General features: G+C 38.6%; 2 protein-coding genes across 3 annotated transcripts in view; one reads left to right on the top strand and one right to left on the bottom strand.

Annotated features, from left to right (window-relative positions):
* The window catches only part of TDRP (testis development related protein), a 22,625-nt gene extending 1,041 nt beyond the window's left edge, over positions 1 to 21,584 (top strand). Inside the window, exons 2-4 of the mRNA XM_054383816.1 lie at positions 11,277 to 11,336; positions 18,375 to 18,478; positions 21,239 to 21,584. Coding sequence (XP_054239791.1) covers positions 11,277 to 11,336; positions 18,375 to 18,478; positions 21,239 to 21,584 — 510 coding nt within the window. The remainder of the gene's footprint in view (positions 1 to 11,276; positions 11,337 to 18,374; positions 18,479 to 21,238) is intronic.
* Positions 21,585 to 29,644: 8,060 nt separating this feature from the next.
* On the bottom strand, positions 29,645 to 62,648 carry FBXO25 (F-box protein 25). Of its 2 annotated transcripts, XM_054383410.1 has the most exons (11): positions 62,611 to 62,648; positions 59,240 to 59,460; positions 51,631 to 51,740; positions 50,194 to 50,243; positions 47,122 to 47,214; positions 42,860 to 42,953; positions 41,976 to 42,160; positions 39,951 to 40,133; positions 37,776 to 37,919; positions 33,663 to 33,689; positions 29,645 to 30,804 (listed from the first exon to the last, which is right to left on the bottom strand). In XM_054383410.1, exons 2-11 carry the CDS (start codon positions 59,368 to 59,370, stop codon positions 30,715 to 30,717), a joined length of 1,107 nt encoding a protein of 368 aa, XP_054239385.1. In that variant the 5' UTR covers positions 59,371 to 59,460; positions 62,611 to 62,648; the 3' UTR covers positions 29,645 to 30,714. The 2 variants fall into 2 exon arrangements, with proteins under 2 accessions (XP_054239385.1, XP_054239384.1); XM_054383409.1 differs by lacking the exon at positions 33,663 to 33,689.
* Positions 62,649 to 72,089: the final 9,441 nt, after the last annotated feature.

Genomic DNA, 72,089 nt, shown 5'->3' with positions numbered 1-72,089 from the left:
GGATAATCTAACTTCTGCTTGAGTTTCCAGTTGTCAGCTGCTGTGGATTGTCAACATGCATGGCTACTGCTGAAGAGCAGCCTCTCTCAATTTTATTCCCTCTATCTTCCAGTAGCCCAAATACGTCAGTCTCCTCACCAATTCAGCCTTGTCTTGCTCTTTCCTTTGCAGAGTGAACAGAAAAGGTTTAGCCCTTGCTGTTTGTTTGATAGCAGCTACAAAGATGCATTTGAATCTCTCATGCATCATCTTAGCTCTCCCTCCTCCAATCCTCAGGTGCTTGGAAACTTACACTGTTCATTCTAAGGTGTTGGCTTTTGATATCCACAGCCATCCTAGACTTGCTTACCTCCTGAAACCAAAGGTCACTGATAGCTTCCAGTAAATTCCATTGACTGTTCACTGCTTTTCTACCACAAATTCTTCAAGCACTTTCTGAGGCTTCTGACTGTAGTGTCCCAGTAAGAAGATGGTTCCTCAGACCTAAGTTCTGACAATTCTACCTATCCTCTGCTTTAGCAACAGAAGTTGTTTGTTTGTTTATTTGGTGTAGTTTTTTGTCCTTTCCAATTGTCTTCACTATTCTCGGCTTCTGTCCATTGATGACAATCTCAAGTTGTGATGTCAGTGACTTCTGCAAATGGCTTGCCATTTTTATCAATTTTAGAGAAAAATAAATTATTCTTAAGCACTAAATGAAATATTCTTGAAGATAAAGGATTCATAAAAGTTATCAAGGCTATAGTGTAGTTTGGTATAGAAACTGGAGTGAAGACCATAAACTATTAGTTTAGCTGGGAAAAAACCCCCAAACCAAAACAACCCACAAACAAAAAATCACAACAACAAAGCACAAACAATTCCCCAAAACCCACTTAAATGCACTTTAAGGAGTAATAGACTACATGGAAAACTGTGACCACCTGATTAACATTGTAATTCTGATATATCAAAGGCAGCTGCCAGGTCAGCCATAGGTACGGTATGTCTAAAATGTGGCTTAGACAGGCATTGAACATAAAGTATGAGGTAACCCACTGCACTTGTTCAGCTTGTGTTAGCTAATATGGTTTAAGGGCCTTGCTTATAGTCTTTGATGTTTTACTTTTAATGTTTCATCAGAGCCTGGGTTTGCTCCCAATAATCTTATTGCAAGGGAGTGAAAATCCAGTAACCTGTAGAGGGATTTTGTAATGATCTACGTTTTCCTACTGAGAAGTCATCACCTGCATCACGCAAACCCATGATTTCGGAGGACTGTAGTGCCACCAGAGCTTGAAGGAGTTGTGGAGGTAGTTCTTGGTACCTAGGCTACACATGAGAAAATCTGTTTTCCTCAGCTTCAGCTTTATTTGTCATGGTCCAGCCTACTTAAGATATGAATGAAGGATTACCTCATCTAGAGGAAGAGAATCCAGGACTTCCCTAATTTTCTGTTTTGAGAGCCAAAATCCAGATAATTTGTATGCATTAGTAAATTTAGTGTTTAAGTGCTTTTAGTAAACTAAGAAAACCCATGTAGAAGTTTACCGTTAGATTTAATTTCCTATAGGTTCCTTTCTGATGTCATTTGGTGAAAGAAGAGATGAACCGTAACTGCCACTTTTTGACTTTGATTTATGATACGTCGTTTTCCCCAACAACTCCCTGTTGTCTTTATTTTCATTTCTGGTGGGCAAGCGGGAGGAAAATCCTTAAGCTTCTACTATTCATGCTATAAATAATGCTGAAACTTTTTACTTCAAAGAAAAATCAGTAGTCACATCTGTGTCATTAAAATAAACCAAGTTGAACGTGTTCCAGTGTAATGAAATATTGGTGTTATATGTTGTTTCTTCAAAGCTGAGGAGTGGAGGAGTTCTCGCTGTGCAACCTAATAATTAGGACATTGCAGTAGCAGACAGCAAAAAGGAATTAGACTACTATAAGTTTAAAAAAAAAACAAACCACTTTTATTACTCTATGGAAGTTTTAATCATTCTGTTTAGATATGGAAGCCTGATCTGGGCTTATTCAAGCAGATATTTGAATTTTAAGAAGTTTGTACTTCTTAAGTAGAAAAGCTTAGTTTGATCTAAAAAGAGAAGTTCTGACAGTTCTGGTTTTGTGGGAAACCAAATGGTTTGATTTTGTTCCAGAGGCGAACAAAAACAAATTTTAGAAAATGAAAATTACAGTGGGAGGGAATTGTCAGCCTCTGGCCACTTTTTAGCAAAAGTTTCTGCATACATTCAAGTACTTTGAATTGTTAACACTTATTTAAAATAGTAAGGTGTTTCCTGAGATAAGAAAGACAAACAGATTTTGAAACAGTACTTGTGTAAATAAATGTGTTGATTATTGTGTGTGTGTGTATATATATACATATATTTTAGACTGGATGGTTTTAGTCTGAATCTTAGAAGCTAATTTTAATTTATGCTTTGAAGCATAAATTAAAAATACTTATCCAATGAAATTGCTTTGATGGCTAAAATCACAATTAATACATGAAGGCACTTTAGCACATGCAAGTAGAACACATGTACAAAATGAAATTAATGTGCTTTTTGTGTGTATCTCTCAAAATATGCTAGAAATGTCCAGTGGTGCATGCCAAACCTGCATTCAGTTTATAATACAGTCGTACTTCAAACTGTAGTTACATTTTTGGAAAAGGAAAAAATGTTGGGTTTTGACTTCTGGAAAGCAGTGTTTTGGCAGTCATGGTCAAGTTCTCCTTGATTTAATCCTGCCATCATCTCATCAGTCCTTAGAGATGTCAGTGCTGTGTCAATATCACATGTAACTGACTTAAAATGCTGCTCGACCTTAAGATATGTCTATATTATTAGCATGGTGGATGGGTGGCAGGCTGACCTATATTGCCTTCTGCAGTTTTACCTTTCATGTAAAAATATTTCAGATCCTTAGCCTTGATCTGTTCTCCCAGATTGTATTTTTTGATATGTTCAAAGAGAGTATGTGCAAAAACACGTTTTGTGCTGAATTTTGTTTAGACTTGCTTGCTGGATGTTTTAAAGTTGGCTATACAGAATTTTAGTTATCTATTTTAATGTAGATGCTTAAAGGTCTGGTAAGATTTTAATACCAGCTTTCATCTTGGAATGAGTCGAACTCAGACAGGCCCTGCAGGAATGGGGTGGGAGCTGAGTAGCATTTCTTGTATTCTTCTACTATGTTGAATAAGGGGTGTTTTTTAATTAAAAAATAAAGCAGTCAATGTTAATCCAGCTAAAACTAGCCTTTCTTTCACTTTCTAACCATTTTGGTGTGTCTCAGGCTTTGCCTGCAGTATTCTTGGAATTAATTCATACCTTCTCCTCTCTGCTAGCATCATTTTTCATTTTATCAGTTGTTACTGTGACATTTCAGTGACATTTTCCTGGCTAAAATCCATCACCTGTGTTCTATCATCATTCTTGAACATTAGATTGTGAGACTGACGGCGAAGACTTTTCTGAGCCCTTCCTTGGCCTGCCTTTCTTCCTCCTTGTCACATTCATATTTCAGCATGTTCTTGAGCAGCTCCTGTTTCTCACAGTCTTCCTGGAGCTCTGTGGAGCTGAAGGTGCCTTCTGGGGTTGTAAGCTTTGGGTTTTTTTAATACCTTTCCTTTCTGAGATGCTTCACTTCCTGATTTATACTGTCATCTTTACATAGCTGACCTGGATCAGATATACTTCTCACCTCTTACCCCCCTCTATTTTGGTTTATTCAGACTCTTGGAAGTCCTACAAAGCACATATTGTCTGGTTGGTCTCCTCCTATAGACATCAGTATCTTATCTTTCGGTCAAGCCTGTAAAGTGAGGATTGTTTGCGCTTTTTATCTGTTATGCAAAAGAGGGTTTGTGTCCAGTACTGCTGTTTCCTCTACAAAGTCCAGATTGGCTTGGCTTTTTTTAAGTTACTATTTTTCTTTCTGTCTAGACAGTAGAAATTCTTGTGCAGACCCTCACTTCCCATCCTGACACTGATTGCTTCCTCCGCAGCTTCTCGTAACTATACTGCGTTTCCCCATCCCATAGTCCCTGAAAATCCTGTTGCTGATATTAATGTTGATTATTAAGTAACGTTTAAGTCTTCCTCATCCTTCAGTTTCCATTTCTTCAGTTAGCTTCACTTTGTTTCAGGACATTTATATCTAAATCTCCGTCCTTGCTTTCAAGGCTTTTCTTAGTACATCCCCTTCCTCTCCCCTGTTTGTCATTTTTATCACTTGTTGCGTTTTTCCTTGAGCCAGTTCTGCTTTATCAGCTCTGATCTCCTTGGTCTGCAGGAAGCCTTCTCTGTCTGCTTCCCTTCCAGCCTAATACAGAGTTATCCCTTTTCACTCATCCACAGACCCACTATCTTCTTATTGCTTGAGATCCACTTTCCTTAAGGTATTTGTTTTATCTTCATAGGGTTTTGCATGGTTTCTGGAGACAGTGCTAGGCTTGCTACCGTTCATATACAAACTCTTATGTTGCTTTCTGAGACAGAATTAATCTTTTAATATATTCTTTACTGCTAAAAGAGGTTTATATGTTTTGTCCTCATTTTTATAGAAACTATTTGCTAGATTATGTGAGGACATCTGTAAGTAGAGTTACTGGAACTTACTGAACACTTTACCACAGGTAGATGATCTTCCAGTTCTGTCATTGTGGTGACACAGTCATCGTCACAGGTATGCTTCCAACAAATTTCTCTGCTGCTTCTTTGCAAGGAGCTCCAGGAGGGCCTTTGTGAACACTGCAAGTGGCTGATAGAACCCCTGTGTCAAAAGGAAACACATGACGGTGAAAACTAGTCAAAAATAGTGTGTTCAACCTATTTTGCAGAAACTGTGCTATGAAAATATTGCCATTGCTCATGCAAGAGCTTTTTTAAGGATACATAATTTAATCGCAAGTGCCATAACTGAATAAAAATTGTATGGCAGCTGCTGTCTTTCAGATTGCTTTCTGGATTGGAAAAAGGGCAAGTATCTACTTCTGGTATGGATAAGCTGTTAAAAATAATGGAGAGATTTTCAGTCAGGAAGTTCATAAAAAATGGAAAGCTTCACAGGAATATTTGAATTGTTGCAACAATTGAAGTAAAATTGATTATTTGAACTTCTTTGTTTCAGCTTTGACACTGATGGTATTTTGATCTTCATACAGCTGTTTCTGTTTCTTGAAGCATATTTGAAATATAAATTGGGCAAATCTGAATTCTGTAGGAAATGAGCTTTAAAAATATTTTAAAGGTGTTTAATCTTTAATAATACTCTTCCAAAAGTATTTCAGAGAAGCAAAGTCTAAATAGGACATATTATCACCACTTACTATGGAGGTGCACAATCATGTGAAAAACTAATAGAAGAACCCTCTGTATTGGTGTGAAGACAGAGCATAGGAATCTGGTGTTCTGATGTTTTTCTTTGTACTGCCAATAAAATGCAGAACTACAAAAGTATTCTTATGTAAATATGTATATTCTGAAATTAATCTTCTCCAGTATGTTTGGCCATTTATACAAGTTGACAGTAAAAATATGGAAATAATTTAGATACTCGCTTTTAAAATGTACCAGACTGTGAAGCAATGACCGAAGTGGCTGAACAAAACCGAGTTTGTGAAAGTGCTAAACAAGTTCTTGACAGCTGTGGATGCTAAAGGAAAAAATAATCTGAATTTATTCAGTATTAATAATAATTTCTAACATGAAAACACAGGAAAACTGCTTTTCATCTGCCAGTTGGTCTGGTGAATAATAGGTGGTTACAAGAGATTGGGGGAGAGAAGATGGAAGCATTTTTAAATTTCTTGAGTGGGTTGTCTGCTGAATTGAAAACAGTCACCTGGACTTTTTGAAGTCAGTGGAGTGAAATAAGTTCTTTTTGAAATTATCAGATGAATGGTATCTTAGAAACATGTTTCAGCATTAATGTTTGCTAAATACATCCCAGGAGGAAAGTATAATTCTTTAACATACTTCTATTTCTACATTTTTGTTTTCTTTATGAAGTATTTTCAGTTTTGCCAAAGGTTGGCAGAGGAAACTTGCAGGATAGGAGTCACTGACCCTATTTATTTGCAGTGGCATTTAAAATGCCTTACTGTCATAATACAAATGTTTCTTCTAAGTGTAGTGAGCAATCAGGAGTGGAAAACTTTTTTCTTTTTTTTTTTTTTGAGAAGAGAAGCATGAATTTAAAATACCAAGTTACTGTGGAGCATGAATAGGTTTCAGAAGTGTCTAGGTTAATATTTTTCGTTGGCAATATTAATAGAAAATTTTCAATTTACTCCACTTTCCCAGATGCCCAGTTTGGTTCGCTCAACTTGCTTTAGGGGACATACTTATGGAAGCCCCAAGATCTAGCAGTAGATGAAATATGGACAAGACTAATGAGATTGTCTTGATCTCAGTCTGTGTTAACTCTGCCAGAAAGGATCAGAGGCAGTTTGTGGTTCAGCATGGGAGTTAGGTCTGCTGAACACATAGCTTTCCTCTGGTGCATGAAGCTGTGTATGACTGAGTAATGCACCCTTTTTTTGTTAAAATTGCAAGCCTTGTTTTTCCTTAAAGGACAGGTTTAGATTTGTGTGAGTGTTCAGGCAGAGTTCAGCTTTATTTTTCAGCTGTGTTAAAAGGGTAAGTTGAAAATTGTATAGTTGTTTCAGTGCCCGTCTACATTTGATCACTGTTGCCTCTGTTTCCTGACACAGAAAGCATATACCCACACATTACGTTTCTTCAGGTGCATACCGTGTCTGCAGCAAGCAAAATGATGCACTAATGCCACTGATCTTCTGCTGATAACTTTCTTCTTATCCATGTTTGAGTGCATTTTGCATTGGTTTTGGTTCAGTTATAAAATTAGCTAAGCAGAGTTACTTTCGCATTAATATTCTACTTTCAAATGAAACAAACAAGACGACATTATAGCAAGATTCTACTGAGAGCCAAAGAAATATGTTAGCTGTATTTTAAGGTGATGATTTGTCAGTGTGATCTCCTTTTCCAAATCTTGTGCTGTTTCTGGTCAGACTATGTATGTATAGTTACTCAACTGTTTGTTTTGTAATCAGTGTTTTGGGAGTCTTCCCAGCTTCAGAGGTTAACTTTCATGTTTGTGATTTCCTGATGTTTGTTTAGGTTTGGGGTTTTTTTTCTGCTTAAATCATCCATTTGTGGTTCATAATCTAATTTGCACTTACAGGCATGATAACCAAGACTCTAAATTATGCTCAGTCCTCCTGATGAGATATGGTGATAGGCAGAGGGGATGTAATAGGTCAGTAGAAGGGAGAGAATTTGCACCAAAAGGACTTACTGTCTTAATAATAGCTTGTTTACTATTACGTGTGCTGCTCTTTGATGTCTAGTTTGTGTACGATAGGAAGGTTCCACAGCCGGGTAGGGAAAATCGATACCATTTTATGTACTAGAGGAAAAGAAGGGCATGCAGGGTGAGATGATGCTATTATTTGCCTTAACTCTTTGATGTCCAGTGTTCCCCCCATCTTGGACTGAATTATGGAAGTGAATGATCTAAGAGACTAATTAATTACTTTACCACAAAGGAAGCTGAAGGAAGTAGATTACAATTTTGATCTCTGTACAAAAAAGGTTTGTGTGCTAGTTGAATTAATCCCTTGAGTACCTTATGGTTTGCAGTATGTCCAACAAAAGGGCACTTGTTTCCTTATGAAAACACGCTGCACATACCAACTTTCCCCTGCCAGAACTGGGTGGCTATTCAAGTTGCTGATCAGCATTTCCCACTAGTGTTAGCATTTAGTCGTCTATTAGTTCCTAAATACTATAACATGGTCCATGTTTTTTCCTTTAAAATCAAGTTAAAATGAATGGTCATAACTGTAAGATGCCTGGATTACAATACGCTGAAATAATTTGCAATTGTTTAGTATTGGCATGTGTTATGTAGCATGATAAAGAAAACTCATCTCTGCTCTTTACATGTAGCTATACAGTAGATTGTCTTCTAAGGAAAAATTGAAAACTCAACTTGAAGGCTCTCTGATCTCTGTATGGTAACAAAGGTGCAGAATATATAGCAGAATGGAATGTAACAATGTGTACCACTGAAAACCGAATTGTCCTGTGGGTAGCATGTGAAGATGGGCTGTATATGACTTCTTGTCTTTTCTCCTCTGCTTTTACCAAGGATGGCATTTTGCTTTTTCCCCTAATACATAGCTCATCCCTACTGCACAGGGCACAGGTCCTTCTCTGTGCTATCAGCCATCTCAGGCTCTGAACCCCTAGAGACGTTCCTCTGCGCTCCCTTCCTGCCATGAGGTGTTGGTCTGCTTCTCTCTGCATTCCCTAATGACAGATTCTCCGATAGAGTGTTTGGAAATATGGTCTTTTTGAGAATGCTAAATTCAAACCTACTGACCACTTTCAATCAAGAGTTTTTGTGATCCTGTGGAATGTATGGGTGGAGATCACAAGCACTCAGTCTAAGTCTCCTTTTCTTAGGCAGTGTATGTAAGAGGATGCTGTCGTTCCTCCACTCTAAAAAAAATGTATTTTCGGTATTAGAATCTCACTGACTGCTTTCTTGAGGGTTTAATATCTTCCAGTCTTTGTATTTTGTGCATTTTAATTTTGCGTTGTCCTATAAGCCTCTGCTGCATGAGCATAGTTGCTGCAAACTCCTGCCTCGTTCCTTGTATGTCCAGGAGCAGTTACACAAAAACACAGGGCGAGTTGTCTTTCTTTCAAAGAAGTAGTTAAATACCCTTTTTTGGCAACTCTTTATAGTGAATCACACACCTTATCAACAATGGGATTTACATTTTATTGTGGTGACTCCCTAGCCATGTGAGGTCCTCATAGCATCTCTTGGTTTTCCTCTCAAAGCTTACACTGTGAAAGTTGCTTCATGCTGTTTTCTTATGCTCTGGCTTGCTAGAGGCTGTATGCCTTCAGACTTCCATCTTTGTAGTAGAGCATGAAGTCTCTTTATGTACTTCCATATTATTATTATCCTTCAGTTATTTGGAGAGCTGGAAGAATTAAAATGAGAGGTGTTATTTCTTTGGAAGGTACTAACAGTGTCATGTTTGTACTGGAGCCAGTATCGTTGATTGCTGAAACGTAGCTCTGCCAGTTCTGGATGTCACATAATTTCTCCTTTTACCATACTTCTTGAGGCTTTTTGTAGTTATTTCCCGCCCCCCCCCCCCCCCCCCCCAAAAAAAAAAAATTAAATTAAATTAAATTTTCTCTAGCTCTTACCCTGTGTCCAGGCAGAGATATCATCATGTTAAGTCTAAAGGTTTGCAACCTCATCTAAAAGTGTGAGAGCTGAGAGAGCTGAGGAGAAACCAGGAAACTTTTGAAATAGTATGTGTGTGGCATTTCCATTTAAAGCATTGCTAATGATTCTCTTAAAAGGAGGAAGAAAAAAAAGAGAAAAAGGAAAAAGTATTTGAATTTCACTTTAGAATACCACACAAATCTTGACTTGCCCATTTTTGGTATCCAGTCCACAATAACCTCCTGTATTAAAGACAGCTAACTGAAATTGGGAAGTTACATAGAATCAGTCAGGGTTGGAAGGGACCACAAGGATCATCTAGTTCCAACCCCCCTGCCTTGGGCAGGGACACCTCACACTAGATCAGGCTGGCCAGAGCCTCATCCAGCCTGGCCTTAAACACCTCCAGGGATGGGGCCTCAACCACCTCCCTGGACAACCTATTCCAGGCTCTCACCACTCTCATGGTGAAGAACTTCTTCCTCACTTCCAGCCTGAATCTCCCCACTTCCAGCTTTATTCCATTCCCCCTAGTCCTATCACTACCTTATATCCTAAAAAGTCCCTCCCCAGCTTTCTTGTAGGCCCCCTTCAGATATTGAAAGGCCACAATAAGTTACAATTCATATCGCTTCAACATTCTCATTTTGCATGCTAATAGGAGTTCCTGACTTTGTGTTCTGCCCCAACAAGTTTGTCTGCCTACAGATCACTCTACTTCAATGTAGTTATTATTGAACTATAGTGTGATGGTCTTCGTACTCATTCTAGAAATACCCCTAACTCCAGCCTTGCCCCTTCTATAATATAAAGTATTGTATATAATGTAAATGGAAGCTTTAGTAGGCAAAGAGTTTTGTGGGGTTTTGTTGTTGTTGTTGTTTTTTAATTACAAAAAAATAGCAAAAAAAGATCTGGTCTCTCAAAATGAAGCTGGTACATCTGAGTCTCCACATGACTGAAAATACCTAGTACTTCTCATGGTGGCTTTCTCACTTGTTGATGATTCTGTTAGCAAATTGAAAGAGGTCTTTGGCAATGTGTAGGAGCTGGGACACTGTGTTTTGGGATGTGCACACACAGATTTACCCTGAAAAAAAAAATGAGGCTTACAGACCAAAGAGCATACCAACTCTGTAGTGTTTTCTTCAGTTGAAAAGGAAGGAGTTGATAAAGCTGATTTTGAAACAAGTGGCTGACATAAGCAAAAAATAGACCAAAGTGAATACAAAGGATTCTGTGAAGCTGCTACTTCAGAGACACTTTCCATGAACCGTTCTTTTGGAATTTTGTTTTTATTTAAAACTGGAGTTAAATAATTTCAGTTATAAGTAGCTGTTTTGTTTTGTACTTTAGGACTGTTAGTATTTGAAGTTATATGTAGAGGAAAAAAAAAGAAATGCCACCCTACTGAAAGACCTTCACTAGCACCTTCAGTATGCTGCTTTTCTTCAGAAATCTGCTTGGAAATAGAGGGAAAATGAGAATGGGCAAAAGTCTGTCCTTGAGTTACGGAAATGTAATGCTTTTTAATGTGAAGGAGGAAATAATCTTGAGATATTCCTCTTCCTTCCACCTACAGACACTGCATAGACCATAATCTAATATGCTATTTGGAAAGTCAGTGTAGATCCAAAAAATACAGACACAATAAGTAAGACTCAAAGTATGTTTTTAAACGTTAATTGTACTAAAATGGTTAGGATGCAAAATTTTTCTTGACTTCCCTTTGGTGTGTGGGTTTTTTGTTTTGTAAGGGTTTGATTTTTCTTTTTTTCTTTCACATGTAGTGCAGCGTTTCTCTCCATTCTAAGTGCATTTTTGTTTCCATTTCTTTTTTAAGTAGTGGTGTTTGCTTAGTTGTGCATTATGATTGTATTTTGTCAATTTTATTTCATGATGGGCTTCAGTAGAGTAAAAGAATTTATGAATGCTCTAAAATGTGTAACTGCTGATTGTCAAACCAAAACTGACCATGGGCCTTTTTATCTTTATCCCTTTTTTTGGAGAATAAAGACCAGTTTCTTCATGATGAATCTTCATCTTCAGTATCACAACTTGCAACAAAGGTAAATACCGATTCTTTAGAAGCGTAATGTTCTCTATCTATATTTCAGTCAATGTATGTTAGGAAGTTACCTCTTTTTCATGTACACACTTATTAAGGAGGATATTTATGTACTTCACTGATTATTTTTTTTATTGCTTATGATCCTTGGTCGTGAGGTTCTCGCTGAAGTAATTTTAGCAGTGCAGTATTAGAATGCCACCTTATTTCCTTTAAGGGGAAGGCATCTTAATTTTTTTTTTCTTCCACATATAGATATTAAAACATAAATGAAAATAAAAAGACACAGAAATAACTGAAGTCTAAAGAAGCACTAAATTCTAGCTGCAACTGGGGAAGGAACCATAAAAAGTAGAGGGAATTGGGTTATTTATTTGATTATATGGGATATAGCTCAACTGGCTCTCTGACCACAAGAGGTTAAGTACTTTGTCTCATATCTCTTTCAGGAAAGAAAGGAGGCATACAAGTTAAATTTTTTTTACCTTGATATGTGTCCAAGAATCTCTTTTAATGTTCTTAAAATACATTAGTAGAAGATGAAAGAACTGGAAGTTGTTATGCTAGAACTTGTTTTGAAATTCGTATGTATAGAGAAATGCATTTAAAAATAGATGCATTAGTGTAATAGGATCTTTGACATTAATATGTATAAACTGAACATCTTTCCCTGTTACTTCTTTTTGTTCTGCTTCAGATGCAGCATGATTTTCCCTGAAAATAGAAGTCATGTTGTACTATATCTTCTTTTACTTTTTAGAAAAATTGTCTTCTATTTTGTCAAAACATAAATTGTTGTTTATTCTATGCCAGATGATGAATGTTTAGGAAAATAATCTTGAAAGGAATCTTTATATAGAAACTTTTTTTGCGCCTCACGTAGTCAAGCAGGAAGGCTTGATCAGTGTGTTTTGACTTAAAAAAAAGGGGGGGGGGGGGGGAAAGGTTACCAGACAAAGCACTGAGCTGCAGCATTTTTGTGTTTTAAAGCAAAACCTTCTTCTTAAAAATGTATTTACAAAAAAAGCACCTTATCCTTCTCATCTTCTTTCTTTATTGTTGCTTCCGAAAGCACTTCTTTATTTTATTTGGTTGTTCTGTTTTCTTAGAAGCTGTCAGTAGAGTGGTATTATTCCAGAAGTTCCAAAATCTTTACCATATTAATAAAAGGTGAATGTGAGATTCATTTATGTGTGGCCTTTTCTGTATATATATATGTCATGAATGTTGAAGCAGTGTGGTGAAGAACAATGAAGTACTTGAAGAAAAGAGCAGTGAATGAAGAGTATGTCTGCCAACACAGCCTTCCTGGTCTCCTAAAGCCTGAGTTTTAAGGCAGTCCTGATTCCTAGTTGCAGAAGAAAGCCTCTAGCCTAGGCTTTGGAATGCAATAGTGGGAGCTGGTCTTAATGGCTGAAGACAGAGGTTGGAAATTGGTCTTAGTTTCTGTTCATGCGGGAAGCTGCCCACTTAGCTTTGAGGACAGGCTAACTGCAGTGCTGAATTATTCTAGTTCCCTCCTCACAGCTCTTCTGAAAGACTGATATAGCTGGTCTGAAAGCCTCATGACATCTCAAACTGAGGAAATGTGGACCCTCTAGTGGTGCCCAGTGAAATGCAGAAATCTGGAACCTGTACAGGTTCATGCTGCAACTGACCCTTTGGCCCCTACAAAGCTAATCTTGGAGGTGTTACCTATGTGCTGAGCTCCTGAGGCATAAGTACAGACAAGACTTCATCTACAATTATTATTAGGTCAGGTTTTGAAAAGAGAATTTTGGGAAACAGTTTTAATAACAAAATTTGAGATGTTAGGATGTTCTGGTAGGGTCAAATCCTGGAGTTTCAGCTCACTCGTGCCACAGAATGCAGTAATTGTTGGTCTGTACAGCAGCAGTTGGTTGAGTTGAGAAATTCCTGCCTGAATACCTGGAAGACAAATTTGGAGGGTTGGGTGTTTTGGTTTTTTTCCACTTTCTGTTGAGTTCTTGCCTGTTATTAATAGGCTTCCTATAATATGGGAACAACGCTTCTTTAATTAAACCAGATTGGGATTTTTTTAATCATAAAACAGTTGTAAGCATTAACTGTAAGGTACTTACATGGAAAATTCCATCTCTAGCATTTTTTTTTCCTCCAGGGAGAGGAGGGAGGGAAGTTGTAGGACAAACAATTGTTCTTTCTCAGTCATGGTTGTGAGGAAAATCTGTTCTTTATGTTTATAAAGAATTTCTTCAAGCATTTTGTGGAGTGCCTCTACTTTGCTGGAGTTTTTTGATTCACCAGTTATAAATCATCTGTGAAAATATTGGTGAAGGTCTGCTAAAACGTGGCCAAAATACAAATTTCTGGAAATCTCATTTCATACATGCTGAGCAGGAACTTTTTAGCGATTAGCTGCTTAACTACAGAGTGGCATTGAACATGTTGATTCTCACGGCAGGTATGCAGCAAGAATGCCCTGTAATTGCTCTTTTTGGTTGCTAAGACTGTCATGTGGCTTGTTCTAGCCCACAGAGAGTGATTTTTGTGCTCCAGAGCCCTGCTGGCCAGGTTAGAAAAGTCTTAACAGAAATATTCAAAGTTCTGGTACCCACTCATAAAACACTACCATTTTAGGGTCAGAATAATATTCAAACATACTTGAATCTCTTGCTTTGAATTGTAAACTGTTTGTCTTGTAACTTGACTAACAGTGTTTCAAGTCCTTGCTATTGTTTGATTTTGTTGAATTGTGCTTTCTTTTTCCTTCTGTAATAAAATTTTCATATATATTAACCATATCCATCTAATGCATGATTTAACTGTTTTCAGTTAAATTTACAGTCTTCCTTTCTAGTATATGTTCATCTATATCTACATACTTTATTTGTGCAATGGACTTTTAAAATTTGGCTTTAGGTCTGATCTACTTCTTTGGTTTATACCCAATTATTAGTATTCCTGGTTTGTTGCCTTTTGGCCTATTTTTTTTTTTTTCTTGAGCCTTCTTGCCCTCTAGTAGAGCTGTAATGATGAACTGTGTACTTTTGATAGTAAAATTAACTGAAAAATCATCTCAGTGATTCACTACTGTTTCCCAGTAGATTCTGATTATTTATTTATTATTCATTGCCTGTTTACCTAGTGTGGGGAGCTGAGAGTCACGTAAATCGCCAGAATTTGTTGATGTGGTGAAAAATGGTATATCTAAAGTAATCTTTGGTAATGGTACCTCTCAATTTTGTAGGAGATTTCCAGTTTAAGATGAGCTGCCCCTTGTCTGGGGTGTTTTATAAAGTTAACTGTCAGTAGACATTTGTTCCCTGTTTCATCCTAACAAAACAAAACTTGTAGGCAACATATACAGTTTATGTACAGTTGAGTCTCTTCAATCAATACAGGTAACAAAGTGGAAAACTCTAGCTATAAAGGTTGAGTTTACAGAGTGGAGCTTAAGGTGTGAGTTGGAGGAACCACGCTGTATGTACAAAGCTGTGTATATGGAAGAAAGTGGATAGATGACAGCAACTTCCATGGGGTGCTTGAGCTGATGTAGTAGTTGCTGCTACAAAAAAGGTGTTAATTTCCACATTCTTTGGTCACTGCCTGACTCTAACATCTTTTAATGAGCTGATTCTTATCGCTAAGAAAGAATGCAAAAAGAGAATGGCTTAGAGTTCTGCTGGTTTAGTGGGTTGAACTGGTTTTCCACAGCACCCCACAGGTACGAAAGCATAGTGTAAAGAAGGCAGTGTAAATGCAAGCAGGCAGTGAACTGAGCTAACCCTTTTCAGCAGCAGTGTCTGATAAACCAGATCTGCCACTTCCTGAGGCTTCTCTCTGGGAATCCATCTGACAGATGAGCACTGATACTGAAGCATTGGCAAAGCAAAGGAGAGGGGATCGAGGCAGAGAAACAGCAGATAGTTTAACTAGGGATACAGACTGCATCCTTCACATGGTGTTCTAGAAGTGCCTACTTGTACTCACAGTTTGAGAAGATATGCCAAATACATAGCAGCTTTCTCATGGTGAAGAATACCTCGTAGACTAGAATTTCCTTGGCTGAAGGGGAAGAATCTGTGATCTGGCCTTGAAGCTTTTAGGTGCTTGTTGGAATAGATGATGATGTTTTTTCAGAGTCTCCCAGTTGGTGGGTTCATATACATGTGTAATTCCACTTCTGCTGATCCTTTAGGTGATTACACAGGTTTTTGACAACATGAAGATATGGGAGAAACTTAATGGCTATTCTGGTAGCCATACTCTGTTCTCTCATAGTCAAACTGATGTGAGACCAGTCTATAATCCTGCTTCCCAGAATACTGAAATGGGTGTCTTGAAAATTTTCTGCGTTGTTTCACATTGGTATTTTTGAGAAAATAGTAGACTGCAGCATCCAGCCTGCTCCTCTAAGGGTTTTTGACTTTCTAACATTTGATGGTGCAATTACAGTCCTTCTTAACAGTGCTTTCTTTTCTTAGCAGTCCCTCATGGGCATTTCACGTGATTTATTTATCTGTTTAACCTGGGGTTTTGTCTGTGCACCTGGTTCTAGTGGTATCAGTTGGCTTTGATTTTCAAAGATCATATCCTCCAAGTTCAAGAATAGCCCATCCCATCAAGCAGAGCAAGAAGCAAAGGTGGCAGGAGGCCTGTTCCTGAAAAAACTCAAAAAAAAAAAAAAAAAGGCAGTATACAGGAGGTGGAGGCAGGGTCAAGTGACCTGAGGAGAATGTAGAGATACTACTCTTTGAGCGTGCATGGTTGGGGTCTGAAAAGGTGAAGCCAACCTAGAGCTAAATCTGGTGAGGAAAACAAATAGCAATAAATAAGGTTTCTGCATGTACACCAGCAGCAGGGAGGGTATCAAGAAGATGGGAGTCTGACTCTTCTATGTGGTACTTGGTGAATGGGCATGAGGTAATGGGCACAAATTGAAACAGAAGAAATACTGCTTAAACATAAGAAAAAAATGTTTTTACCGTGAGGGCAGTCAAGGCCTGGAACAGGTTGCCCAGAAGGGTTATGGATTCTCCAGCTGCAGAGGTATTCAAAACCTAGCTAGATCTGATCCTTGGCTCAAGCTGACCCTGCTATGAGCAGTGTGGTTGGACTAGATGGTCTCCAGAGGTTCTTTCCAGCTGTAAAAGCTGTGTGATTCTGCAAATTTTGATTGTTGAAATATTTCTTTTTCCACTGACACATGGAAAAATATTTTAACGGTTTGAGTATGCAAGCTAGTCAGTTATATATATATATAAACATCTTTTACACTTTCAGGAGTAGTACTTTTGAGTTTTATGTAGACAGTTACATCATAAAAATGAAATACAGAACTTCTGCTTGATACTTTAAGACCATATCTGTACTGTATTTTCATATTTTGCACAACTTTCATCTTTTTACATAAAGCAGCCCTCCTGCGAGGTGAGGAGTGAGCTTACCAAGGTGTCTCCTATGCTTTACTTATTGACCTTCCTTCGACATCCATTGCAATGAAGCTAGCTGTCTATGTGTTTATAACATAATTAAATAGAACATAAGGGGTTGCTTATTATGATCTCTACTCACTTTATGCTTATAGTGGAGAAAAAAAGAACAGTTGTGGAAGCCTGGGTTGTGGTGAACCTGGCTCTCGTGTAACTAGTGGGTTCATATCCCATGAATGTGAGCTGGAAATTGCTCTGGCTTTCCTCAGGCTTCCCACTTCACAGTTCACCAGAGTTTTGCTTGAAGCTGGATCCATGTTTTGTATCTATCCAAAGTGAAACTGAGTTTAGGTTACACCTTCCTCCTGATCCTAAAATGGACCTGCTCTGTCTCCTGACTGGGAGTAACTGAGGGGAGGGATGTGAGTAGGGAAGGTAGGTGTGAGTAGGGAAGGTGGGTGAGAAGGGAAGGTGTAGGACATAGTGAAAGAGGAGGAGAAGAGATGGAAATAATCCATGACTAACATAGGATAACTGGGATGGGGGGTGGGGGGGGGAGGGGGGAGCAGGGGGGTAGTGTTTTACTCCTGTAAATGGCAGAGGAGTACCAGTATTGTCCTATATGGTGTTTGTGCTCCATTTGTAAGTGATGTTTCACACCTTTTAAAGGCTTGCATGGGCATACCAGTTGCAAAATATGAATTAAAACCTTTTAAATTGGTGCTAATTTGCATCAATAAGTTCTGCAAAAAGCATAATAGCTGATGAATTAGCCTTTGCTCATGTCAATGACAATTTTGTTTTGATTGTTTATTATACTTCATAAGGTATTGTGCTTTTTAATGTAATCGACACTGATAGACTGACACTCTGCCATTCTCACTAGAACCTGCAAGAAGGAGCAGCAGCCTTCATACTTCCTTGCTCAGCACACGTATGTGTGTTTCTGTTAGAGTCCCTAAGCATGCCATCAAAATAAAAATAACCAAGACCTAGTTCTTTTGCTTTGGGGGAGAGAGAGTCAAACATTCAATAATGTTGAAAAAAATAATCTATGCTATATGTTTGTTTAATGGTGAGCCAATGCTCTTACCTTTTTTGCTTGCAGAGCCAGGAGTAGTGGTTTTAGTGAGTTAAAGATAGGAACAAAATGTGCAAAGCAGGATACATCTTAAGAGTTTCATAATTCAGCTGGCTGGCCTGTCTGTTGTGGTTCCTTCTAGCAGTGATTGTTTCATTTCTGTCCACTGCAGCCCCGTAGAGCATTTTCTAAGCTGCCTAGATTCCCCTCCTTATTGTGATAATAAAATAAAACCAGCATCTCCTGCAGAAGAGCCCAACTGTACTTACTAGACAATCTGCCAGTCTCTGCAAACTGCAGCAAGGTTTTGTACCCTTTGCTCAGCAGGGAGGAGTTCTCACTGAAGGAACCTAACCTTCCCTTTTTCAAAATGACCATCCTCTGCAGGCTGTAGAGAGCAAGCTGCTGGGCTTCCAGCTGCACGGGATCCAACAAGTAGGGCTGTTGCTGGCTGTCAGCCACCCAGAGTCAGCACTGGTAGCCATACTCTGTGCTCCTAAGTCTGTCATTCACATTTATGAGAATGCTTTTCTTTTCTGTGTAGGTTCAAGGTGCAAGTTTCCGGGGATGGAAGGAAGTGACGTCCATGTTCAACAAAGACGATGAACAGCAACTGCTAGCAGGATGCAAGTCTCCAAAATCCAAAGGGTGAGTGAAGCCAGTTGGTCTATCTGCTATTAAAATACGCAAACTTGAACAGATAATAGCTGTGCAAGGTAGTGAAGGTAGAAAAAGCAGTTGTGTTCAACTCCTGGAAATTACATTTCAGAGAAAGGTTTAGGTGTGTTTCAAAATCACTCGTGTGCTTAACATACGCATAAGGCATTAGTATATTAGGAGAGGATGGATATTGTCAGTAACCTTTTTATGTCTGTTAGGAAGAAAAGGGAATTTAGCTGCAAAATAACTTTTTACTGTAGAAAAGGAGTAAAGGTTTCTGAGTAAAAAGGTTGTTCCCATCTCCACGTCTTCCTCTTAAGGATTAAGTTGGAATTTACAAAGTCTTTTTTTTTTTTTCCACATGCTCTACTTTTGCAGCAGGAGCTGCAAAACTTCCCTCTCAGAGCTGTTTTTTTAACTTGTAACAGTTCTGCTGCTGGTACAGTAAGAGACCCCAATCAGTATAGCTGTTCCAGCCAAATACTAGCTTGGATTAGACTTGCTTCAGTATGTTTTGTTTCCAGTTTACTTTGCAATGTACATACTTCAATATCCAAGTGTATATACCTCTGTGTGTGTGTGTGTGTGTGTGTGTGTTACAGAGTTGGGGATGTGTGGTTGAAAAGCTGCAACTTGGAGAGGGATCTGGAGTTACTGGTTAATAGGTCACTGAACAAGAGTCAGCAGTATGCCCCCATGGCCAAGTAAGCAAATGGCATCCTGGCTTGTGTTAGAAACACTGTGGCCAGCAGGAACCAGGGAGGTGATCATCCCCCTGTACTCGGCACTGATGAGGCCACACCTCGAGTATTGTGTTCAGTTCTGGACCCCTCACTGCAGGAAGGACATTGAGGTGCTGGAGTGTGTCCAGAGAAGGACAATGAGGCTCATGAAGGGCCTGGAGGACATTGCGTACGAGGGGCGTTGAGGGAGCTGGGGTTGTTCAGTCTAGAGAAGAGGAGGCTGAGGAGAGACCTCATTGCTCTCTACAACTACCTGAAGGGAGGGGGCCAGCCTTTTCTCCTTGATGGCAAGCAACAGGACTAGAGGAAATGGTTACAAGCTGCACTAGGGGAGGTTTAAGCTGGGGGTATTCAAGTGGCATGTGGACCTGGCACTTAGGGACATAGTTTAGTGTTAAACCTTCAGTGATGGGTTGGAAGTTTGACTAAGTGATCTTTGAGATCTCTTCCAACCAGATATATTCTGTGATTCTGTGTAAATGTATGTATAAAACAATTTAGAATATAAAGACACGCATTTCCATTTGAGACTGTTCAATAACATTTCCCAGAAGTTCCCAGCTACTGTCCCTGTAGAATTTGATGGTGTTATTAAGATGCTGAGTTGCCTCAAGGATCCTTTGTAATTGATGCTGACTATAAGAATCAAGTAAGAGAGCAGAAGTTAGAACAAATGTGGGAAACTATTTTAGCATTACTATGAGAACTGCCTGAATTTTAAGTTTGGGAGTATTTTCCTATAACTATACCAAGAGCTTTACTTTTAAAGAAGAATGCAGCTTTTCAAGTGTGCAACTCAGGAAATAGGAGAAAAGTGTTCAGAGTCTGTGACTGGCTTTACCAAGATGAAAATTCTGAAAAATCAAATGTAAACTGGAAATTAAGTAAAGTAATCGTATTGACTCAGTTGCTTCCATTTAAGTATATAAGTATAGTGTTAAGCTTTCATTAGTGGAGAAAAGCTCTTAATAGAAATACTAAAAACAAAAGCCATAAATGGTGGCTTTATTTGTGGTTGAAGAATTTCTGTGCTACGAGTAGCTAATGTTTTCAATTTGCTGTTTGGCTCACTGAACCCTGGAAGTTATATATATTTCGTCAGTGATACTCAGCCTTTCCTGTCAGTCCATTATTTGATTAGCTACATAACCCTGCTTGTCAACTTATGCATAAACATTTCACAGTCTCTGTTTTAAATGCTCCACACTGCAAACAGGAAATCATCCAGATTGAAGGTTCCCAATGAGATCAGAAATGTAATAATAGGAGTAGCCTCTTGAATGTCATTTTGAGAGAAAAATTGCAACAAAGGGTGCTTTATCTTGGTTTTGGGAGGGGAATTTTGGGAGTTCCTATCAGAAATACACAACAACTCTGCTCAAAATATTGTGCAGATCTTTATGAAAACAAAGTGCTGGTGTCTTTAAAGTCCTGCTACTGTGGACAACAATTATTGTGGGTTAGAAGGTTAACTGGCGAAGAGATAACAGGTGTATGAAACTGAGAAATGTAGCCCAGTGTTTGTTGAAGCTGGTGATAGACAAAAACATTTTCATATTTCTTCTACTACCCTACCTCTGAATTTGTTGGTTTTTTTGTGTGGTGGTGTTTTTGTGGGTTTGATTTTGTTTTCTTTTTTTTTTTTTTAGGCTTTGTTTGCTTGGTTTTAGTTAAAGGCTTCAATTGTATGAAGTACTTTACCAGCATTAGAACATTTCCAAAGGCAGTTCTATATATATAACCAGGGTGGGGACAAGGGAGAGGGAGTGTAAGTACTTCTCTAATAGCAAGGGGCCACACTCAGCCCACTGCAAGACTCTGCTGTGTTTAGGTTACCTGTATATAAGCACATTTTCCTGAAGCTGACAGTAGTGGATGTGCTGTCACCAGCTGACAACTAACTGATTATTGTTCCTGACTATAAAACAGAATAAATTAATTGAATGTATATTAATACTAATTTTTCAATGCAGAAATCTATCACATCATCATTGTTATTTTCTAGAACAAACCTGAAGTTAAAGGAAGAGATGAAGTTGGAAAAGAAGCCAGGTTTTTGGGACAGTTTGGTGATAAAGCAGAATGTCCCATCTAGGAAACCAGATGAGATTGAGGGCTGGGAACCACCGCAGATGACCACTGCTGAATCTGCCAGCGATGCAGCAACTACTTTAAGTGACTATACAGCCTGGTCAGGCTGGGAAGATGAAACCAAAGGTTCCACAAAATACACAAACCTGGCCAGCTCAGGAAACAGTTCCAGGTGGAGTATCAAATCAGCTGGAAAGCTGGTTAGTATCAGACGTCAAAGCAAAGGTAACCTTACTGACAACTGGGAAGAACTAGAATAACGCTGGTAATGTGAAATACTTTGTAGGTAAGAAGAGAAAGGTTCCATGATTTACTCGTATGTTTAAACCAAAATCAAATCTGCTCAATATTGCACCTTTATACAGTACTTTGTTTTATTCAGATTGTTACAAATTTTTGCTCACATGATAGTAGATTTTCTTACTACATTGTTAAATAGCTATGTTTTCCACACTGAAAAAAAAAAAAAAGGTAGAGAATCTATTTTGTGCCTATATTTCACATTCAGACTCTGCAGTATGTTGGATTGTTGGTTTTACCAAAAAAATGTAATTCCTTAGTGAATGTATACACTGGTTGTAAATTTGACTGCCTTATGTAGGAACTTCCACTAGCTTGAGGTCCTGTTTTTTTTCCTGGTGTATGAGGGCCATTCAAAAGTTTAGTTTTGATGCTGTCCCTTTTTAATCAAGAATACTGAGCTGTTGCTTGCAGGGAGAATGCTTACACTTAGTAGACTGTTTTCCAAATCTTCAGCCTCAGCATATGCTTCAGCTTGTGCACACAAGATGCTCAACCATCAGAATGTGCTTATACGGTGTACGAAATGAGAAAATACTGTTCTAGTGTCATTCCTTCCATCCCGGGATCTTCACCAATAGTCAGGTCAAACAGGTCTTCCAGAGGTTTGAGGGGTTTTCTATGCTGAACGTTGTTTGACAAAGCTCAGCATCTCTGTTTTTAGGATGCATGCTATGCCAAAAAAATTGGAAAGCAGCAGTGAGCAGAGTATAAGAAAATCTCTGTATTCAGCATCCAGTCTTGAATCTAGGGATAAGTTGCTTCTTGTGGAAGAGCATTTGTTTTTAGACTAGCTGATCCTTGTTCTACAAACAACTTTTCTGCTCTGTACTGTGTTCTTTCCCCACCTGCCCCATAAGCAGTCACTGAATTATACTCTGGTGTTTTCAGGGTAGCTGAGTAACTGAGCCATTGCAGTTATGTGCATGTACACAGCTTCTGAAGCATTTTTGTTACAAAACTCCATCTTCTTAGCTACTGATACGTCAATGTCTTTGGTAGAAGAAGGTGAAATGTTAAACTTGAGATTTGAAATGTACGTAAGAATACTCAAAGTGCCTCTTTCTAGCATCTTGTCTCTCATTAGTAGTGTGGCTGATGTTAGATCCAAAGTTGGTTCCCATGCTGTTTATATGACACTTAAAAACATGGCTTTAACATTTAGGGAAAGAAATCAAACCAGAAGGTGCATAAGAAATAAATAGTAGGTCTTTTCTCTCTGGCGTGTTAAACTGGTATAACAGAACTGAAAACTGGTTGACTGCTTAACAATATGGCCAGTACAGGTAGGAGATCAAGTTAGCACTTCAGAGAAAATCAGTGTTTCTACAAGAGAGCATCTACCTTTATGTAATGGATGTCTGAAAACTATTGTTGGAAGAAGCTTATGCTGATGAAAAGAGATGCTTGCAATTTTCTTCTAAGCTTTTACCTTCCTCCTATTACTGCCACATTACTCCTTTCTTACCTCTCTCCTCTTTCTCTCTCTCTCTCCCCCTCATTTCATGGGTAGTTTTCTGGCTTGCAGTTCCTGCAGAGCGATTTTTTTGGAGATTCCTGTTGAGATGTGCCTGGAGGGGAACTTTAGCAAAATGGGTTTACTGTGGTTTGTTGGGGTTTGTTGTTTTTTTTTTTTTTTTAATGGTATTAAAAGGGTGTTAAAAGATACTGTTCTGAAGTTTATGTAAAACAAAGTGTTTTATGCTACAAAACAGGATCTTGTAACTGGCAAGTGTATTTCCAAAATTGGCATTATATATGAAAAAATAATAATAGAGGGGAGAGGGTTAGCATTTGTATCGCTTCATTTAGTCTGTGAATAGTCAGTATTTGCCTTTGGCAAGTACGTGTGTTGAGGTTAATTATAGGAAAGAACTAGTATTCTTGGGTAAAGTATGCTGCATTTTATAGTTTGTGAAATACCCTCTAAGGCATCAGCTAGTGCTTAGATTGGTTGTTGCTGCTGACCTAAAAGAAAAGATAAAGATCTGCCAGTAGCCCTCAATATTTTGCTGTCAAAGATGGGCTGATTTCCCTCTTGGAAAAACTATTTATACTGTGACCAGTAAAGGTTTTGCCTTGCACATTATACTGTCAAGTGCCTGTTTCTCACCTCAATGATGTGTTTGGTGCACAGCTTAACTGCAACATTTTTCAGTTTGTTTTCAAATGTATGGTAAAGAATATGCTCACAAAGCTGATGCCTATTAGAAAACAAAGCTGCATCCAAGTGGGAAATTGAGATGAGGAAACTTAACAATTTAAATCCTAGTGATGAAAGTTTTGGTGTGCTTTTTAAGTGATACTTCCTCAGAAATAGCCATTCTAAGGATGAAAATTATTAAATTTAATATAATTTATTGTTATGCTTTAATAATGTATTTGTCTTTTGAGAACTCACTGGTTGTGAGCTTTTCTTGTCTTATGTTTATAAATTTGTCTGAATTTTAAGAATGGAGTCCTCCTTTCTTTTATCTTTAGATGCTTAACTACATTTATGGGCTTAATACACAGCTCAGTGTGTGGAATAAGTGTAGAATATGTCCCATAATATTGTTTTGAAATTGCATTTCAGTCCATGTGAGATGGCTTAGAAGAAGGTAGCATTAAGATTGTACGATAAGATTGCACAAAATAAAATACAGTTTATATTGCTTTCTTGTAGCCCATCTGCATGATTCTTGGCGTGGGTTTAATGGGGAATTAAAAGCTTCATGTGGCTGTAACTAGTCACTTAACTCTCAGCAGAGTTCTATCTCAGTATTTTTATTTATTGGCATAATTTGCAAAAAAGAAGAGTAGTATTTTCCATATGAATAAAGATTTAGTTTGAACTGAAATGCCTTATTCTTTTTCTTTCTTTTTTTCTTTTGGTCCCACTTTATTTGTTACATGTGAGTATGTTTCCATTTGCATGGAGGTTACTGGCAGCACAGTAGAATACAGGCAAGAAAGTAATGGCTGTGTTTGTCCAAACTCAGTGAATCATGCTGTCTCAGAAGCTGCAGCATCCTAGATTTACAGCATCACCCATGGCTTTCACAGTGGGAAGATGTCATTGGTTTTGACAAGCTGCAAATATTTGACTTTGCTGGTATATATTGGCTTAAACACTTAAATTTATTCATTTATTTGTGGTTGGCTGTTATGAAAGATTGGGCAGACCAGCATTCTCTCCCTAAAGATTTCACCAGCTCCATGTAAACTGGAGGACCTGGAATTCTTTGCACACACTGGCCCCATAACAAGGTGAGTCCTGCGTGTCCTGCATGAAACAAAAGTGCAATGCAGCCACCATTACCAGTAGATGAGCTGCAGAAAGAGGAGTGTTGTCAGCTTCTTGTTCCTCCTCACTGGTCTGCTGGCTTTGCTATTTTTTACAGAGACAAGGCAAGGAGCATTTAGGCAAAGTGTTTTTTATCAGAGAGTGTGCACCAGCTGAAACAGGAGATTTTGTTCATACAAGTTACTTTCTTATGGGGCACAATATTGCCATGCCTCCAACTATACACAGGTGGGTCAGGCACAGATGAAGGGGGAGAGGAGGGCTCTGCATTTCTAGACACTGGGGAGTCAAGGACCTGCCAAATTTTAAGGATGGCTGTTCCTACAGCCCAGGTGAATCCAGCCTGGCATCTGTCTTGATTTCCAAAACTTCTTGAAATGCTGGTTAATGCATATGAATGTTAGGTGACAAAATGTAGGTAGGTCCTACCATGATGACAAATGTAGGTCCTATCCATGTACAGTCTGAAAAGAACACAAATGAATATGCTGAGTTGTTCCTTGCGTATCTAAACTGGTCTTGCAGATTTTTTTTTCTAAGTGCCTGCTAGTTGATTTCTTGATGTATCTGGGAAATGAAACTAGTGCTTTGAAGAATAATTTCCTAAAAGGCTCAGTAGTAGCTAGTTATAGTTTGTGAAGGTGTGTATCATTAGATGTCTGTCTCAACAAGTTGTTGTAGCATGACTGGTTTGAACCATACAAGAGAGGAAATCAGGATCCAGTTTAGAAGATCCAGTTTAGAAATCGAAAGGAGAGTTGTATTTATTGGAAATGCAACCAGAATAATCACAGGAAAAAAATGCTTCTTTAGTTACAAAGTATGGAAACAATCAGAAATTAGGATGTAAAGATGTAAACAATAGAAAGTTATATGAAATATATAACAGTAACCAAAGTATAAGTAGATGGGTTTTCATATGATACTTACCATCTTTTACCATTGGCACAGAACCAAGAAATACCTGCTCTATTTGGGAAGAAATTTTTCCTACTCTGTGTCTAGTTTTTAGTAAAGAGGCAAGAAAGCAGCTGTATTCTTATCAACTCCATAATCATCTGGTAAAAGCTTGGCTTGTGCTTTACTTCTCATGCTCTTGAGACCCAGATAACAGCAGTGAAAGTTTAATAACACGTTTTGAACTGTGACTTTGCTGTTGGAACAGAAAAAGCGTTACTCTCTGTAGAGTAAAACACACAGCTGTGTTTTCTAAGACTGGTTTGTCCACAATTGAAAATCATCTTGTGAAAGAGAAGTGGCAGGACAAGGGGAAACAGTCTCAACTTGTACCAGGGGAGGTTTTGATTGGCTATTAGGAAAAATGTCTTTCCTGAAAGAGTGATCAGGCATTGGAACAGGCTGCCCAGGGAGGTGGTAGAGTCACTGTCCCTGAAAATGTTTAAAAAAACATGTAGACATGGCACTTGGGGACATGGTTTGTTGGGCACGGTGGTGCTGGGTTGATGGTTGGACTCGATGACCTTAGAGGTCTTTTCCAATGTTAATGATTCTGTATTTTGCTTTCTAGTTGCTCAAACCCCTTGCACTGAGAAGACACGCTGAACAGTTTAATTTTTCAGATCACTGGCTAGTTTAATTATTTGAACTTCTACAGTAAACCTGCTCAGAACTGATACAGAACCATTCCTAGCAATGTCTTTGGGCCTTTTTTATCTTGTACCTCTTTCCTTTAAACCCCCAGGAGTCTTGTGATTCTCCACAAGTTTACACTAAGTGCTTTTGCTATTTGGAGAGAGAGAGAAAATGCTGTGGTGCATGGATTTATGCTGGAGAAAAGAAGCAAAACTCATCTATCCAGAGCCCAAGTACTGTACTTGGTATATTATTACTTCTTTGCTGCTTAAGCTTAAGCAATGTTTTTGCACTTACCCCCTATTAGTATTTTTTGGTCCCACATGCAAAGACATCCTCTCTGATTACATGAAGATATCATCTTTGTGCTTTCTCTCATGACAGACCCCCACCTAAAGGTAAACCTGCCTTCAGTTTAATGCCTTTGAACAGTTTATCTTTTGAACAGTTAAGACAGAAACCTGGCAGCCAACATTTGACAGGACAAACAAAGGAAAACAAGTCAAGCATCATTTCCCATTAGGAAATAAACTATTGTTTGATAGGATGGAGCACAAGCTTCCCAGCAGCCTTACTGCAGATATTGTAGTGTTGCACATAGGATTAGTTTGCAAATTAGAGACTTAATGAAAATATACTTGCTATTTTTTTTTCTATTTTATAAACTACACATCTCCTGAAGCATGTTAACCCTTCTGCATAGTGTGGCTGTCACACTACCTGCCTGCAAGGGAGTGTGTGTGTGTTGAACCAAACTGTTGTGGCCAAGGTGGACAGCCTGGAGGGCAGCTTAAGCTATAGTGGAAGATCTGGGATCCTGACCTGTGTGGTGAGAACTGCCTGCACTGGGGAAAGGGAGGTTTGCAAGACAAGTGAAAGAGCAGGTGTGCTGGCAGCAAGGGATGAAGCACCATATAAAGGCATGTAAGAATGACAGAATTGTTTTGGTTGGAAAAGACCTGTAAGATCACTGAGTCCAACCATCAATCCAACATCACCATGGCCACTAAACCATGCCCTGAAGTGCCATGTCTACATGTCTTTTTGACCCCCTCCATGTACAGGGTCTTCACCACCTCCCTGGGCTGCCCATTCCAATGCTTGACCACTCATTCCATAAAGAATTTTTTCCTAATATCCAACCTAAATCTCCCAGGCACAACATGAGATCATATCTCATTCTATCACTTGATACTGGGGAGAGAGACCAATACCCACCTGGCTCTAACCTCCTTTCAGGTAGTTGTAGAAAGCAAGTGAGGTCTGCCCTCAAGCCTTTTCCAGATTCAATCACCCCAGTTCCCTCAGCTGCTCCTCACAAGACCTGTTCTCCAGACCCTTCACAAGCTTTGTTGCCCTTCTCCAGACACGCTCCAGCACCTCAATGTCCTTTTTGTAGTAAGAGGCTCAAAACTGAACCCGGTATTCAAGATGTGGCCTCATCAGTGCCACGTACAAGGATGAGAGTGTACCTAGAGGGGGGGTTAGTTAGTAGAGAATCAGAACTAACACAGCTACTCCTCTTTCCTAGTAGTTTTTCCTGGCCGTGATGAGAATTGGAATGTCCCTTGTGCACAGGTATAAAATGAAGGCTTTGGCTGCGTTTAACAGTGGTGCTGTGTAACTCACAGCAAGCTCTTCTCCAGATATATATATATGCCATAGTACTATTCCTATAAGCAATCAGAAATAAAGGTGAGTGCCTGTGGTAGAAGACTACCTTTAAAAGCAGCATTAATAAAAGGCATCAGGTCACGCTTGCTGCAAGAACTTCAGTGGTGGTGGGATTAAACTATTGATGTTTTAGCTGAATGAAACAGCTCCATTCAGTATCCTGCTTTTTCTGACACTCTTTCAGCTTCATCCCCTTCCCTGCTCTCTTCCTAGATTCCCGAGATCTCCAAGAGCTTCTCTATCCTTCCCCCTCTCCCCGAGATCCCTAATGATGCCCCATTACTGTCAGCATATTTTTTTTTCTCCTCTTAGTGCATGAATTACATGCTGGAAGTTGGGTGGGGTTTTTTGTTTGTTTGGGGTTTTTTTGTTTGTTTGCTTGATTGCCTCTAAGCCTGTGAATCTGGAAATTCATGAAGCACCACTTGGAACTTGCCCATTTTGGAATGGGTGAAACCTCATTCAAGTGCTCTGTGCCTGATTTGCAACCTCTAGGTCTAGCTGTACTCTGACACCGAGCATATGGGAGGAAAAGAAATTCTCTTCCCCAGGACTTCCTGGAAAAAGAGGAGATGGGACAGTCATCTGACCTGTGCTGGTGTAAGTGTGGCTGGTTGTATGTGGCTGCTGCCTGTGTTGTCTTTGACCTGTGCTTTTTCTCAGGTGAGTAGCTGGACATCCAGCCCCTTGATTAAATACTGAGTAAACTACTACATGGGAGTGCAGTAGGTTCATCTGGAAAGGCTGAGCAAGGATGATTCCATGAAAATTATCCCTAGAAATAAGAGTTTCTCATGTTAGTTGTACCAGCAACTTGAGCTGCCTAATTGCAGCAGCTTCAGTGCCTCTCACAGCCCAGGGGAGAGGAGGGTCAATGTGACATGAGACACAGCACAGTGCAAACGTTAACTTTTGGGAAAGACAGCCTCCAGCATTTGTGTTCTGACTGTGATGATCTGGGGTGAAATGGGACCTCTCATGGACTTCAGAAGTGGTGAGCTCTTCTCAGCTTTTCAAAGAAGATTGATGTATTTGACCTTGCTGAAGGTAAGTCTCGTGCTCTCTCTGATCAAATGTGTATCACCTGTAGCCATTTTCAGTGTGCTGCCTGACTTCGGCTTTGGCCTGTTTCTAAGCCATTGCAGAGGGACTTCTTAGGTGCTTTCTCCCTGTCTTCTGTAAGAAGCTATGAAGTACTTGGTTTGTTAAAGTTGGATAATGGGACTTCAAAGTATCAGCTGGTGGAGTGCTTCTGTGAAGAGTGAAGGTTTTTTTGATGAAATCAGCTTGGCACTGGGGCTGTTTCTGTGCTTCTTACTGCATTACCAATGACTAGAGAACAAGTTAGAGAAACATCTTACAGAATTCAAGCTGATTCATCTCTATGGACAAGAGAGTTCTAGGAATAATAGAAACAGGATTTATTGCCCTGTGCAAAACTAAATTCAGAACAAGCAAGTGCAGCAGTATAATACAAGATTTATTTTATCTGTACATTACGTATTTGTTAAATTGCACTGACATACCCAAAACTTCCCTCATTTCTCCTTTACCTGCCAAAATAAGCAAAGCAATTAATATTGTTCTGTAGGATAGAAGAAAATAGCTTCCTGGAGAATTCATCATCTGATGAAATTGACAGAAGTTCCTCAAGTCAGACTGACTTTCAGTGTTTCCTATAGCCTGTAAAAACTTGTCAGGTTAGAACCTCAGTTGGTGGTATAGTGTCCTGCCACTGTACTAGTCTAGAAAGAAGAAACTCCATCCTCATTAGACTTTCATCCTGTCTTTTTCTTAGAAGATGAACTCATGCAGTTGCATTTGTAGCCATACCAAACAGTACAAATGAAGGCTGCAGCTACCACCAAAAAAGTCACTTTCCAGTAGCCCCAGATGGAGTTCTCTCCTATGTGCTGAGATAGGCTGTATGTGTAATAAAGTCCTTAAGAAAAATAAATATTTTTGCATAATGTATGTACAAAGAATGGTTGATTTCCTTCATTTGTAGGTTCCCCAACAGATAGAACCACAGCTCTACGTTATTCACTAGCTCACAATGATTAATGCCACCTTGGTACCTGATGGACTGAGTCCCAGAGAACATTGGCCTGCTCTTTATAATAGTGCAAATTATATGGAGGCATTTTGGAAGGAGTGGCTTGAAAACCCTCCTTTGGTCCCTGTAAGAGTAGTTTCACTCTTCCATGAAATTTTCACAACTCCCCCACATAATTTTAACCAACTATTAAGGCATTAAAAGAACAGATTAAATTGAGATTAAAATGGTCTGTCTTGGACTTGAAAAGAAGTCCACTGCAGATTTCCAGACAAAGAAACGTTCTTAATGTATCTCCTTCTCCTCAGCTCTTTGCTGCACAAAAACAAGACACCAAATAAACCTGTCTGGTAATATCCTCCATACCTTTTTAACTACAACAAAACATTACGCTTAAATATATTGCACAAAAAGCACAATCTATCCTGCCTGACTCTTCACAAAAATGGCCACAAACACAGGAGAACAGCGACTGGACATCTCAAAATTTGAAGAGATCAATGAAATGCTGAGGAGACACTGGCATGAGGCAGGTATTTGGATCACTTGCTGTGCAAGGGTGTCCTGTATCCTGCAAAATAAAGGGGAAAAAATCCAGGTAAGTTCTTTTTCCATCCCACCACAATCTCCCTCCACTCACAATGTAAAATAAGTAAATAAAAGGGCAAAACCTCACATTTGGACACATGCAACTACTTTCGTTGTACACAAACTGACAGGAACTTGCACTTTTAAAGAAGTCACCATATTCTTTGACTGCTTTAGACTAAGTTGTTAAGAAAATAGGCCTTTCTGCTTCAACTGGGGTAGCACAAGGTAGCTTTGTATTTCAGAAAACCAAAACCAAACCAACCAACCAAAAAAAAAAAAAAAAAAAAAGCCCCAACAACCCAAAAAAAAACCCAACCCCAAACCAAAAGAAACACCCCCACATAAACACCAAACCAAACTAACCCCTCTCCTCCTACCAAAACCAGAACCTGAGGTCAGAGCTCTTGAAAAAAGTTTCATACTCTTATAAAAAAATAACAAAGAAGGAATAATTAGAAAGAAATAGCAACTGCTTTGTTGAAACTAAATTATCTAATGACAATCTGAAATCAGCTACTATTTCTGGGAAGAAACTGAGCTTCTCACTTTCAAAAGGAAATGGCAGCACTCTTCCCTCCCCAAAAAAATCCTCTGAACAGTATGTTTGAAGTCCCAGTCACAAAAATATTTCTACCTTGCTTGTTTTTCTTCCCACTATGTTTTTTTTCCTCTTTCACTCCTACCTTTTCCTCCACCTGAAAGCACTGCCATAAGACAGAAGTTAGCACCCAGGCAAGTCAAAGGACAAGATGGAAAGGCTTTGTTATTACAAATTTACAAAGCCTTCATTGTTTTCTTTAATATTTTCTGATACTTAATCTGATTTAGGATTCAGATTCCTCTTAAAATGAAAAGTCCAGTTTTTCACCTCATTAGAATGCTTTAAAGGACGGAACTGCTGGAGGTATAATATGAAGGTCTCAGACAGCTCAGTAGGGATGGTTAAATACCTTGATCAATAATGACGTAAGGCTCAGAAACTGTCCTCCCCAGGTTTTAAGGGGCTTTGCTCCCTTTTCCAATAGTGTTTATGAATTCACCATGTGGGGCAAGAAAACTAAATACATGGTAAGTAGGTCAGATCACAGCAGCTTTAATTTTTTTTTTTCCCCATAGGAAAGTCAAAGTTTTCTATGCAAGTCAGTTAATAGAAGGAATCAAACCAAGTGAAATTTTCTTCTCACTTTGAAACTTAACATAAGGGAAGTGCTGTCAAAGATGCCACAGTGCCACCCAAGTCACAACACTAGCGTGCTGTAGGTGAAAGGCCTCCTAAGTAGTACTCCAACTAACAATTTTCCAGTTAAAAGTGTCTTTTTCCATTAAGACTATAATTAGCTACATGAAAATGTGGTGTCACCTTCTCATCCTCTCAATTTAATAATTGTTTTAACATCACCAGAGAATCAGTTATATTCACGATAGAGGGAAAAAACAAGAACACACAAGACAAATTGATTACACCACAGGTAAGACTGCATCTGGGGAAGCTGCAGACGAGAAACAAGGTAAGACTAAGGCCAGAAATGCTAAACCAAACACCTTCATCTTAAGATGACATTTGCAAGGAAGACATACATCACAGCAGAAAATACCCTCAAAAGTAGCTGCTAATGAACTAAAACGCTATTACTTTCCTCGTCTCCAGAGGAAAAGAAAAACCAAAACAAACAAAACCCCCACAAAACCCCCAAATAAAACCCTCACAAACACCAAACAAAACCAAAAAAACCCAACAACAAAAGACTCAACATAAACAACAAAACCCCAATACCACCACCATGAGACTTAGGTTCCAGGAAAGAAGCTAGGTGCTTCCAGTGCTTATTTGTACTCCTACATATTTTAGACAGCTGTCGGCTGTAACATGCTGTCAGCTTTGCTCTGCATGTCATCATGCTGCCTTTGAAAGCTCTGTTCAGTCATGTCCAATAAAAATCCCAGTAAGATCAGTTCTAATTTTTTTTAATTGTTATTGAAAACAAAAGAAACGGCAGTTTTACAGTGAAAATGGTGATGAGGACGGAAAAAGAAAAATCGTAACTTTCCTGTAATTGTATTACTCCTTCCCAGAAAAATGTATTTCCCTTGAAATTACATTTAATAGTGTTCATATCATATTGATTTTCTATGTATCTACTTAAAGCTAAATCAGAATTCTTTTAAATTAACAAAAGAATTCACCAGGAGAAGTATAGTTTACAAGCAAATGCACAAGTTTTCCTCTTCAAATTTTATCATCACTGGACACTAAGAATTTCCATAATCTGGAGCTAGAGTCCTTTTCCTTTTCTTCATTCAGAAAGCAATGTTCTAATTGTGACCCCTACACTCTCCCAAATCATATGAAGCCTGTTTTGGGAGTTACTTTTCAGAGACACTCTCATAAAAGTACATACGAGTAACGCATCCCGAGTAGAGTAAAACCAATTTTACTTTTGCATTAAAGAGTTATCTGAGATTCATGTTACACTTCAGATTTAAGCACTGAATTAAATACATCAGGTAGTGCAGAAACAGTTGATAGTGTAACACTGAGTCCAGGGAAACCCATGTCTTTGCAGAATTTGGTTTATCTCACTGACACCAGACACTGTCTTCATTAGAAGCTGAATGATGGTCCCTGTTTTAAATGGCATTAACAGGGAATATGGCAATAATAAAAACCAGATCTGATGAAATGCTGATATTGAAAGGATCACTACCTTATCTAATAGGGAAACACGAAACAAAGTATTCCTGATGTAAGGAAACAAAACAATTAGAAATTGGCACATTGTTCACTTTGGCATTACAGAACAGTCAGCACTGAAAACAGGTGAGACACACAGGAAATACCTTGAGTAACAAAGCAAGGTGGTAGTCCTTTGAGATCGTGAAGGAGGAAGCAGGAAGGAGAGCCATAAAGTAAAAGAAGCAGAGTTAAGGTTTGCTGAAGGTAAGGTTAACATGCCATCCAGAAAGACTTACTCTTGTGACAAATCACAAGCAACTAGAGAACCAAAATCACCACAAGTTCCAAGAAAACTAAACCCACATGTGAAGCATATCACTTATGCAGAACAACTACATCATTTTTCACAAGGCCCTGGATATCGACAGAAGTATTTCAACTTCTGTGGCCATCTCTAAGAACTGAAATGTGCTACTGAGTGAGCTAAGAAAATAGAGGAAGTGCCTACAATTGCAGTGCTGCTCAGTGGAACAGAAGAAATCGTGTACACAGCAAGCATTCACAGAGCCATCAGCCAAGAATTAGTTTGACATGACTTTTACCCTACTGACATCACATTTTTCTTACTTTCACCATGGACAAATCCTTTACAGAGAAGTCACTTCTGAAAGACAGTAATCCAATATAGAGAGTTTCTTAGAACCAATCCCTCTTTTAATAAGGAAGAGTACAAGAGGTTTTATTCTATCATTGCACTTCCTACAACGAATTGAGGAGTTCATTTCTTACTCTATTTAACATTACTATGATCACAGGTTTTAAATGAACACAGGAATACAAATGCTACTTCCTGAAAAGCTCTTAAAGACTTGTTAGAAGTAACAGATTATTATAACACACTGAAAAGTGGAAAGTCATTTCCCTTCAGTTTTCCCATTCTGTTTCGGCTCTGCTAACCCAATTCAGTAGCCACCAGTCCCTTTAAAAAGGACAAAATGCAGGACTGCTGAAAGAATTTGCTGTGTGTAACCTTCTCATGTTGCCATTATCGATTTCACAAACTGATGAAAATTCTTCTCATCACTAGCTAGGCCTGTGCTTTGTGGCTAGCTTCTACAACTTCAGCTAAAGAACATCAAGGATGTCCCTTAACTTAAATAATTTCTCTAAGTAGGCTCATGTTTATTCATCCCTTTTCTCAGAGAAGAATTTATGGAGAGTAGTCACAGTCTTTAATAGCTTTAATGCTAAATGAAAAGAAATTAACCTCTGCTAGTCTTCTTCATGCATTGATCACTGTATTTTTCCTCTGCAACTATTGAAATGTTTTGCCTTGTTCTTGAATGCAGGGAGCAAAAAAGATGCAAGACCAAGAAGTGTTCAGTTCACTGCCTAGAGTTCTTCTGAGTGCCCTTGAAAACAAAAGCTGACGATGTTTTTAAATGTACCATTACAAGAGGAAACCAAGTTTTTATACTTTATAAACTAGCTGAAGAATACAATGCTTCCATTTGTGTCAAGACTCAAACAGTTGCTACTTTTCCTCTGTAAAGTAATTGTGATTTCTCTTTCACAGGTTGGGTTTGGTGTTTGTTTTTTGGTGGGTTGTTGTTTGGTTAGTTTTTTGGTGGTGGTGGTGGTTTGTTTTGTTTGTTTGTTTTTGTTACACACCCCACGGAATTAGGCAGAGTAAAAGCTTCAGTTGAGAACAAAAATCTGTATGTTACAGATACAATTATTTTTGACCGCTCATATACATATTTAATAACCTGTCTAATCATGTATGATAATAAAGCTTGGAATAATTCTCAACACCTGGTAAAAGTCCTGATTGAGAAATATTCACCTAGAAAATATTTTTTTCTAGAAGTAATGAAGTAGCTCCTGTCCTGCTGCCCCCTGCTTTGCTTCTCATCTCATCCTCTTGTAAAAGGATATGGATACAAGCACCTGAAAAAGCTGAACTATTTCCCCCCAGCCCATGTAATTCAGAGTCAGCTAACACTACTTTACTCTCGCTGCCCTGCAAACAGAGGCACTGATTTTCAGACCATTGATTAACTTCTTGTGGCCCTGCCAATAAGGGTGCCAGCTGTGGAGAAATTCCTTTGTTTAACAATCTTGTTCAGCTTGGTCAAACATTTATTTTAAAAGACAGGGACAAGGCTTAGACTCCAAGTCCTAGAGAAGGCAAACTGCAATGCAGGTTTGCAGAATAATCAGACTGGGAGGATCCTCAGGAGGTCTCTAATCCAGCATTCTGCTCAAAGCAGAATAAGCTCTAAAATCAGACCAGGTTACTCCCAAGCTTTATTCACTCAGGTCTTGAAAATATCCAAGGACGTAAATTGCACAACCACTACAGTCAAATTGTTCCCTGGCTTGGATGTCCTCATGAAAGGCTCCTAGGTTCCTTTGAAGCAGTCTTCTCAAGCCTCTCCTCACAGGGCGAGTTCTCAAGCCTCTCTGATTACTTAGCCCACATCTGAACTCCATCCAGTTTGTAAGTATCTTTTTTTGTACTGGGGACCTGCAGCTGGGTGCACTGTCCTAGATGCAGCGTAATGAGTGCCAATTAAAAATGGATAATCACTTTCTTCAACCTGCTGATCCCAAACACCCACTCAAGAGTTTTGGTGCAGAAGCATGCAATTCATCTATAACCCCAACATCACATTAAGACCTTCCCAGATCGCCAGAACAAGTCAGTCATTGCTAGAATGATGAGCCAGTAGTTACTACTCATCAATCCAAACACATAAGCTTTAGATCTCACTCTGCTGTGTTGCACTAAAAACAAAACCACACAATGAGTGCTCCTATTCTAGCAGAAGATTGGAGTAAGTCAGTTTGGCAGGGCATCTGCTTGCACAGATTCACTGCCTCTTGTGTGTCTCTCAGTCTCTGAAGTTAAACATGTAAATCCAAACACAGTTTAGTCATCCTTAATATTAAAGTGCTATACTTTCAGTTACACCAAGATCAGAATGAGAGAAATTTACTATCGAGAGCAGGAACCCTTTACACAGCAAAGCCAGACAAATCTGATACCAAAAATGCTCACCTGCATGCATGCTGCATGCTTACCTTTAAAACTGCTTTCAAAGAGAAGACTTTACCCTACAAGCTGGGCAACATGATAAAGACTTAGTCCACTGCAATTAACAGTTCTTAAGTCACTCCTGACACAGTTTCTTCAGCAAATGCCCAAGATTTTCACAGCAGAAGCCAACTCCGACTACCTGCTGTCCTGCTACTAATTTAAGCAAAACATTTGTACCTGGAAGGGCTCCTGTGCTATCAAGAATACTCAAATTGAAGACATCATCATTCAGTGACTTGCTACAGCTATAAAAGCTATCTTAGCCTCTTAGAACACCCTCACACTTACGTACAACTTCTCTTAAAACCACAGAAAGAAGACACAAGAGCAACTCATTCCTGCGAATGAGTATTTGCCAAGATCTCTCAAACACTTCTTTGCTGCCCACTTAGCACTACCGGTATGTGATCTCTGAGCTGCAAGATTACAGGGGTCTCACTAACTAGAAGGCTAGATTATGGTACATCCCAAAATGAAAGCAGGACTATGTGTTCAGACAGAAGTTTAAGGCCAGGCTGGATGTGGCTCTGAGCAACCTGATGTAGTGTGAGGTGGGGGGGTTGGAATCAGATGATCCTTGAGGTCCCTTCCAACCCTAACAATTCTATGATTCTATGAAAATATCCTACAGAAATTAAAATCATCGTAAAACAGAATATGCAGCATGGTGAACATCAAAATCAACATTAGATGCGTTTTGAATGAAGTTTCAAACATTCCTCCAAGCTTCATGTGGAACAGAAGACTTACGAAAGATAGTTTTAGAGCAATGTGGTAGGAATACTATAGCACTAAGTTCTCATTGGGGATGTGTTGATTGCTATACCATCATTAGGAAGGGGATGTCATAAAACAGCTAACTTCATATGCATGCCTAACAGCTTTGTATAAGACTAAGTACAAGACCCAGAGGGCAACTCTTTCCATGTACCACTTTTCCTTATGTTTTGAAGCCATTGGATATCAAGAGGTAGGAATAATAGATGAAAAATCTTTGGAATTTAATACAGATTTTACATGGAGTTTTTATATACTACTTAAACATCAAGATATTAGCTGTCCAACGACATTTGACATGAGAAAGATGTGGAGATGATCTTAATATCTTTCCTTCCAGATGATCACCAGCAGCTGTCTGAACTTATTTCTGATTATCTATTTTCAAAACTCTTACCTTCCAAAAGAGAATACTGCAGTGTCGGCAGAAATGCAACGTGTCCCCATACTGCTCCTTTATTGGGTAGTATTTCTGAAGTGCAAAGTACATCAGCTTCCAGTCAATGTGACCTTTCTCTGACAGGATCAAATGCCTACAAAACTGGACATAAAAATTAATATCTTCCTTCAGCATTGTTAAAGAACTCGTCAAATCAGGTAAAGGACTGGGGGAAAAAGTCCTTTTAAGTTTAAGTCAAAATTTGTAACTGGAATTCTTTGAAGTCAATAATCTCATGTCATACATCTCTGCAAAGCAGTGAGAGAGATGTAGCCACAAAAAAATGGAAGATAAAATACTAAAAGGAGGAGGGTGCATATTTGCCAAGAAAAAGTAGGCCATATACAGCTCATCTAACTCTATCTAATTATAACCAAGAACCATATAACAAAGCCAATATTCAGAACCATAATTAATTTTATATTTTCCCAAACAAATTCAGGAATGAGAATAAAAACACAACATTTCTGTCTTTACAGAAACTATAGATTTAGACTATGCTTTTTCTTTAGTTGTAAAGATTATTTTTCACATTTACTTAGGATCTTTCTAGAAGGCAGCAATAATCAGTGATTCATGTGCTTCCTGAGGACATAACCTGCATGTAAAGCTGATGCACACTGGCCATTTCTCCCAAGCTTAACACAGAACCAGGGTTTATTAGGTATGTGTTTGTAAAAGGCTTCTGTTCCTTCCTGTGGGGACTAATACTAATACATTGAGGGCTTTCTTCATTCAAAAGACAACTCCTAGATAGAAAGGCAGTTTTGTTCTTCCCAATTTCAGCTACACCTCACTTCATTTTATAATAGATTCTTTGTGTGGAGTTCTCGCTTTTTCCAGAAGTGCTCTTCAGGTATCAAGTGTTTTTTGTGGTTGTTTCAATGGTTCAGCAAATACACTGCAGAGGACAGGAAAAACAACCTAACAGGTTTCTATAGCTTAAGATATTACCCTTTTCAACAGAAAAAGCAGAATTTGATAATCAAAACTAAAGTCAGTAGATTCCTATCATTAATAACCTAATGAGAGATTGAATGTGAGCATTTAGGAAAGCACTGGAAACACTGTGTACAAGTATCCCTTATAAGGCATAGTGATAATTCTACTGAAATGCTTAAGAGATGATTTTCCTAACATTACCTTAGTATAACAGCTTCCTCTTCAACCAGTTTTGTCACTGTTCAATAGAGCTTACCTTATGTAGCCTCACAATCAACTGCTACACTAAGCTTAAACTTCTTATCCTAACTTCACCTTGCGTTCTTCTGAGCTGTTTCTGAAGGAGAGTTTTTCAGTTTGCTTTTGCCTTTCTATATTCTCCATGAACTTGATTCTGAAGTGTTTCATCTCACCAAAATTCTTATTTGGGTCAACTGTGCATGAGGTAGTTGAGCTTCACTTCAACCTTTCTTGTTATAATAATACTTAATCTGGTTGTCACCAACCAAATGGTATCACTTCAACCTGTCACATTTCAGACTGAGTATTTTTACTTCCTCCAGTCTGGGATGTACTAGTGTTTAAAGTTCTTCCTCCAGCTCTGATGAGGTAACTTCTATTTTCATAGCTTTGTTTTCACCTAGTCTGATTTTGTCCCAGCATGTATTACTGTCAGAAAATGAAGACAGTTCTGGAGGCATTCCTAGATTACTTTAATGTTGTTTATGAGGAGGTGACAGAAAAGTACTGTTTCTCTTTTTGTTGTTACCTTCAAAACCTCAAGTATTTGTTCTGTTTTTTGTTGGGTTTTTTTTGTTTGTTTGTTTGCTTCCAAAGATTCAATTTTGACTTCACCAGACTGTTCATATAGGCTAAAAATTTGAGCAATCTATCTGCCTACCTTGGTTAGTAAAACAAACTCCATTTTAATACTAAAACTACAAAATACCTTTGAGGTATCCTCTCCAGCACTTTGCTGGTGATTGTGTAAACAAACAAACAAAAAGTCATCATACGGTAGGTGTCTTTTAAAATACTGTCAGGCTACTTCCTTGCAGTTTAGCACGAACCAAGTCCCCCAGACCAGAACATTTTTCACTGTCACTTTAGCTCAAGAAGGGTGAGTTCAGACTTCACTCTCAGGACTCTCAAAGATAAGGACCGCATTTATGCAGTGCTAGAATTTATTACCTGCTTTTCCGCAAAATGGTACTGGCAGAGTTTTTTCCACAACTGTCTGTCTTCACTGAGCATGTACAAAGTTGGGGTCACTTGACCCAGAGTAATAATGTCCCAGCCATCAGAGAACCTGTACAAGATGTTATTCAGCATATGCAGAGGGAGATCGCTAAGTGTAAGCCCATTGTTGACTTGCTGAAAACAAGAGTTGAAGACTTTTAACTTGACAGTATAAGGTACAAATAAGATTCCTGTTTTAGAGGTATCTTAGGCCTTAGCTTGATTTGTATAAAACTACTGAATAATATCTACAGTTACTTCTGTGAAACTCTGATTACTTTGCTACCATTATTCTCTATCTAACAGAAGGCAACACAAACTGTAGCTCTGTAACACACAGCTTTCCCACTGGCAAAATAAATACATCCTAAATTATTTTTTTTAACTTTCAAATACTTTAAAAACACTTTTCAGAAAATAATTAAGGAGTATACAGTCTTAAAATTACAATATATTCAATTCCACCTTGGAAAAGTGTGCTAAACCCCTGAAGGTATGAACCAATTATTTGTAATTTGCATAATAACTACATTTTCTTGTTTTTTATTAAGAGACAGAGCACATGTCAATTTGCCTTAAGACACCTACAGGACTGAAGAGCAGAAATACAGAAATCAAGTATTACAGAAGTCAGAGGTGGAGGAGAGTAGGTTCTTTTCTGAAGTCTTAGAGATAGTTCCCCTCATATGTAAATGAGGAATTCTGCAGAGGATGACAGATGTGAGCACTGAGAAGGGTTCCATTGAGAATATACACCTCTGCTGAACTTTCTCTTAACAGGGTAACCTACAACACAACTCATAAGTGGCTGAATCTGGAGCTAATACTGCCAGGTGGCATGAAGCCTGACAAGGTTGGAGGTGGTGCCCCAGCTGGCAAGAGAGGGAGTGTGGGCAGCTGCCAGTCCCACCAAACAAAGCTGCCCAGTCACAAGGCACTGTGAGAGCAGCAGCTGTACTCCAGCAAGCTCTCAAAACTTAAGTCAGTTTATTTCACAACCATTCATCTCACTTATAGACTAGGCTTTTCATAGTGTCATCTGTTATAAACATCTCTGGGCCTGTCATTCTTTTCAGGAATAAGTGAACATTACAGATGTGAGCTTTCTCATCAGTTATTTCAACCAACATAAACCAGCTCTGATGGAAAAGGCATGCTGGAAAGAAAGGAACGCAGCAACTGCAGCAGCTCAAAATTGTGTTGTGGCTGCTTGGTATATGAGAACTGCTGAGACTGGGTTCCCTGGCTTCTCCCTTCTATTCCAAAATCCACTGTTTTACTCCAACACACAGCAATGACAATTTTAACATTTCATAGCTGAAAGCAAAACAGATTAAACAGTTCTATGACTTTACTGTGAGCAATGTCTTGCAGCAATTCTTTCTCCAGGAGTGACCCTGAGAGGTTAAAAAGCCTGCCAGCTTGCCATCAGAAGTTTCCACTATAAAAACCTGGAACAATGCACACCACATACTTGGAACAAAGTTATATGATCAGAATCCAGATGCTGAAGGTTTGGGGCTTTTTTTTTGTCTTTAACAAAAAGTAACTCTGTTTATGAATAAAGCTGTGAAATTGCTGCTTGAGTATTTTATTTTTCTTTTCTTGACCCAACTTTACTTCTTCAGTTGCATAACATTTACTTTGCAATAAAAATTGGTGTATTTTTCATCTCTGACCATCTAAAGACAGAGATTTTGAAATTTATCAGGGTGATAAAAACCCCAACTAAATCTGTATGTCTGTACCACAAACCTGCAGTGCAGGCACTGTAGCAGCCCTCATTAAAAGGCTATTAAACCACTAGAAAATTAAGTTTATTCAATTTCATTAATTTCACATTACTTCTCTAAAAAAAGGGAACAAGTAAAAATGTTTATGAAGTATCTGAAACTTTCTTCACTTACAAATCATAAACCAAGACACCATATAATTCCTCTCCCACAATTACCTTTTTAGCGTCATTTAACAACGTACCTTGTTCATCTGAAGGTTTTTTAGTTGTTGTTGCCACAGAAGGATAGTTTCTAATCGGCAAATCCAAATATTGATGTTCCCTACCAACACAGATTTTCCTACTCCCCTAATCAGTATACAGAGAGTAGAACTCAGATCCTGTAGAAGATCTTTGATTAGTCGTGGATTATACTGGTCTTCCATGACTAGAAAACAAAACAGACCAAACTCGGTTAACCAAGCTAATACAATTAGCTGAAGCTAATCAACATTTCTATAGATAACTAATTACAACTCAACTGTGTGTGTGCAAATAGCTGCCCTAATTCCCAACATGGCATTCATGAATGCTGTTCCATAAATGCAAGATCAATAATTAACAATTTCATAGGCAAACACCATGTAATATTTCACGCTGTGAATTTAATAAACTTAATGCTAAGCAACCAGTTAGAGACCTGTTTTCTTCTGTTCACAGCTCATAGTATTACATCTCCACTTAGCACAGTTACCAGAAAGCAATTTTCTTCAGTATTATGAAAGAGGTTTTTTTTTGAAAATAAACAATAAAGAAGTTACGTACTTTACATCTCAGTACATCATGCAAACCAAGAAACAAACATGTTACTAAGCTAAAAGCTTTCATAAGAGTACAATTTAATAGCAACCACCAGTTTCTGAATAGAATCTAATTGTCATTTGACTTCACAAAACAGAAAACAACTTATCATAACAGTGTGAATGGAAGTATGAAACCTTGTACTGAATAGCCACTGCTTTGCTTTCCAATGTAAAAAGTGATAAAACACCCACCCTTCCCCTCAAAAAAAAAATTTACAATCAACTGATAGCTTAGTCACAGCAATTAAATCTGAGCATGCAAATTATAGAACCTCAGGTCTTACCCTTCCGCACAATTTTGTCCAAGATGTTGAAGTAGTTCTTCTGTGCTGCACCGCTCAGTGAGGTTAACTGGGATTTTGCAATTAACTGCAAAAGCTAGGACGAAGAAGTAGAACTCAGAAGAATGACAGAGATAAAGGATGGTTTCAAGTGCAGGCTTTCAGTTTGTACATTCACCTGCAGCAGCCTAGAGTGCTGCAACTGCATTGTGTGAAAACATAACTACAGAGACCAGAAAACGAGGCATGACCAACATGGAAAGCCTTAAGCATTCCTACTGGCATCCCATGAGAAGATGAACATTTTCAAAATACTATACAAATATTCATTCTTATTACTGTGATTGAGCACATAACATGTGGCCTTTATAAGCTATAATGGGACAATGGGGAGTCTGTTTTGGAGGCTCACAAATATAAAAGTGGCTCTAGATGTTGCTGGGTTCTCAACTCTTTGTCAGATTTACCATAAACCCACAGAAGTGTTGTGGTTGGAAGAGATCATCACATCCAACTGCTTGTCTAAAACACACAATCACACCACTACTGCTAAGCCACTACCACTAAACCATGTCCCTAAGCACCACATCCATGCATCTCGTAAATACCTCCAGAGATGATGACTCCACTGCTTCCCTGGGCATCCTGCTCCACTGCTTGATAACCCCTTCTGTGAAGAATTTTTTCCTAATATCCAACCTGAGCCTTTCCTGGCACGACTTGAGGCTGTTTCCTCTTGTCCTGTCACTTGTTGCATGTGAGAAGAGACTAACCACAACCTCACTTTAACTTCCTTTGTGGTAGTTGAGGGCTTAGCTATTAAGAATATCACTCTGGACTAATACCAACTACCAAACAACCAGTTTCTGAGTGAAAGTACCATACTGGTCAGACCAAGGTGTGATGCACTTAATGCATCCTGCTCATAGAGAGGAAACAATGTATTTCACCTGAACTTGGGAAAAAATTCTCTGTTTCTCCCAAATTCAGGTCCCTGGTGGGAGCAAACACAGTAAGGAGTATAACTACTGTAGCAGTAGTTTTTCCTTGGCTATATAGTAAGGATCTCCTAGCTATCCACACATTTCTCTCTGGAACCACTGTGAACAGAAGAATGACAATAACAGTGGAAATGATCTAGGGGAATGGAACCAGAAGAGCTTCAGTTCTTGCTGCAAGCTACAGCTGCCAGAGGCAGCCCTTGCTCCATTCAGACACCTTTGCTTTTACATTTTAGACTCAGTTTTGTAGCCAGTAAAGGACCATTGTCTCTTCAACAAAATGTGGTAGAAAATTCAAGACAGACTGATGTTAGGCAGCATTGCAACATTTAGGAATGTGGCACTGAGCTTTACAATTGCAGTTCATAATGCTGAGTTCAGGACAAATGTTCTCAACAGATCAGAATAGGAAAGCAGGGAGCAGAAACCAGCATCTCTACAGAGTGCTCCAAACACTAACCTGCAGAGCCATGCTTTGTAGGACAGCATCCACTATCAGCTCAAGAGGGTGAACAAAGACTATGCCAGCCAAGAAGTATTTTGCATCTTCATTTCTAAAATACTGATTTGACACTACACCAACCAAACATTAATTTTCCTTTAGAGGAACACAGAATAGACCAGTTCTCTCCCTGATTTAATAATGTTCCTTCTGGCTTCTCCACATGATTCCTGACAAAACATTATGTGCTATGAAAGGAGGAAATAAATTCTTCTGATGTATTCAAATACAAGCAATGTATTTAATGTAGTTTCTGAGACTAGATATTAGGACATTTTTCTTGGCATTTTCAAAGCCTTTTAGTTTGATTAATAATTTAGAGCACACCTAGTGGTCTCTGGCAGTTTGCCAGTTCAAGCAAGTATTTACATTTATCTTGATTAATTTAAAAGAAAAAAAAAAACAGTTGTGTCACTCAAACTAAATACCAAATCAAGGAAGCAAACTCCACCTAATTGATTTTAATGAAGATTCCAATTTCAGTGAGGATTAATATGCAAGGATTAAGACAATTTCAGCAGGTGCACAAGAATATGAGTTCAGTCTTACAGAGAGGTGTAGAGCCATGGCTTATGTTGTCTACTAGAGACTAACTTTGAATGGATCAGCTATTCAAATGGAAAAAAATAATTAAAAAACCCCATTGACCACTCAATGTATCAGACTTTAAATAGCTAAGAAAAGATCATCATACTACAGCATAAAAGAGTACAGGAAAACAGACAATCCCATCTCCTTCCCCCACAGCCCACCCTCAAAGGATCCTGATCAGACAAATGTTTAAGTCAGCAAGCTCTGTGGCTACAGAATGAGCAGCAGTTATCATTCATACTCATGATGTTTATTCACAGCTCAGTAACTTTTAAGGTCTTAGATGTACAGCTTCTGTACCTGTTGAGAAAAGTCACTCTGCCTCCACCACTTCAGAGGAACTGATACAAAGATATAATTACATTTTTTGTAATTGTAAAACAACCCTGATTTTTAAAAATTCCAAATAAATTGCAAAATCCTTTTAACATTTTAGAAGTCTGCCTACTGTTCTCAATCCATCCTAATTTCTCAGGGTCTACCATTATTTAGTAGCAGTTTTGATTGTAATGTCAAATTTCTGACTATTAAAGTACTGCTCCTTTCTCAACGTGAACCCTGGCTAACTAAACCAGCTGGTTCATATTCTTCAGTGAAGCTGAGAATCTGGTCAATGTGCTTATGTTAGACATTGCACATTGTTCTGATCAGCATCTGACAAACATATACAACTCCAATTTTAGATTCATTCTACTTGTTTACCACTCAAGTGAGGCAATTATGCTTGAGATCAGTTATAACACAAATCACCTTTTCAGGTGTGGTAGTGTTTTTTTTTTTCTTCCTACTGTTAAACATTGAAAATACTTAGGAAAGGCCAATGTTCTTGCTTCTGCTCCCAAAACAGCACTAAAAAACAATGTTCTAAACCACAATGCATATATATACTGAAAAAACCTGCAAGGGGAATAAAACAGGCAAGTACCCTGCCCACTAGCCTAGAAGCAAATCCTTTTTGCTTTGTTTTCTTTGGTGCTACATCTCGTGTTTAGTTGGAAGTATAATACACTATCTCAGCTTCAAAGGATGGGCAGAATGTGTTTGCTCTCCAAATACTCCACAGCCTACTGGTAAGAGTGTTCTCCTGCTATGTTTATTTAATTTTGATTTGTGTCTTTTCAAGTTCTGGATGCACTCCAACCACTACATTATTTGTGAACAGCCTCACAACTGAACTGAACTTTAGTCCTGATATGCCTTACATTCTGATCTTCTCTAGGAGCTGGGACAAGCACTTTAATACCTCGACTTAGATGAAAAACCAAACCAAAACAAAAGCCCAGTATGTCCCACAACAAGCATTTCCAAGTGGGCTAGATAGCCATTGAGGAAATGAAGGCACAATACTATGTTTATCCCTAAAGAGCAAGTTACAGAGTTTTGGAAAACAAGCAGGTAGCACCTTTGTCCAGAACTTGCAGGTTCCACACACTTAATTCTCAACTTAGGCCTAGAGCTGACCCAGAGAAGCTAACAAAGTAAGAAAGGGACTTTCCAAGGAATCATGAGATCAGTTTATCACAATTGTTTCTATACATTTCACGTTACTGTCATTTGTAAAGGACAACTTCCAATAAGCTAGTTTCTGTAAAACAGACAAATGAAAACAGACTGTGAGAAAAAAAAAAAAAAACGGATTTTTAGGTTTTAAGGGATGTTATCAAAAGTAAATGCATAGGTCTTGTCCTATATTTAAGTGTGTGCAATGAATCTCAAGGTCGTTGAGAAGCTGCAGAAGAAATAGAAACCACATAACATTTACACATCAAATAATTCCTCTTGCAATTGCTATTTTTAGCATACTTAAGACACACTAAGTATATTTATGATGCATTACACTTTGCTGGTTTTGGTTGTATAGAATTATTTTGCCTTAAAAGAGTTCCCTATCCGGACTGATGAACAAAACTGAAACTATCACCAGTATTTGCCTGGAAATAGCACAGAGGCCAACACCATCCTCCTTGAGCTACAGGCTTCCATAGAGCAATATAATGAGTTTTCACCAAAGAACAATTACTCAGTTTAAACTTGCTTCATGCAGTATAAATTACATACAAACAGGACATTTTATAAAGTCGCAAATCATCAGCTGTTGAGTGCAAAATTAGTTCTTTTGTACATAAAGGCAAATCAAACACATTTTTAAAGTATGCATATAAAGAGCTTACTTTGACCACATAATTGAACCTCCTGATGTCCTGAATTGCACTTGAAAAGTCTAAGCGGTTAAAAGCTTCTCCCAAAGTGCAATAGCCATGTCTCTGAGGAGAAGAACAAACACAGGTTAAATGGAAAGAAACAAAGCTAAAATTGAGGAAAACATTCAGAAAAGCACTGCCATCCAACTGATGCTCCCCAGAAATACAGCCTATCTGGACTGAAGATTTCCTTAAGAAATGAAAACATACACACTGTTTGGGTCTAACAGGTACAGAGGCAGTATTATTCCCAGCAAGGCCTTTAAATTCATAGCAATCATGTAATCTGTGATCACCAGTATCTGAGCACCCATGGAATCTTCTCCACTACTGCATGGAGACAAAACTGGCACCTCACTTCCCATGTGCCTCAGCACAAGGTGGAGCTTGCCTGTGCAGCAGCCTGAGCTTACAACCATATGTGATACCTGACTTACATTCTCACGTGAGGGCAAGGACATAGCTACTTGCTTTTGGGACTGGAAAAGCAAATGGTCTCAACATCTAGAATTTATTTTACGGGTGCTACAAGTTCAGGCACAATTCTTCTTCAGTACCAAGAGCAATTGCATTTTCTTTTGGTACTTCTGCACAGGTATCTTAAGTTGAAAATGGAAGTTTCAGAGGCTGTTGTGGAACTACTAAGGTGGTAGTAGCAGCCTGAAATGACACAGGATCACATAAACTGCCTAAATATAGAGCCATAAAACCACACAGAAGCCTTGGAGGAAACATAATGTGGCTAGAAAAACCCTACAGGTGGTGAAAGAGAGATTTGCAGAGCAGTGTGTAGTGTGGTTTGTTGAGGGAGAGAAATACTTTCTGGAAGTTCATTCCTAGACAGACCTCCTTGGTGAATTACACCATGTTGAAAAATTGACAGTACAATTTAACATTCCTTTTTGCAGCCCAGTGAAAACTCACCCTGGATGTACCCCAGTGGGACAGGAGACAGTTACTATCCCCTGGAGAGCAGTGGTAATTCCTGCCTATTGGCTAATGACTGAATTGAGGATTGTACTGCTTGCTCAGTTAATGTACCCGAGACCCAAGCGTGTTGCACACTTGACAAGATGCAAAAATTGGCTGGCTAATAGCAATAAATTAACATTTACAGACCACAAAACTTTTGTTGAAACGTAAATATTTGTGTCTGTACTCTGGCTAAACAGTTATCAAAAGGCCACACTTAAATACATTAACATGACAGGTACGTTTCCTTGGACAGCTGGAAGTAATTTCCACAAAACTTCAACTCCACCTTCCCTAACATACCACCACAACAAAATTACTCAAAGAACATCTCCAGCTTCCTTTTCAGCTATGTAACTGCATTTGTTTTGGTCTTCTTTATTTTTAGTGCTCTCCCATAGCACGTTTCATATATTTGTTATGGAGACCTTCCTATTTTTGTCCTTTTGCCCTAAAATTCAGTATCCAGTTTGGAAGAAAAGTTTCCTAGTTACAAGACAGCCATTTTGAAATAAAGTAAGATTACAACCTGCAAGGAGAAACTAGAGCCACTTTAAATTAGATTTTAGATTAGCTTAAATTGTGGCTCTGAATTTTTTGGTTCAAGTGTGTTTATTCTTTCTAATTTTATGTTCTATTACTTTTATTTTTTTACTATAAGCTTCTGAATTTATACAAGGAATTAATTGAAAAAAATTAGCGATGATTAGTTGTAACCATCTCTGCTTTGATATTTTTATTTGAAACAAAGACCCAGGAAAAATGAATGGTCAATTATTACAGCACAACAGCGGTAACAAGAATAAGCTAATTGGTACACCAAGATATTTTGTCCACTCTCTGAATAGACAAGACAGACAAGCTAATAATCATACTTCATTAGTACATTAACTTCTGCACATGTGAGGGAAAAAATAAAAAATGTAATCTCAACAGAGAGGTTCTACAGGACAGCACTGAATGATTTTAGGCAATTTATGTTTTGGTCTCATTGTGGTTTGAAAACTCAGCTTCACAACCTTGTGGTTCAAAGCACCATAATGACTGCTGACAGTCTGTTGTTCCTTCTTCCTTCTTAACCTAAATTTGAGATGGCAGAAAGGGAAAGAGCATGCTTGAGACTTGTAGACCCATGTAAGTAACTATCACAGATGAAGCTGAACTGGTAAAAGAAGGCAATGAACGTGGTGACAGGCTTTGTAATACCCTTCAGACGTAGAAGGGCAGCCTCCCGACTGCTGTCCTGCAAGGTGAAGTCTTCCACTGTTCTCTCTGTCTAAACTCTCCCCACAACTTCCATCCCCTAATTCTGTGAACACCATGCTCTTCCCAAGTACAGAGCTCTTTACAGTCTCTCTCAGCTCTAAAATGCAAAGCTGGCTTTGCCTGCATGGCTATGGTCACCACACTCACCTCCTTCCCTCTCTGCTGGCAGGCACTGAGTGTGTGGATGAAAGACAGCCTTACAGGTATCCAGGCTCCACCCATCCCAGATAACCAACCATAGGAATAAACACAGGAATGAAATTCAAACTTCAAGACAGTATCTCTATATAGAATGGATACATTTTAATCCTTGGCTCTCCAAGAGGTCATTTCAAAATCTTTCATACCCCCTTTACAGTTGCATGATACAGTTTGTATCCCAAAGGGAAGGCAACTGACCTTTGTGGCATACAGAAGTCCTCTTTGTAGAGTTTGTAGCTGAATCTTTACTTGTGTTCAAATTTACTCCAAGAGTCCAAAATATCAGATAGCTGCCTGCAGAAACCTTCTTTGGAGACATTACTCTGGTTTTGCAAATACTCTCAATTTGAGTTCAAAGACACATAGTACAGCTATGAGACAGATAGGCTTGGACAACTGGAGAACTATGTGCCCAACTCTGCAAGTTACCACATCTCTGACACAAAAGTGTGAAAGTCACTTTCCTGGCTGCCTTTGCCTTATCACATGTAGGTGTATATAACCCTTAAGACCACTCAGCACAAATGCCTTGTTTTTAACGTATTATTTGTTAACTAAGGAGCACAAAGATGTATGATTTGACCCATGGCATGCAGGACTTACTTCCTTGGTGCTTTCTTTATGAACATAAATCCACTTTTCACGATAAAAACCTACAATAAAATAAAAATATGAGCACTTTAAGGCTTCCACTTTAGGTAATGCTTTCTAGAAAGAAACAATAAAACACTACCCTGCATAAAATGCTTCATAAGGTAGAAGAGATGGTTAAGCAGTTTTAATGGAGGAAGTTTGTAAGGGCTGAAAAGGGTGACTACTAATTTTCAGATGTTACATACTTCAAAAACAATAAAGTTAACCAATTTTATAAATGAACAAAAGAGTTGACACAAAACTGACAGCTGTAGAACAATTTTTGTGCACTGTGTACTAACAACACTCATTTTTTTCCTACAAACCACCCAATTCTTTTTTAATCCAACAGGTTCCTTAGTGCTTAATACTGGGAAGTACAGAGGGGTGCAACTCTTCTGCTGCTGACCACTCTACCCCTCTAATCCATTTCCTTCTGGAAAAGTGCCTGCTCCACACACACTTAGTTGCAGATATGGCAGGGAAGTCAGTTATACGAGACCAACAGAGGCAGCTAGTCAAACCTTCAGCTTTCAGACGTCTTATGTCACATGAAAGCATCCTGTAACATTCAGCCACTTGAATCTTTCAAAATACAGTAGGCTCAGACAAGCTTTTGGAAGCTTGCAGCTTTGTGCAAGACCATTTCTACTACAATTTGGGGAATACACAAATAGTGGAGATAATGCCCAGATCAAAGCGTTACAAACGGCAACAAGTTGCTAATCAACTTCCTACTTTTTTATCTACTCTACCAAATTCTCTACTTCATTAAGTTCACTTGCTGTCATAAACATTTGCAGTTCAAAGTACAAGTCATCTTTTAAGACTGAGAACTGCCAAAATGACACTCCTTTTTGTTTTTTTAAACAAAGTAATTGTTCTTCAGGAAATTCAATACTGATACATTATTTACCAGAAGATAAAGGTATTATGCCAGAATATATTTGTTTATAAACCAATTCTGGAGTTGTTTCTCTAATCAAAACTTTAATTAAGGAAAAATAAACCAGCTGCTTTGGTAAACACAAGCTTCTATTAGCATCCAGAAGAATTTAACTTAAAACTAGTCCACAAAACTGAACAGTGTTTAGTATCTGAAAAATGTTTATTATTCAGGAATTACTATTCTTAAATTATTAGCTTTGGATATTTAAAAAACAACAGCAAACCCAACCAACCATATAAACCCCCAACTAACCAACAAACCCCTCAAACACCCACACAACACATGATGATTGTCACAGACCAGTTACCATGTATCACTTCTGACACCACAATTTGTTGCCAATATAGAAGTAAACTCAGAAGGCTACTCTGTAGATAAATATAAATGAATGACTATTATGAAGTTTTACTGAACCTTACAAGAGCCTTCCAAAATAAATGAAAAAACTCCAGCCTTACATTGTGAATCTGTGTTATTCCTAAAATGATCTTTTTTCCTTTTCTTGGCTGCAAACTCACAATCTTCAGTACCATATATTTCTTCATCTTCACCATCACCAGTTATGATGCTGAAATAAACACATCTAATTAGAACAGCAGTGATTAAATATTTAAGATGAATACAGCTTATAATTCTCTCCATTAAAATTTGACAGATGGAAACTAAAAACTAGAAAAAAAAATTTCCTCTAACATTCCTCTATCTGATGGTATCTAGTAAAACATACCTCAAGAAACAGGCTGTCTTGTTTCTTCTTCCCAGTAAGGTTTAATTTTCTGACAAAATGATTAAATACACAAAATTATCTTCCTAATAGGTATCATTACTGGCATTTAGTAAGGACTACTGAGGAGACAGCACTAGGTGGAAAACTGCCTGTCTGCTGGAAAGCTCTGGTGTAAGAAAAAAAAAAAAAACCCAAACCCATTATTTTAAAAGGACCAGGCCTTGAAAAAAACCTGTACATGCAGGTCAGAGTCAGTGCAGAATTATGGCACGTCCTTGCATAGGCAGGAAGCCAAAAGAGACAGACATCTCCCTTACTACTGTCAGCTTTGGGACAAAGACAGTCTGTCTTTTACCAGATGCCTGAGTCCCTGTACACGACATAGGTGTCACAGTGCTGCTGTACCAAGGATTTGTAGAGCATCAGAAACCATGTGCTCTGGTCTACCCCACCCCTCTCCCAGGACTACACTAAATAATTAAAGTGTATATATGGATATTGTGTGTGTGTGTGTATATATATAGACACACACACACATATGTACACACACAGAGAATTAGAAAAACGTTGTGTGAAAGAAATTCATATACATTTTAAAACTGCCTGTGCTACATGAAGTCTTACACACCTTCATTGAAGTTTTGGGTTTCATTTCTTTTTGCAGATAATTATAAGGACCATCCACAGAGATAAGCATGAGTGTTCGTTTTTCTAGCACTGAGAGAAGGAAGATACTTTATCTAAAGGCCACAGTTTTGCACAGATAAGCAGAATAACTAAGAACACGTGGTAGTGAAATTTAACTGTAGGACTGTTTTACTTCCCCATTATTATTTTTCAACAAGAAATTTATATACAAAATTTCTCCTATTTGTTACTAGTTTTTTAACCCAAATTTGATACATGAATCTATTGAACTTCAAATTGCACCAGCAGTAAAACTGAAAGGACACCAGTTTATTAAAAAATAATCTATATTTGGACACATTTGAGCAAAAATCAAATTATATTAATCTACTGTTAATAGCTTCTATGGTTAAAATGTTCAGGACTGAACCATCTGCGAAGAATGATGACTAAACAACACTGTGAAAAAGCTCTGGATTTTTAATTGCTCTAATCAGTAAACACTATCTCAGCTTAAAGTTACAAGCTGAGAAGACTCACAAATAAAAAGTTGTTTTCGTCTTAGGTTTAAATCCTGAGGAAGCCTAGTATACCTCTGGATTCTGATAGAGCTCAGTCCCAGGTCAGTGCCTTAGTTCACATCTTACTATTCTTAATGCAGCAGACAAAGACTCAGCTTCAATATTCTGTGCAACATTGCCAAGTATCAGATCTGGTCAAACAACAAAAAAGTTTGGAGGCAGGAAACTGGCAACTGACAAAAGAAGACCATCAACACTGACAAGATGCTTGAATTATGTAACACTCCAATCCACCAGGTTTGTTTCCCCCAAAGCTATCATAAAGGACATTTAAGATCACTAAAATTATTCATTTAATGATGTTTTAGCATATCGACTGCATCACCACGTCATCTGAGAAGTTGCTGCAGAATCTGAAACCGAGCTTCTCACAACAGTTATTAGAGAGATATGACCTGAAACTCAGCAATACAATTCAGGCAGAAGAGAAACACGTCCATGCCCATTGACTCAGGGCTATGAGGAGACTAAGGAAGGCAGCATTTCTAAGTTTTAGAAGAAAAACATTATCTGTTGGGATTCCTTCTTTTGTTCCTAGAGAGGAAGCGTCCCTAGAAAGCAATTCAGACCAGTAACATACCTGAAGTGATTTTAAGTACACCCCTGCCCCCCAATAATACAGGTTCTCAAGCATCAGACAAACCAACAAGGTAGCTTAAGGGCAGTCAATTAATACAAAGAATTGTGAAGATGAAGAGGGCTATTTCAAACACCTTTATCTAACCTTCAAATTCACCTGTGACGTTCCTCAAACTTTTCCTGTCACTTTAGAGAAAAGACAAATTTGACTATTATTGCTGAGGATCTTCTCACATTTTTTCCCTCCCATTCTGTCCAGCTTCATCTGGAAAGTCTTTTCCTACTTATCTGTAACCATCACCATTCTTCTTGACAAGTGAAAAGTCTCTTACTGAGAATGAAAGCAAGGGTTCCACAGACATCAGAAGAACGGGATAGGAAAATAAGCACTTCTCCAAGGACTGCTAGCCTGCCTTCCACAAAGCTGGAAAGCTGTGCCATGAGTAACAAAGCTGCTCCACCATTTCCAAAAGCAACACCTGCACTTCCTAAACGCCAAGCTCAGATACAAGAAACTGAATCAAGTGCTGCACATGCCATCTGGTGTGACAGAAGCCTTAATTTCATGTTTTTACTGTAGAACTGCACAACATCTGAGTGCATGTGGAAGGATTTAAAGATACATAATATTGCCAATTTACAGCTATTCTTACTTTCTTGTCTCAATGATGCACTTCATAGAAAAATATTCTAAAGCTTATAAAAGCAAAGTACTCTGTATCCTTAGACCTACAGTGCACTACATAAGGCATACAAGAATTTCAGTCTTTTCAAAAAAGTAATTTCACAGCAGTGCTTAAATAACCTCTTGGGGACACTTAACATGCTGCCAAACCTGACAGAGCTATGAGAACTCCAGCTATCCTTCCTCGTTCCCTTGCTTCTTTTCTCATGGAGGATGGAATGCCCTCAAGTCATGCAATTGCCAACAGAGACACAGTGAGTATTTCAGAAGAGACTCAAAGCCATTTACAGCTTCACCTCTGCATGGAAAATCCTTAGGTAAGTGCCTGCACCAAACAATATTACAACATATTCGGCAAATGCCAAAATTATCTAAGACTAGATTCAAATCCAAGGACTCTGTCCAGTGCCAAAACACTTTTGTGAACACCAGATTCACTTAAAGAATTTCACCAAAAAAACCTGACTGAAAAGACTGCCTCGACAGCCCAAATAGTTCATATGAGCCTAATGCACACTAAAAAGGAGCATCACCGTCACAAAATTCTTGTTGAACCCTTTCTTTTATCTCCAAAGGAAAGCTTAAGACAGTTTTCCTCCTAAGCCACAAGCTATTTAAAGGGATTTACAATAGAATTCTGTAAGGCAGTGCTGTTTTCTCTCCCCTACTCAGCTTCAAGGACACAGTGCCGTGGCACTGGAAATACATATCTGTGCTAGAATTCAGAGGTACAGGTAGTCATGGCCAACATTCAGGACACAGGGCTTGCTTGAGCGCACTCTCAACCACATTTCCAGCTACTCCATACTTCAAATACAAGGAACTCACCACTTCTGTAATATTAATTATCCAAGTCAGTAATAGCTCCAGAATTGAGGGTCTCACTTTTCCCGTAGCTGTTTTTATAAGTGGATCTAATTTAAAGTGCAACTATTCAAGCATTATTCCAAATAATTTGAGTTCCTGTACAAGTGATAGTTGTTCAAGCATGGTTATCATTAGATCCACCACTTTTTGACTAATTCATCAACTAGATTGACAATGCACTGGATGACTAAACAAATAAGGTAAAAACTTCTATTTTTAAAAGACATTCTTCAATTAAAGTTATATATACCTCTTGAAAGTTTATTTCTGAATCTTTTAGAAGAGAAAGCATGTGAAACAGATAAAAGACGAAGTCTGGCAAGTAATTCTATCCATACTTTCTGCCACAGAAAAGACGAGGAAAGACAGTTTCAGTCAACTACATAACCTGAAGTTTTTTCTTTTAAAGGAAATTTGCTGTAACTGCTCCCTGGAATACCCAAGTATTACCTTTAGTGTAAACCCTACAGAATATTTTGGTAAAACATTTCATTTAATGAGTGAAAATAAATAAAACCAGCCAGGCTAGCGCAGACCATCATCCCCACTCACAGGGCAGCTTAAAGAGAGACAAGTATTTATGCATTGTTTACTGTATGCTTCCTCCACAAGGAAGTATTTTACCAAGCCTCACTCTTACTCTGTGCTGCATGATGTTAATAGATATCCTAACCTAAGCTCTCTATTCACTATACACAGACAATTGTCTCCAAAGAGCTTAAGATGCTGGCTGGTTCTCTGCATCAAACCACAATACACTGCTGTACTTCAACACAAATCCCTGCAGATCAAGCCTGGGTACAGCCTGGATAGGAGGCAGTTCTGCAGAAAAGGAGCCATGGGTCATGTGTGTAACATGCTGAACACAGGACAGCAGTATGCTCCTGTGTTGTGTAAAGCCAACTACATCCTGGTCTGAGCTAACCAAAGTGTATCCTGCAAACTGAAAGAAGTAATCGAGTAAGAGAACTGATCTTGGTCAGTGTTAAGAGGTGGTGGTGGAGGGAAATCTAATTACTGTCAACATCCAATATCAGGGTATAAATAAGACAGCTAGACTATAAGGTTGGAGGAGATGGGCTGTAGTAAGTGATAATGGACACAACCTGTGGTAACAAATTATTAGATTTAGGGGAGGGGGAAACAAAAAAAAAAAAAACAGAAAAATCACAGTCAGGGTAAGAGAAGTTAGAACAGGAACCCAGAGAGGGGGCAAACACAAAGTTGAGCAAGGCAAGGTTGTATACAATGAAACATCATTTGGCCCTGTTTTGCCATGTGTTTGGACCAGATGACCCTCAGAAGTCCTTTCTACCCTAAATTAGTCTATAACATTGTACAAATAGACACTAATTGCTTTTTACCAACAAAGGTTTATTCAGAGATGCAGAGTTCAAGTTATAGTCATAGATCCAAAGTTCAAGGTATAGTGTAGTTATTCCCAAGTAGTGCATAGTTACTCCCTAGTAATGCTATTTAGCCAAAAAGTACCAACTTGAATACTGCAGTCTAGGTTTGGACAATGTACATTTTTAACTGCATAGACAGGAAGAAGATTAAAGAAAACAAACAAATCAGGGCCACAGAATATGATGTAGTTTGGCTTTGTTAAGTAGGAGATGCCCAAGAGGAAAATGGGGAACTGAGGAGTAACTACAGATGCAGGCATCTGCCACAAAGTTGGTCCCTGGGTTTCAGATCCTGGCAAACTAGCTTAAGAAAACCTAAATCATTAAACACTTTGGATTTTATGAAAACTTTTTACCCGCAAAGTATTTTGTTTCCTGTCCCCTCAAATTAATATACCCATTTTATTCCTGATTTTCACTTCTCATATCTTTCAAAAAACAATTGATTTAAATCTGTTTCTAGCAACACAGCTCCAGCAGAATTCAAGGCTAAGTTCTTTCAAGACTAAGAAAAGTCTTTACTGCTTCTTAAAGAAGCAGTAAAAATATCACACCTTGCCCTCTGGAGAAAAGATATTTGTATAATTTGGAACAGAAGAGCAGGAGTCTTAATGATATTCACAAAGACAACTATCATTTATGTCACAGTTGCTGAACAGTAATTATCAAAGCAACCTACAAGACATGATTATTTAGCAACTGTGCAAACAGCTATCAGAATTAAGTTAGATTTCCTTTCATTTGCCAACGATATTATTAAAGATATATGAAAGAGGGAAGATTTTTTCTGAAGTACTTAAGGCGACTTCTGTGTTGGAAGCTTACTGAACACTCTTACAGACAATCAAAATTTGCTTTATCCACAGTGGCCAGGCTGTGTGAAAACAGAAGCACAAGTATCAGTGACAGATGAACACAGAAAGAAGAGAGGCATGAAGAAAACAGTAAGTCGGGATAAGCCAATTAATAATTCTTCACTGCTTGGCAACTCTTGTGGTCTATTTCACGAATTTAGAAAACACAGGTGTATGACTACAGCAAGTCCTTGCTTACCAGTAAATTCCCTCTAAATCAGATCAGTTACTGTATCATTTACTAGACTCAAACCAAAACATTGAATGTTCCCTTTTCTCATTATGAGCACATTATGCTGGAATTTATGACCAAGAATGCTATTCCTGAGAATAACTTCTTTGTAGAGAAATGAAGCAGAAATTTGTTTGGACAAAGTTATTTTTAACACACCAGTCTGTGGGCATTTGCCACAAGGATTACTTTATTTAGCTACTATCTTTCCCACCTGTTTTACAGAAGCACACACAGTCATCTGTTGTGTTAGACAACTACCATAAAAGTACCATTAACTGTGTACTTGGAGCAAAAATATTATATGGCTGCCATAAATAGTCCTAGACCAAGACCCATGCAGCAGAAAAGTCTTCATTCACTTCCAGGTAATGTTTCAACATGCCTGTTGAACTTGCAATTGATAAGCATCACTTTTATCTCTAAATAGTGCTTGATGAGACCTGGACAGGCTGGAGAGCTGGGCAAAGGCGAACCTCATGAAGTTCAATAAGGACAAGGGCAGAGTCCTGCAAGTGGGGAGGAATAACACCAGGCACAAGTACAGACCAGGGGTCATCCTGCAGGAAAGCAGCTCCATGGAGGAAGACATTGGAGTCCTAGTGTACAGCAAGTTATCCAGGGGACAACAACGTGCCCTTGGGGCCACGAGGACCAATGCCATCCTGGGGTGCATTAAGAAAGGTGTGTCCAGCAGGTCTTGGGAGTTTCTCCTCCCTCTCTACTCTGCCCTGGTGAGATCACATTTGCAACAGTGTGTCAAGTTTTGGGCCACCAAATTGAAGAGATACAGGAGTCTGCTGGAGGGAGTCCAATGGAGAGCTATCAAGTATGATGAAGGGACTGGAACAACTCTCCTATGAAGAAAGACTGAGAGATCTGGGACTGTTTGGTCTTGAGAAGGCTGAGAGGGGATCATATTAACACCTATCTAGGTGTGGGCATCAAGATGAAGATGCCAGTTTCTTTTTGGTGGTACCCAGTCATAGGACAGGGAACAACAGATACAAGCCAGAACACAGGAGGTTCCATCTCAACATAAGCAGACATTGCTTTATGGTGAGGGTGACAGAGCACTGGAACAGGCCACAGAGAAAGGTTGTGGAGTCTCCTTCTCTGGAGGCTTTCAAAACCCACTTGAATGCATTCCTGTGCAGCCTGCCCCTGCTTTGGCAGGGGGGTTGGATTCGATCTCCAGGGGTCCCTTCCAACCCGTAACATTCTGTGATAGGTTTTCATTTATTTATTTGTGTTTTTAAGGGTTTTTTATTTCCAAGATACACAACATAGGATCTGTCAGCCTAAAATCAGCAATTCAGGAAGTAGTGACAAAAGACAGGTGATCTCCACATAGGTCTCCTGTCTGCCTAACTAAACACGTACAGAGTTGCATTTGTATAATCATCTACCACAAATATTTGCAGTCTGAATGGAAATTAAGTCAATCATTGCTTTTTCACCTACTACTAATTAATGCAGAATAACTATTTTATTTTTTCAACTTACACAGTGTGACTGATATCATTCAGTTGATTATTCTCAAGTGCAGGACTGAAAGGTTCACATCGTTTCCATCCATCTTCTGTTTTAACCCATCTCCATCCAGGGGATCTCCAGTCTTGGCCCAAAAATGGCATGGTTTCTCTATAAGCAGCAAGAAGATTGTTGTGTATTTAATTAAGAAAGGCTGCAAAACTTCTTGTCATTATTTCCATTTTCTCTTTTACCTTAAAAAAAGAAAAAAAGTAAAAAAATTATTGCCTTGGACAAAGAAAGCTCTTTGTAAAGCTTCCTTCTAAGAAACAGATACAGTGGTTTCCTAAATGCATTTTTAACCCTGTAACCTCCTTATCTTTCAGCATTTATTAGATCAAGGTAGGTTTCCTTGTCCTTTAGAGAACAATGAAAAGAATCACAGTAGTCCAGGAAAGTGATGATACCAAAATGATCAAAATTGTAGCCTGCGTAAGCTGCTCCACCATGATCAAACAGATTACCAATTCTGAAACCTGACTAATAAATGGTTGTTAAAGATTTCTGAAAGGCCACAAATTCTGAGACTATAGATGCTGAGTTTGTGCTACCCTGTGTAGTTGGGTTTTTGTAAAAGAATTTATTTTCCCAAATATTTTTTCAGTTTTTGAAGGTCACTGTCCATGCTAGGCTATTAACCAGATACCAGGACAAATGGAGACTGCCATACAGTGGGACTTAGCACCACAGTTAGTGATCATGCTAGTGTTGGTCTGGTGGCTGAACTTGATTTTTGAGGTCTTTTCCAACTTAATCCTTCTAGGATTCCATAGTCATTGTGAAGTGTCTCCTGAAATTCCTACAAAGAGATGCAGGTCATCATAGGTGTAGCACTCCAGCAGTGTTCTGCTACCTTTTTTCAAATGGGAGATTCACTTCTGACACATTAAATAAGAATTTGGACAAAGTGGTCTTCTACACATTGAAAACTCTGACCTTTTCCCATTCATCACACACACACATATTGATCCCTATTATAACTAAAGATTTCAGATGCAAGCTACACAGGGAAAAAATAGCATTCTCATATTTGAAACACATGCTAATATGTAACATCACCAGCTTTGTTCCTAAAAAGTATGCATTTTTTAATTTTTTTTTAAGCTGGAAAAAATACTAGACCACATCAGTCAAACATCAGTGACAAATTTATTTGTCCATTTACACTCTTTATCAGCATCTGCCCAGTATAACACATAAGTTATCCCTCGAGACTTTCAAAGTAAGGCTTGATGTGGCTCTGAGCAACCTGATCCAGCCAGGGATATCCCTGCTTACTGCATGGGGGCTGGACTAGATGACTTCTGGAAGTCCCTTCCTTAAATCACTGAGAGAGATTCAGAAAATAGCAGACAGCAAGTCAAAAACATTGTCTGAGACAAAAATAAAAGTTTTTGAACCATTTTGAAGGGCTTGTAGCAACAAGGATGAGGGGCAATGGTTTTAAACCAGAGCAGGATAGACTTAGGTTAGACATAAGGAGGAAGTTCTTTACAATGAGAACAGTAAAATACTGGAACACGTTGCCCAGGGAGGTGGATGGGCCCTCACCCTATTAAAGACTTGACTTGATGTGGCCCTGGGCAGCCTGATCTAGTTGGAGGTATTCTTGCTCACTGCTGGGTGGTTGGACAAGATGACCTTTGAGGGTCCCTTCCAACCTGATGCAATCTGTGAATATAGAGAGCTCACAAACTATGCCTGCTCAGCAGCTCTGATATAAAAATAAAACATTATTGCAGGGGTATGTCATTACTCAATTAAACAACGAGATCATTATAGGCTGAATGGGACAACTTAGGGGGGGAGGGAGAGGTGGGGATAAAAATTCAGCATTTCATGAAATATGAAAAGGAAGTGAAAAAATTGAGACCACATACTTGCAAGCAAAATGGGAATGTGTATTGTTAGAACCTAACAGAATAAGTTATAATACATGAGGATAAAGAAAAAAATCACTTGCTGAAAACAATACAAGAAAACACAAGAGTGTTGTGCTCAAATGGACGAAATCAGCTGAAGTCCAAACCTAAAGCAAATTTACAAGAATGAGATGATGCTCAGCATGTTTTATAAATTCTCAAACTTTAGAAGAAAACCCTGTGGCTTCAAGCCAATGATGCAGAAAAACAGGGTTTTTTAAAGCAAAAAACAACCGTAAAAGAAATGTGGTCAATAGCTAACAAGTGTTTACAACAAGATATTGATCAGGTTTATTCTTTTCCTAAAAATACACAAGAACAAGAATTCTCTTTGCATCTCACACATCTTTTCCTCAGCAGAGGCAGAAAAAGGACTGAGGAAACAAGAACTACCAGAAAGAAGCAGAGGAAGGATGTGTACACCAGTTTAGTACAGCTTGAGATTACTGCAACTGCTCCAGCCATCCTTGCACATGCAAGGTAAGGGAGTTCTGCTTTTCATAAAGTAGAGAACTCACTACATGTGGAAAAATCACTGAAAAGACATGCAGAATTGGAGCAAATCATCCCATTATTTTGCCACTGTACTGGAGAGCTCTTTTATTCATACATTCCTATACTTAGGTTCTCTTTTCCTAACAATCCAACAGCACACTCATCTCTTCCTTTAGCGTGCTAACAAAATCTCTTCAGCAACTAAACTTTCATTACAAACTGCTTCTTTACACTCTTGGTACAGGCACATTACTTCTGCCTTCTTCAAGGAGTTAACCTTGCCAGCCTCTGTGACTCAGAGGCCAAAGTCTGCCCACAAACTCTACCCCACCCCATGATTTTTTCCTATCAAATGACTGTCTTGAATAAAATCTCAAAGTTCCACAGGACCATGATTCATCAGCTACTTAGCTTTTCTCTTGCCCACCCCTATTCTGATTATTTCCCAAACAATCATTTTAGTGCATCCAGGCCATGCAATTCTCAGCTCCCAACAGGCACACATGCTCCTCCTCTCCAAATGAGCGGCTCACTCCTGCCTTCTTCCCTCCAGGCCGCCACCGTCCCAGCCCTTGTGTGTCCCAATCCTCTCATCGTCACGCAGCCTGCTGATACCCCAACATCCTACTCTTCGAGGCAGTCTCCAGACACCACACCCCCCGCCAAGTCCACCCCACACTGCTCATCATGCCTAACCCCAGCCCCATGTACCCATCCTGACCCCAAAACCTTGTCCCAAACCATTCCAGCTCCACAGGGACCTAAAACTCAGTCCCAACCCCCTCAAGCCATTCCGCCCACACTCAACACCAAACCCCAGGGCCGGTAAGGCCTCACGTGTACCGTCTCAACATCCCTTCACTCCCCACTTGTATACCCGGGTCCTCATGGCCCCGTTCCCAGCCGAGCCGTTCCGCACACCCTCACCTCAACCAGCGCCAGAGACGGACCCGGCCCGTGCCGCGGGGCTATTGCCGGAAGTAACAAGGAACTGTGCTCCCCACCCCCCCGCCTTGCTGATTGGCTGCTGCGCTTGTTGCTACCCGGAGGCGCTATTTCCCATTGGCAGAAGGGGCCCGTGACGTTCGCAGCAGGCGCGTCACGTGACGAGTGGCGATGCGCACGTGTCAATGTTTTGGTCGGGCGGGGGCGGGGCTGGGTCTTCTCCTCCGCAGCCGGTGCCGCGGGGCCGCCCCTGCCCGCTTGGTTTTAACTTCCGCGCAGAAGCTAGTGTGTGGGCAGTGTTAGTGGGCGGCCGGGAATGGAGGGGTTTTGCCTCGGTTATGGCAGTCGGGGAAAATCAATTTGTGCTGCCTGCCCCTCCTTTGGTTCAGTTCTTGGAATGGTTTGGGCTGGAATGGTGTTCTGAAGGTTACCTTACCCACCGCTGCTGCAGTCAGCAGGGACATCTTCGTCTAGATCGGGTTGCTCAGACGCCCTTCCAAATTGGAGTGTTACAGTGATGGGGTATCTACCACCTCTCTGGGTAACCCAGGCCAGTGTTTCACCACCCTGACTGTAAAACATTTCTTCCTTACATCTACTCTGAATATAAACTGACCCCTTAGTCTAAAACCATCACCCCTTGTCCTGTTGCAACATGCCCTGCTAAAAAGATTGTACTTTATCACCGTCCCCCTTTAAGTACTGAAGGGATGGGAAAAGGTCTCCCCAGAGCCTTTCCCAGGCTGACAACCCCGGTTCTCAGCTTTTTATCACTAGATAGGTGTTCTGGCTCTCTGATCATTTTTGTCGCCCTCTTCAGGACCTGCTTCAGCAGATCATGTCTTTGTTGTGCTGAAGGCTCCAGAACGGGACACAGTAATCCAGATGGAATATCACTAGAATGGAGTAGAAGTGGCAGAAAATCACCTCCCTCAAGCTTAAACTCGTTGTCTGGTTTGAGCTGGATTCACAGAATCACAGAATCTTTTTTTGGTTGGAAAAGACCTTTAAAATCATCGTGTCAAACTGCCGACCCAACGCCACCATGTCCCTTAAACTATGTCCCAAAGTGCCATATCTACACATTGTTTAGATACCTCCAGAGACAGTGACTCCACCACCTCCTTGGACTACTCTTTCAGTAAAGAAATTTTTCCTAATATCCAATCTAAATGTCCTGTGGTGCCACTTCGGGCCATTTTCTCTTGTCCTAAAGTCTGACGCTTCTTAGAATTCTGCTTGGAGGATACACCACATGCCACAGCACTGGGTGAGAAAGGAAATTAGTGGAAAATCTAAGTGTCTCAAAAATCAAGTTTCCATAGGTTGTATGAAAACAAGAGGTAGAAGGAAGACACCAATTCAAGGCTGCCTTGGGGAGGGCAAGGGGAACTCTGGTACCTGAGAGCAGCTGATGAGTGTGGGTCAGTCACTGTCTCGGCCACTTACCTCCCTGGATGGGAACTTTTTTTTTTTTTTTCCTTGGGTGACTTAGAGGTGTTCTATGAAGCTTGAATCATCACTGTGCTTATTTTTACAAAAGAAAAATTTGGAAGGAATGGGAGACAAGTCTGTAGGAAGCGAAGCTTATGGAGCTTCTTGTTTCTTAAAGCTTTAAATAGTGAATGAATAATTGCATGAAAATTTCAGCTTTCACTTAAAAACTAATAATTGTCCTCTGTATGAATGTGGAGAAAAATAACAACAGAAAGTTAAGGAGCTAAAAATAAAGTCATTTTTTAAAACACTGTAATTGGCTTAGATTCTAAGACTGAGAAATTTATTTTAAAATATTTTTTAAAGTTTTTTTTTTTATTATGTATAGTGTATGTCTATTTTAAAAATGTACAGAAGAAAAGATGTTGTTTATTTTAGGAAGACTTAAACATGAAAATAATGTAACTGAATCTTTTGTGGAATGTGGAATCTTTTAAGACTGTTGTAGTCAACATTGAGCAGCTCAAACAATTATTGAGTAATTTAATAATGATTGACACTATTCTGTGTCAAACACTCTTGTAACTTTCTATGTAAGATTTTTTATTCTGGTGTCACAGTCCTCAACTGAACCTTTGTGGGGTGCATGGCGTTAATATGCCACAGACCTTCTCTGTTATGTTTTATTTAATAATAATGCAATTTCAAGCTTTGCAGTGGAAACTGAATGAACCAGGTGTCTAAAGTGTGACTGTTGGTGCTTCTGATTCTTTCAGAGGGATGTGAAGTGAAGATTCCATTAAGCCCAAATAGTCTCCTGTTTTGTAATTGCAGTGGTTACCCTTATTGTTGATAACAGGTCCTTGTGAGCAATGAGTAGTACGGATGAGACACTCTAGATCATTGCCACATTAACATGAAATTAGGAGACTTAAATGAAATGGCAAATTCCATTTTCCCAATTGCTTTCCTATTAAATGACTTAATTATTATTACTATTTAATGAGCCACAGGAAAGGTGAATTCTCTAAATGAGATTTTACTGATTGAAAGCCAAGCCGGTTTGCTTTTGAGTTACTTTGCTTTTATGAACTGAGATTTACGATTAAAAACAAAATAAATGGTGTTATTTAGGATGGCTTACGCTAACCTCATGGAGAATGTGAAGCAATTTTTCATCAATATTCATATTTCCTGAACTACTTCATTTGGAAATATGCATCACGTTTATTCTTTTTTTTTTTCTTTTAATTCACTTGAAAATGAGGGTTGTGGTAAATGCAAATGATCTTGTTTCCTTTGGGAGAATAATTTTCATTTTGCTGAGTAATCTCTGCACATATTTCAAGGAATGGGATAACCTGATTCAGTTACTTAGCAACATTTATTGCTAACAAAAAAAAAAAACATTGGAAAGTGATGCAGCAGCAATAAAATCATTAGGCAGCAGAAAGGAGCTCATGACAATAAAGAAGACAGAAGTTGTAGTATTTCATAGGTAAAACAAAATAGAAAAAGAACATGTAATCCAAGCAGATTTAATTTTCCCAAGGAGTCGGTTGATTATAGTTTATTTTTTCAGGAGAGCTGCCAACCTGCTGAAAACAAACAAACCTTGGGCAAAAGCCTGAATATTACTTAATGTGTGATTTCCAGTCTGTCACACAGTTATTCAGAAGTTCATTTTGTAATTTGCCTAATTTATTTTTTTTTCTAAATCTTTATCACCAATACTGCCAAAATAAGAGGTCATACTGCTGGTCTTTCATTGCATTTGTTACCCTCCCCAAATTATGAGAATATAAATATTTGAGTGTGTTAGGATAACTATAGATGCACAAGAGAGCATCCTTCCTTCTGGAGGCTTGGCTGCAATCAGGACCAGCTCAAAAGTTGTGCAGCCCTGGACAGACCCTTTCCCCTGGGAACAGTGGAGAAAGGCTCCCATCTGTGCTGTGGGGAGACAGCCTGACCTGGCCTGACCTGGCCTGACCTGCTGAGCTGGATTCTGAGCTAGACCTACCTGTAAGTTGACTTCCTAACTTGGCCTTGGACCTGCCTTGCCACTTGCCTGGTGATCTGAACTCTAAGTTGAACATGCCCTCTGTCTTGCCAGCATTCCTCTCACCTCCCCAGTCTGCAGGGACAGAATGTCATCACATAAATTGCTCTCCAGAGAGCATGAGGAATGAAAGCCTTTATGAAAAGAAACATCTTACATGAGCTTTGTTAAAAAATGGATTCACAGCCATACAGTAAGTTATTAACAGTTACAGGCAAGGATGTAATTATTTTCAGCAGATTCACAAATCAATGTTTGATGTAAAATTTTATTCTATAATAACTTACTGAAAAATATAGTTTTGGTTAAACTCCAGAGGAACAGTCTGAAAATCAGCGTATTCCATGTCTTGAAACAAATCTTTAATTGAAAGCACTGACACCCTGAGAGAAATCTCACTGTTTGATAAGTGACAGGTTGGATAATACAGTTAACTCATTCCCAGTGGGGAAAAGATAAGGTCCAAACTGATTTTTGGAAAACAAATTTTCATTTTTCAAAAAATCTAAGCTTTGCTTGTATATGAAAGAGATAACTAAGAAAGCAAATTCTTTGGTTTAGGAAGTTGCTGTATGGGATGGATTGCATGGCAGTTCAAGCTATAAATTTTGGTAAGAAATTGCTTATAAAAGTGAGGTTCCTGGTTTTATAGTAATGAAGGATGAGGAGAGATTTTCTAACCTTTTGCTTGAAAGCTTTAATCAGAAAAAATATGTTTTAGAATAAAACTTTTTATATTGTTAATTATCAGTTATTTTCACCATACTTGCATGCATCCTTACAAACAATAAATAGTTTTGGATCAGTGGTTTCAGGTATGTTCATAAGAGAGAGTGGTTGCTGTGGCAATAGCTAAGGATATACTGTACAAAATTGAAGTGGATTAAAACTCAAGACAATGTTGTAATAATTAAAATAGATATACAATTAGTCTATAAATGAGAACATATTCAGCTGTTGTAAGAGAGAATATCTCTGTGCTTTTCCTCTCTTCTTTCTGTCAACTTTTCCCATAGGAAGAATTGGAACAAAGAAATCTAATTAATTTTAATGAGAAGCTTAATCAGTATATGAAGGGGGATATATGATATAGTTGAATCCATCTGTAGAGACCTGAATGAAAACTACTCAAGGTACCAGGAAAGTTAAGAAAAGTATTAAACTATTAATCTGCTGTTCTACAATGTGATATACATTGGTGTTTACTAAATGCTCATCTAAAGGAGGAGGCTAACAGAACTGCTAGATGCAAGGGGTGGGTTTCCAGAGAAAGACAGAGACAAACAGATTTCCAGAGAAAAAAAGAAAGATAGCTAGAAAGTATTTAGCAAAATTAGATATTTATCAGTTTGGTTGAATCTGATAAATTGGGTTACTTAGTAAGTAATCTTAAAGATATTAGTGGTTATGTAGAAATTGTACGGGGGATTGGAGAAGTAGAGCAGAACTGCAAAAGGGCAAATACAGTGTGTATTTAAAAAAAAAAAAAAGGAAAAAAAGGAAAAAGGAAATTTCAGCTTGGAAATTTAACTTCTGTTGGAATAGTCTGGTACCAACATGATATCTTTAGTGAGCTGGAATATGGAATAGAGTGATATATGGCATATTGTTAGCTGATATGAAATTGAGAGGATCTCTAAGAATCTGGAAAAATAGGCTAAGAATTAAAAATGACCTTCAAGAAGTGGTCTGAAAACCACAGTGAAATTCCCTACAGACTTTTGTTTGTGCATCTACTCATAATTAAAATGTCTGTCCATAGTGGGCTTCTATCTTGTCAGTGATATAACCACTATTTAATGGAACTGCATAAAGCCAAACAAAATTACTATTGCTATCAGTAACTGCCTTAGCAGCACAAGCTATATCTGATCTAACAGTAACATTGTTTAGATAAACCTGACCAATTGGGAAATAAAAAAGAAAGCCTTTTGAAGAAAAAAGAAAATTCTGAACATTACTTAGCTTATACAAGTGAAGCACCCTTAAATAAAATTATATTGGTCAACTTATGTTATCTTGCTTATGGTAGTGTGAGAACAGAATCAGAATAATTTATCAAAAATGTAATGGAAGCCAGCAAACACATTTTAATCTAAGTGTTTCATCTGTATGAAATGCAGAGTCCTGACTTACCGTAACTCAAAGTAAAAATAAGTGTATTCTTCATTTACACACTCAGTTAATGCACTTTAGCTCAGTGGTGTCAGAGAAATATGGTTCTGGCTAGCATGTTTTCTTTCTGAAGTGAACTGCAGATCCATAGTAAGGAAAGAGGAAAGGTCTTGTACAATAAAAAATCTCATTAAAGACATTGCAGACTAGAGAGTAACTTCTAAAACAATCTAAACAATTTCTGCCTTCAACTAGTTTGATCCTATGTTTATGTTGTTCAAAACTAGAAAGTCTCCCACTCTTACTGGAAATTTTTCTCTGATAAATTTTGTATGTTGAACTGAATAGCTTCATTTCTGAGGTTTCGGTAGTTTTCAGTTTCCATGTCTTATGTTCTTGCAATTTTGACAATGTATCGGAAAGGAGGATGCTGGAATTATTTCTGTAGAGGTAGGTAGCAGAATTAGGGTTTTGGGATAATCACATGTTGAACACTGGAGCATTATAAATTCTGCTGGCATGTGTGTCTGCTCCTGTGGAATTCAGGCTTTGCCCTGATGCTCATTTTTTTAATGACAAATAGAGCACTATGGCTTATGTTGATTACCTCATTTTAAGATCTAAAAAAAGAACAAAATTGTGTCACAAGAAGTGATGCTTTAGAAGCTTTGGGGCATTGAGTCATTGTAGACGTTTGTGTATCAGATTGGATTTTAATGGCTGCTTTCTTCAAGATGTGTTATGGCTGCCATTAATAGTGACAGATAGATAGATAGATAGATAGATAGATTGATTTTATGCTTTCATCCCTTTCAGGTGTCCTGTAATGACTTTAAAACCTCACATTTTCTCTGTCTAAGGAGGTTCTGAGCTATGATAGCTTTCTTTTAAAAGCCATTTTTCTATGATTCTAAATAAGATATTTTGGGTATTGCAGAGTTTCTCATTGAAATAAAGTTCTATATTTTCTGGAGCAAAAATTCCTGACTTTGATTCCTTTTCCCCATGTTTGACTTACAGTCATTGACACACAGCTGTGAATGAAGATCTAGCTGATGTCAATAGTCTCAGATTTTACACTGTATGAATAATCAAATGATTAGAAATATATAAATTTCAGAATGGAGAAGTGCAAAAATGGCATCTTCATTGTTCTTCTGTTTCTTTTTTTCTAATTAAGGGTACAAGTGTCATATTTTCCTATGTAGTTGCTCTTTCAGACTCATCATTCACATCTTCTGTGTTTGAAATTTTGCCGGTTTAGTTGTTGCATGTGTTTTATACAGAAGCACTACTATTAAAGTTCTAAATTTTATAATTAAATTCAGTGCCAGTCTAGAACTAAAAACAGGAAAGATCTGCACAAATTTCTGGTTTATTTTCTTGATGGTTCTATTTTTTTGCTTGTTTGTTTTGCCATGTAAGAAGGAAGAAAATCATCATCACATTCAGAATCATATGCAGATATCTGCATAGGTCTTGGACTATTCTACTACACAGAGCAGGACTTCTTGGCAGTCTGTTTTTCTAGTTCCCAGCAAGGTTTAGGACTATTAATTCTTAGTGTAAATGTCTTCATATGTTTATTGGAAACTTTGCTTATGATTTTATACACACCTTAAATGTGAAACCTATGAGAATGGGTAGGATTTTTAAGGAAACATTTACAGGTCTTTTCTTGGTGCATTTTGATAGAAAGAGGAGGATTATAATTGAACCAAACATAATTATTTTCAAAAGCACGTAGTGCTGGAATGCACGTAGATTTTGTCAATTCATTATTCAAACACAAAACAATACACAAAGAATTAAATAATTGAAAAAAATCTGTTAAGATAAAACTGACTCATTAACACCCATATTAGACTAGAGAAACAGCAGGGAAGTAAGTATTACGTCTTGCACGTTGGAAATTTGTGCTAGCAAATGCCAATAAACAATGTGAATAGCCTTGCTGGTACCATTGGGATTGCTATTTAGACTGACATTTCATAGCTAGGTGTATAGTTATCCCACCATCTAGAGGCAAGAGTCACATATTTTTTTCCTGTAAGCACCCTAGTTAAATGAACATAACCTTTACTGCAGCAATGATCACTTTTGTGTACCCAAAGGATAAATAAATGTCTTTAAGAATAGAAAAGGAACAACATTTTCTTAATTCCCTTTCTCCCCCTTCTTTTTCTTTTGCTTCTTTCTTCCTACCCTGACTTTGTAGATTTCAGACAGTGCATGTGCCACACTGCCCCTCAGTAACAAACCAAAGGACTTGTATACAGAGAGCAGACGTCTCTCTGGTGGGCTGGTGGCCTATCTCAACTGGTTTCTGGGTTCTGTGGAGATTTTTGTTTTTCCCGATTGTGACCTGAGAAAAAGGATATCATGGACCAGTATTGGCTGCCCTGAACTAGTATTGCCTCCCCAGACTGTGGTCATTCTGCACCCTTTTGAAGATACAATGTTTTGCATCGAGATTATCCTATGGACCCTTGGAGAAAACAAAACGGTACACAATAACTGCTTCCACGTTGTCATATTAAACATCTAGAAAATTAATTTTAGGGCAAAATGGCATTCTTATATATATGGCATAACCTATCAGGTGTCTCAGATCTCTCTAGAAAGATCTCTGGTGTATGCCACCTAGTATCCCCCAAAGAAAATTTTGGGTGTGTACAAGTGTTTAAAACATCCCACAGGGTGCATTACCTGCAGTGTGGATCTGGCACTGTGCAGATTCTGGATCTTCAGCTGCTTTGCCAAAAGGAGAGCTGAAGAAAAACTCCTAAGAATCCTTCACAGAAAACAACCAGAATGCACGTTGTGTGTGAGGGCAGCATGTAGATCAAATGTACTCTCTAATGGTCTATAATTGTTTCACCTTCCCAAAGCTGAAGAATTCATAGAATGGGGGAAGTTAGCAGGTAACTCATTATCACTAGCAATAAGTCTTTGGGATGAACTGGAATATGGAGAAGGCTATATGGTGATGCCACCAGTTGTGAAACTACTGAAGCTGAAAGAAATTTTACCTGGTTAATAGTGGCAGGATTGCACCCTATAGAATTCTGTTCTCTGGGATCTTCATTACATGCAAATCAGTATGCTTGGAAGGATGTATTTATCATTGTACTAATAATTAATTGTTGGTGTTAACCTCTACCCATATATTAATTATTCATCTTCAAGAGGATGCAGCAGGTACTTATGGATCATTACAAGTTAGCACATCACTTTGATTTACCTCTCTGAAAGATATTACAATTTGTTGTTGCTAGATTAAAAAGTTAACCACCTTCCTGTATGCATTTATATTAGGGAGATAATTTCCTGATTAAATTTGCTGACAGTTCTAAAATGTAAATGCATGCCACGTACTGTTTTGGTGTCTCTACTTTATAGCACAGTTATATTTCATTAATTTTAATAAAAAATGTAAGGGAAGAAGTAATTTATAACTTAGATACTTGGTCTTTCAGCTCCAAAATTGGGATCTGTACAAAATGTGTTTGGCATAGTAAAGGTAAGAGAGGCAAGGGAAAAGTGGTTTTTCATCCCTTAAAGCTGGATAAGGTTGACTTCCTACAGTGACAGATGAATTTTCATCTGGATATAACTACCATTTTTGGTGCTTATTCCTTTGGTAGTCACTTCTATGCCTGTTATGGAAATTACCTGCTTTAAGGAGTATTAATCTCATGACTCTAACTTAGAATAAAGTGGTGCTGCAGAGATTGTGAGATGAACTGGGATCAATTACTGTAGTCAGTATTTGGCAGGGTAAAGACTGGCCTCAAGATGCTGTTGTGTAAAGTTAAGTAGGAGCTGTGGCTTATCTTGCATACAG

Source organism: Indicator indicator, chromosome 9, assembly GCF_027791375.1.
Source record: "Indicator indicator isolate 239-I01 chromosome 9, UM_Iind_1.1, whole genome shotgun sequence".
In the NCBI taxonomy this organism is placed as follows: Eukaryota; Metazoa; Chordata; class Aves; order Piciformes; family Indicatoridae; genus Indicator; species Indicator indicator.
Note: the sequence above shows the minus strand (reverse complement) of the source record. Positions and strands in the feature narration are given on the sequence as shown.

Coding starts and splice junctions, on each gene's coding strand:
- FBXO25 (XM_054383410.1), bottom strand. CDS start 59,370: ATGCCATTTTTGGGCCAAGACTGGAGATCCCCTGGATGGAGATGGGTT. Junction 51,741..59,239: donor AATGATATCAGTCACACTGT/GTAAGTTGAAAA, acceptor TGTTTATTTCAG/CATCATAACTGGTGATGGTG. Junction 40,134..41,975: donor AAAACCTTCAGATGAACAAG/GTACGTTGTTAA, acceptor TCTTGTTTTCAG/CAAGTCAACAATGGGCTTAC.